Raw genomic sequence first — 70488 nt, 5'->3', positions numbered from 1 at the left:
AGAGGAAATGACTGTCTTTATTTGCTTATATATGGCATGAATAAATATAGATTTACAGATCCTAGCATGCAACTATATCGTCTTATGTGACAGGGATAAATCATGCATGCAAATCATACAGCAACCTTATGAAATGGGCTACAAATGGTATTCAAAAGTTTAAAAATTGGAGGAGGGAGCACCGAAGGTGCTCCTCACCTGCAGCACCATTTGGTCTAGGGCCGGTCTTGTGTGCATGTCACACCACGTAGAGCTAGGAACAAATTAGGGCTGTCAAACGATAAAAAAAATTAATGGCGATTAATCACACTGTTAAACAATAATAGAGTACCATTTATTTAAATATTTGTGTATGTTTACTACATTTTCATATATATTTATTTCAATTACAACACGGAATACAAAGTGTACAGTGCCCACTTTATATTATTATTTTTATTACAAATATTTGCACTGTAAAAAAGAAACAAAAGAAATAGTAATTCTCAGTTCACCTAATACAAGTGCCGTAGTGCAATCTCTTTCTCATGAACGTTGAATTTACAAATGTAGAATAATGTGCAAAAAACAACTGCATTCAGAACTAAAACCATGTAAAACTTTAGAGCCTACAAATCCACTCAGTCCTACTTCTAGTTCAGGCAATCGCTCAGAAAAAAAAGTTTGTTTACATTTGCAGGAGATAATGCTTCCGGCTTCTTGTTTAAACTATCACCTGAAAGTGAGAACAGGCGTTGACATGGCATTGTTGTAGCCAGCGTCGCAAGATAAAGAGATTCCACTATAGCACTTTCATGAGGTGAATTTAAAAATACTATTTCTTTTGTTTTCCATTCTTACATGCAAATATTTGTAATAAAAATAATATTGTATTCTGTGATGTCATAGAAATCAATATATTTGAAATGTAGAAAAACATCCAAAATATTTAACAAATTTCAATTCTTATTCCATTGTTTAACAGTATGATTAAAACAGTGATTATTTTTTTAGTCACTATTATTTTTTTCAGATAATCACATGAGTTAATAGCAATTAATCAATAACCCTAGAAAAAATTAATCATCAAAAACACAGAGAAAAACAATTATATCAGTTGGAGGAGTTATCAAAGATTGGTTTGTAGCTAATTAGGCCTTCAGGAAAAAAATGGACTCTCAAGTCCTCCAGCCAGTCTAAAAAAGTTTATTAAAACACTCATGACTACGGGGTCTTCTAACCACGTTAACTTATTCTCCTATGTGACCTAGAGATGTCCTATAACTTGCTTGCTCCAGCCACATTCATATGATGTGTTAGTGATCCTTTTAACTTAGCACTGAATCTTGCACATACACTTAATAACTCTTAACAATGGGAATGGATTGGGGTGTTTTCATTTTTTCCCCATTATTGACTTGCAGGCATTGGTTTCTTTATGGTTTAGAAGTTAAGCTCTGGATTTTTGGAGCAAGAGACGGAGTTGGGACACTACAGCCTACTGATTTTAGTTGGAACATGGGCATTCAAATCCCTTAAGGAGCTCTGAAAAATCTCACCCACAATTTTTAATTTAGAATTTAGGAAGAAATTCCATGTTTCCTCCATAAAGAACTAATTCATCGTTCTTCTGCTTTCTCCTGAAGCGGTTGGTGAATGACACTCATTGAGACAGGATACTGAATTAGTTGGGCCATTCTTCTCTTCCAGCCTGGCTATTGCTACCTTCTCATACGCAGGAGTAATTCTTGGTGCAGATCTTTGTCAATGAGAATGATACTAGGTGATCTCCTATCCATGAATACGGACCGTTCCTGCCTTTTAAATTTCTAACAGAAGCTGCATAACGGAGAAGTTTTTCAACTTTTTCTTTTATTGTGTTTTGCTTTAACTGAGACTGACCAGAGTGAAACAAGTAATTAAAAATGGAGGGAGACGGACTTGATTGTCAAATTCTGCAACTGCAATAAAGAAGTAAGAGAACAGTTTGGAGCTGGTGATAGGACACGGCCTTTCATGAAATCTTGGAAATCTAGTCTCGCTACTCTGCTTTCTTTCTTTATTCTTTATTTTGACAAGTTTCAACTCCCCTTTATTCCAAATTCAAATATATACTACCTCATACTACTGGTCTTCTAATTTAATTGCTCGTCCATTCGTTATCTTTTCCTATCACCAAAGGCTTTGACATCGTTTGGCCAAAAAGGTCCTCTAGGTTTGGATACCTCCAGTGTTGGCACATAACTCAGGAAACCTTGTAGCCTCTTATAAATAAATGTTGAGCATGAACCACTCTGGTTTGCTTCAGTGGGACTTTTGAGTACTCAGCACTTCGGAAAAATGGATTTTTATATAAAATCAAAGGCTCCTTTGGAAAGAAGTTGGCTTAGCTGCGTCCAGAAGAGACATCATTGGAATATTGTCTTATTTAGACCAGATGCAATTCTCAGGTCTGAATTCTTGTGTGAAATGCTCTCCCTGGAATTCAAAGGATGAGATTTCCTAGGCCTTCCAATTCAAAGAAAAGAAAAGGTGTGTTTGCAACATACTTGTGAAATCAACTTTTGGTCGTGTCATTTGAGCAAGGAGTGGAGATTGCTGCTGACCAGTTGACGAACACATCAAGGCAAAGAATGAGAAGAAGATTAATTTAATTGAGCTGACTCAGTTGAATTTAACCCCCTCCCACAGTAGGTTGCCTTAAAAGACGGCTTTCCGGATGGATGCTACGTGCTACATGTCACTGGACATTCCATCAGAGGAGAAGAGAAGAATGTCCTGGAAAAAGGAGAATTGTTCAGAGATGGCTACTGACTCCATAATTATGTTTCCGCAGAGTCTCTGTTGGAGAGTTTATTATTCAAAATGCTCTCAAATGACATGCCAGAGATACATTGGTTTTTACATTTATCCTTAGCGCTGGTAGGAGCAGTAATGATGGAAATGGGGTTTTGTTTGGTCAGAGGGCTCCCGATAGGGTTGCCACTTGTCCAGTCACACAAACCCAAACACTGTTGCCCCACCCCGACCCTTCCCCAAGAGACCATACTCCACTTCACTCCTTCCCTGAAGTCCCACCCCGATCACTCCATCACTCGCTTTCTCTTACTGTCACTCACTGTCACGGGGCTGAGCTTGGGAGTTGGGGTGCGAGAGCGGGTTCAGGCTCTGGGCTGTGTCCGAGGGGATCGGAGTGTGGGAAGGGACTCTGGGCTAAGCCTGGGGCAGGGGTTGAGTGGCAGTAGGGATGTGGGGTACAAGCGCTGGAAAGGTGTGTGTGCAGGAGGGTGCACCAGACTGTGTGTGTGGGGGGGGGTTCTATGCAGGAGGGGGTTCTGGGCTGGAGCAGGAGTGCAGGGGGGATAAGGAGTGTGGGCTCTGACTGGCCTTACCTCAGGCAGTTCCCGGAAGGTGGCGCAGCGGGTCTAAGGAAGGCTCCCTGCCTACCCTGGCCTTGTGCCATTCCAGGAAGTAGCCAGCATATCCCGGCAGCCCCTGGGGGAGGAATAGGGGGCTCTGCATGCTGCCCCCACCCTCAGCGCCGACTCTGCAGCTCCCATTCCTGGGGAACTGCTTTAGATCTGAGTTATATATTGGCCTGGCTATGTGGCTGATCTCTTAGGAGAAGTAGAACCTTCTATACGATTAAATTGGTTTTTAATAACTTGCAACTAGAGAACTGCCCGTTGCTGCCAATTCCACAGGGAGGAATTTTGCAATTTTGAAGCAAGGAGGGAGGAACAAGGTGAACCAGAAGACCCATATTATGGTGCAGCAGAGTTTTTAATGCAAATGAAATTGGCAATACACAGTTACAGGAAGTAATATTACAGAGCAGAAAGAATGTATTTCCAGTGTTTCAAGAAGGGCCATGACCGATCGTAGGTCTCAATGGGTGTATTTCATACAAGATGTTCTGTTTCCATTGTTGCAGCTGCACAAGTTGACAAACAAGTCCCCTTTACAACCATTTTAAGGTCCTTGTTTTACCCCAGTGGTTGGGAAATGAGACAAAACAAAATAAAAGCAGAGAATTAGGCAACTTCTCCCTATATGTCGGCCACAGAAAAGGTCAAAGTGAGGTGCTAAAGATACGTATTGATGGAAAGGATAGCACATGTGGGGCCTAATTATCCTTGACACCAAGGTCTCTTTTTCCCCTATAACGGGACTTAAACTAATGATAAATGTAACTAATATCTATCTGTTTCCTTTTCACAGTGGGGTTAGTGTAAACAGCCTGCGTGTAATTCAGAATGAGTCTGCAGGTGAATAAGAGAATCAGCACATGGGTGGGAAAGCCTTGACAGAAAGAGTCATAAAGCGTAACATGAGAAATGCAGCATGGCTATCAGCCCAAGGTGCTGAGCACACACAGCTCCCACTGAGTTCAGCTGGAGCCCTGTTTGCCCAGCACTTCTGAAAGCCATGCCCAAAAGATCAGGGGTGAATCTGAATCTGGCTGTTCATTTCCTGGTTCTTCCTTCTTCCACGGATGTTCCTGCTAGGTTTAGCATGGCCCACAGTATCCACCAAGATACCTACGGCCATATCCCCCATATCCCCATAATCCCCCGTAACCACAGAAGCCTGGGTAACCACAGTATCCCCCATGGCCCAATAATCCCCCGTAACCGTAATGGCCACCGTAACCATATAACCCTCCTAAACCTCCATAGCCGTAGCATCCCCCATGACCGAATGAGCCTCCATAACCGGGCCCGACTACAGGTGCTCCTACAGCTCCCACTGCACTGTGCTGAGGGAAATTGCTGAGAATTGGTCCTGGAATGGTCACAACAACCGGTGAGGGTCTGATCACCACTCTGGAGTCTTGGCACTGCCTAACGCATGGCTCGTTGCAGGTACCAGTGACCGGACAGGGCCGGGCCACTCCGCATTCTGGATAGCACAGGCTGGAGCAAGTCATCTTTCTGGGATGGAGGTAAACCTGAAACACACAACAGGGACTAGAGTCAAAGAAGGTACAAGTGCCCGTGAAAGGCTTCAGCTTGATTACATTTGCAGCGAGGTCTGCACGGGGCCTGAGAAAGAGAGGCGAAGTGGCCTAAGTCTCTATGTGTGCGGCCATGTGTTGGTTCCTATTTTCTCTTTCTAGCCTTCTTCTCCACTCGCACTAAACTTCCCTCCCAGCTGGCCCTTTTGAGCTCCTATCAAGAACAGTGTCTGAAAAAAACCAATTAGAATAAGCATCACTGGTTCCATGATGGACACCTATGATTCTGGGTCCATTTTAGACATTTCTCAAAGAGAACATGCTTGGGAGCATGGTAATCACTTCCTTTCATTTCAGGATTTAACCTCTGCATGGAAATGTGTTGAGTCCAGTGTCAGAGTGTGGCTCATTGGGTTTCCAAAACTTGGAAGTCATCAATATGTGCCGATTAATAAACAAAAAATTTTACTTTTCTCCAAAGAAATCACTAAGGACATACTCCTTAGCTGGGGTAAAATGGGTTCAGGTCCACTGACTTCCATGGAGTGGCACTAAATTACACCATCTGAGGAGAAGCAGTGGATTTTTTGCTTAGAAGAACACACCACTGAGGCTAAACCTTCAAACAAAGAGAATTAAAGTGCATGGCGAGACTTTAGGTGGTTGATTGTTGTTCACTCTTACATGAGAAGATGTTTCACCACAAAGATCCTCCAAAAAACCATCACAAGAAAAGAGAGAAAAAATCCAGAATGAGCCTCTCTAAGAGTTACTCTCAGGTGAGTGATTTATTTGGAAGCCATGAAATGTAATGTATTAGGGGGGTAGACGTGTTAGATGATGCAGCTGAAGAAGTGGGGGTTCATTTTTGACTCTGCCAATTGCTCCCTGTCTGACCTTCACTGAAATGTGCCATGGTAAACAGGTATAATTATAATACGCAGGGTGGATCATTGGAAGCGTCCTCTGATCTAAGCATTTCAAAGCACTTTACAAACACACATTATGATTTATATGGTCAAAGAGGTGTATTATTATAATAGTAGTAACTTTTTGATGGGATTAAATGTTCCAATAATGCAGATGAGATTCTCTTTAAAAATGCATGTTAAGGTCTCAGATTTCACTCCAGTGCTCAGTTCATGAGTCCTAACCTCTGAAATTGGGGCTCTTTAATTTTCATTCAATGAAACTTTGCATTTCCCATTTATATATATTTTAAAGTTGAAGGGTAGATGCTGAACCAGTGTAAAGGAGGACAGTTCCATCAATTTGAGACTGAAGGAAGGCACTTTACCCAACCTGGGTGAGAGAAAATCTTTCTGCACCTCCACCCTGAGCTGCTCTTATCTAATAGACAGTGAAATCAATGGGAACCGTCAGCTATTTCACCTCCACGCATGAGCAGCCAAGAGAATTGGGTCTTGTGAGAGACTTCAGCTAATAAAATCTATTGGAGAAAGGGGGGATGGAGTGAGCAGGACAGGGCTTTGCAGAAAGAACGGGCCTCAGGGAAGGGACGGGATAGATCCTGCATTGCCCTTTAATTCAAAAAGTGATCTTGGGTGTAAAAAGGTTGGAGACCACTGGGTTAGCTATCAGGAAAAAAAATAATTCTAAGTGTAGGCAAGCTCTGGAATAGGCTTAACACTGGTTTCACCTTTAGTCACCATTTTTAGCAGATTAGTTTTTCCCAGACAAATCTTGACAGACTGTGGTGCAAATTCCATGTCTGTCGTCTTTCAAAAGCCACAGGAAGGATTCGGACCAAAGCATATAAAGGCTGCTTCCTATAACCCACAAACGGATGGATTCATGGAAAGATTTAACGGAACTTTAAAAGCTGTGCTAAGAACGTACGTCGCCAGGCATGAGAATGATGGGGACGTTTTAGTTCATTGTTTGCTCAATGCGCAGAGAAGTGTCCGCTGTGAATCTACCAGTTTTGCCCCCTTTCATCTCCTGTATGGGAAGCAGGTTAGGGGACCGTTAGATTTGATTGGAGGCTCTGGGGAGGGCAGTTCTGAGGAAAGAGGACAGCCTGGAGGGGAGTATGTCACTCGTTTTAAGAAAAATTTACAGGTAATGAGGAACTGAGTGTGACAGACCCTTGAAAATGGTCAGGGAACTCAGCACGTTTGGTATGATCAGCATACCGGAGGAAGATCATTTCACACTGCTGAGTTGGTGTTAGTGCTGACCCCAGTGAGGGGAAACAAAAGGCAGGATTATAGGAAGGACATTGTAAGGAGACTGAAGGGGTGAAAACCGTCACTTATGATGTAAGGAAGCCCAGCAGCAGAGGAACGGTGCAAACTGTGCATATCAATAGAGTAAAACTTACCCTACAAGGGAGATGGCAGTAAATTTGATTTGTTGTGTTGATGAAGAAACTGTCCCCATCCCTTTAATAGATTTGGTCAGGGAGAACAGGGCAGAGAATCCCCTGGAAAGCCCTGAGTTCAGGGCGGGTTTAGATCCACCCCCAAAGCAGGAAACGCCGGCCCTTTCGAAGCACCACAAACAGGGATTTTCCTCGCCAGGTTTAACTGCCAAGATTGCAGACTCCAGGCAAACCTCAGGGCCCCGCCCTGCTCCTAGCAGAGCATCCCGGCTGAAGGGGAAATGCAGCAACAAGTTCCGGAGGAGGTGGAAAGCCTGCGTGAAACGGGGGTAATCGCTGTGTCAGAAAGCCCCTGGGCGTCTCCTATTGTAATGGTACCTGAACAGGACAAAGCCATGAGAGTGTGACAGACCCAGGGCACAGTCTGGACTAGTGAGTAGCTGTGTCACCCAGGCTCTAACCTGGGGTGCCCTGCACCCTGCTCTGCTTCTGTAGCCTCCAGTCCTGGGATGCTGCCCAACAGGCTCCAGCACGTCAGCCTCTTCCAGCTTGGTGTGCGTGTGATCTGCAGCCAGGCACAGCTCAGCTCTTACCAGCCTTGTTCATACTGCAGGGTGACGCCAGCACAGATCCAGTCTTATATTTCCCCCAGAAATTGATGTCCTGTACTGCTCAGCCTCTCCCGGACAATACAAGTTTAATTTGCAGCAAGGGAGATTTAGGTGAGATATTAGGACAAAGCTGCTAGCTATAAGGACAGTTGAGTATTAGAACAAGCTTCCAAGGGAGACCCCTCTGCTTTGGTAGAGGTACACAGGGCTGAAGGTCCAACTCCAGGCTGATGCCCTGGAGCACAGCGCTGCAGGAATATGATATGGAAATTGTCCATATTAAAGGCAAAGGAAATGTGGAGGCAGATGCACTGTCTGGGCAAGAGGGTTCCAAGCTGACATATAGATTAGCCAGTGGCAGAATCAGGAGTCAGCGTAGGGGGTGAGGTGTGATCCAGGACCCTGAGCAGGCACGGAGTTGCATGGTGTTTTACAGGGATACCTTGGGTTGGACGTGTACATGTTACGTTTACCAAAGGGTGGCATGTGAGGGCTCTGCCCAGAGCTGGTCATCATACTCATTGCAAAGTGTACAGATAGACACTGTTTCTGGAATTATGTATCTGTACTAGAAATCATATTCTTAAGGTCTGGGAGTTCAGGCAGGAATTGGGTATTGCCCACTTCACAAAGGAGGCCTGTCCACAGACTGAGCCGAATGCTGATCAAGAGTTTGTAAAATCGACAAGAAAGAGACACAGAGGAAAAAAACCCTCCAGCAACCAGCAGGGCAGCACCCTGTTAATGAGTAAAGACAAGGGAGCGTTGGAGCATTCCTGGGGGGCAGAGGTTACCCCTCCCCTCTGGCACCCTTCACCGAGGAGACAAGCTGGTAGCGTGGCTTCCCTCCTGAAAAACAGAGCACAGCACGGCCTGGCTGCAGAACACTGTAAGGACTCTGGGGGAGCGTTAGTTAAATACGTCCAGGTTTCACAATGCGGGTTCTGCTTCTATTTTATATGTAAACCATTTGTTTCCAGAATTTCTATTTGCTACCATTTGAATCTCTTAGAATCTCTGTATGAGGCAGAAACAATTGCATGAGGCTGGGTCCCTTCTGGTCTTAATGCCTATGAAGCTATGGGCCTGGTGAATTGTCTCCCAGGGAAGGAGTGGGAGTCTGCTCTCACAGAATAGTCTGCCTCTCCAGAACCCTCTAGGGTGGTTTGTGCCTCGCCTGGAGCTTGTTTCTGCATTCAGTTTCCCTACAGAGATGGGGATGTGGTTATTATAACCACATCTGGGTATAAACATATAGTGTCTGTAATGAACTAACTAGAGTGTGTAAGACACAGAGAATGAAGGAGAGAGCACTGCCCTCTACTGGACAGAATCAGAATTGCACAATATGTGTGGTGAGCCCATTACAGGGACAGCTAAGGGGTGATTCTCCTGTAGCTCAAGTGGGTGCGGTCTGTGTTTCTGGAGCAGGAGGATCCAATTTCTATCCTGAGTGACCTCAGCATGAGCACAGACCGTGCAGCACATTGTAGTGGGATCCGTCCCGACACAAGGCAGACAGAAAAGGTTCAGCACATGGAAACCAGAACGGGACAGGGAGTTGCAAAGGCGGCTCAGGAGGAGCAACCTGGGGAATGCTCAGCTCTGGGCCTCTCATCCAAATGCAGGCAGGGGCCCTCTCTGCGCAGCTCCAGGGAGAGCCCAGCTTGTGCTCAGCTCCAGGGATCTGAGCGCCAGAAAGATGTGAACACAGTGGCAGGAACTCAAATCAGAGCAGCTACACTGCTGAGGGCCGGGGGCCACTGAGTTGTGGGGTGGGGAAGGGGGGAAGCTGAAAGCAGTAACCCTGCCGAGGTGGCTAAGGGACAGCCAAGGGGCAGCAGGAGAATACGGAGAGGAATCAGCATGATAAAGGGGGGGTGATATGGAGGAGTGGGCTCAAACTGCGCAAAGGGAAATGTAGGTCGAGGGTTTGGGAAGATGCCCCGGAAGAGAGATGGGTGGGGAGAGGGAACTGGCCAGCCAGGGGATGGGTGGGAAGCCCATTGCTAGGCTGGACAAAGCCCTGGACAATAGCTTGTAGCTGACGGCGGCAGCGGCCTGTGCTCAGAGAGGGACAATCCCAGGGGCTGACGGGGAAACCTCAGGGCACAGAGCAGTCAAAACGAGACCCTTCCACCTCCTCACTGGCAGGCAGAAAGTGCTGGGCAAGGATCCAGCAGTTGTTCGCCGGCGGCCCAGGAGAGAAGCCAAGGGCGAGGGGCATTGGTGGGCGTGGGGTGAGTCTGCCATATCCCTCAGCAGTTTGTCCTGAATCTGGTATTCTCAGCTGTGATCCACTGAGGCCAGGTGACACTTACAAAAATCTGGGTCACTGTCCTTCAATGACTCACCCAGATGCTCACCATGAACCATATGGTTAGTCTTCTTGATACCAAAGGAAAAACTTACGTTCTTGAAGTGAAAATTGGTCTATGTATTTCCAGGAAAAGACTTTGCTAAAATGGGTAATGCAAGGAGGAACTGCACCCTGGTACTCAGGGCCTGCAGAATGCTATCAGCCACTCCAACGGATGGATTCTCCTATCACTCCAGATCTTTGAAACTTGCAACTAGAGAACTGCCCGTTGCTGCCAATTCCACAGGGGGGAATTTTGCAATATTTAAGCAAGGAGGGAGGATCAAGGAGAATGAGAAGACCCATATTATGATGCAGCAAAGTTTTTAATGCAAATGAAATTGGCAGTGCACAGTTACAGGAAGTAATACTACAGAGCAGAAAGAATGTATTTCCAGTGTTTCAAGAAGGGCCATGACCGATCGCAGGCCTCAATGGGTGTATTTCAGACAAGATGTTCTGCTTGCATTGGTGCAGCTGCAGAGGTTGACAAACAAGTCCCCTTTACAACCATTTTAAGGTCCTTGTTTTACCCCAGTGGTTGGGAAATGAGACAAAACAAAATAAAAGCAGAGAATTAGGCAACTTCTCCCTATATGTTGGCCTCAGAAAAGGTCAAAGTGAGCTGCTAAAGATACGTCTTGATGGAAAGGATAGAACATGTGGGGCTTAATTCTCCTTGACACCAAGGTCTCTTTTTCCCCTCTAATGGGACTGAAACTAATAATAAATGTAACCAGTATCTGTCTTAAGGACCCTGTTTCCTTTACACAGCGGGGTTAGTGTAAACAGCCTGCGTGTAATTCAGAATGAGTCCACAGGTCAACAAGAGAATCAGCACACGGGTGGGAAAGCCTTGGCAGAAAGCGTCATAAAGCGTAACATTAGAAAGGCAGCATGGCTGTCAGCCCAAGGTGCTGAGCACACACAGCTTCCACTGAGTTCAGCTGGAGCCCTGTTTGCCAAGCACTTCTGAAAACCATGCCCAAAAGGTAAGGGGTGAATCTGAATCTGGCTGTTCATTTCCTGGTTCTTCCTTCTTCCGTGGATGTTCCTGCTGGGTTTAGCATGGCCCACAGTTTCCACTGAGGTACCTATGGCAAGATACCCCAGAACCACATAATCCCCCATAACCATAACCGCCTAGGTAACCGCAGTGTCCCCCATAACCACATAATCCCCCATAACCGTAATGGCCGCCATAACCGCCGTATCCCCCTAAACCATACAATCCTCCATAATGGCCTCCATAGCCCCCCCAACCGAATGAGCCTCCATAACCGGGTCCGACCACAGGTGCTCCTACAGCTCCCACTGCACTGTGCTGAGGGAAATTGCTGAGAATGGGTCCTGGAATGGTCACGACAACTGGTGAGGGTCTGATCACCACTTCGGAGTCTTGGCACTGCCTAACGCACGGCTCGTTGCAGGTACCAGTGACCGGACATGGCCGGGCCACCCCACATTCTGGATAGCACAGGCTGGAGCAAGTCATCTTTCTGGGATGGAGGTAAACCTGAAACACACAACAGGGACTAGAGTCAAAAGAAGGTACAAGTGCCTGTGAAAGGCTTCAGCTTGATTACATTTGCAGCGAGGTCTGCACGGGGCCCGAGAAGGAGAGGAGAAGTGGCCTAAGTCTCTATGTGTGCGGCCATGTGTTTGTTCCTATTTTCCCTTTCTAGCCTTCTTCTCCACTCGCACTAAACTTCCCTCCCAGCTGGCCCCTTTGAGCTCCTATCAAGAACAGTGTCTGAAAATCACCAATTAGAATAAGCATCACTGGTTCCATGATGGACACCTGGGATTCTGGGTCCATTTCAGACATTTCTCAAAGAAAAAATGGCTGAGAGAATGGTAATCACTTCCTTTCATTTCAGGATTTAACCTCTGCATGCAAATGAGTTGAGTCCAGGGTCAGAGTGTGGCTCATTGGGTTTCCAAAACTCGGAAGTCATCAATACGTGCTGATGAATAAACAGAAAACTTTACTTTTCTCCAAAGTAATCACTAAGGACATACTCCTTAGCTGGGGTAAAATGGGTTCAGGTCCACTGACTTCCATGGAGTGGCACTAAATTACACCATCTGAGGAGAAGCAGTGGATTTTTCCCTCAGAAGAACATAGGAATTGCTAGATTAGAGCACACCGCTTGTCAGCTTCATGCATTTTCGTGTCTCCAATAGTGAGGAGTAGCAGCTGCTTCAGAATAAAGTAGGAGAGCACTGAACTGGCCCTTTCTCTACTAACCTAGGGAAATGTATTCCTAATTCAGATCAGTGAAATAGGGTTGAGTGAGTTTCTCAAGTTACTGAAAAGATTTAAATGCCCCAATTCTTTTTCCAGTTAACAGGAAATATGTTTCCCATGAATCCACCAGTGCCTGCAACTAAATAACTACACAAGATAATTATGGAAGAACACCCCCATCCCTCATACAAAATCACATGAGAAAAAGCAAGATTCAGTCTTCAATGAAAATAGCCCCTACTGTCACATCTCTATAGAGTTTGAAAGCAATTGAGTGTATTTGGACTTACCGAGTTCACCGAGGAGATGAAGTCCGGAGAAGTGATTAGAAGAGCCTTGAATCGTGAACGCTTTTATACAGTCCCTAGGACTGCCTGGAGGATCTGCGATGCTGTTTGTGGTGGAGGTCCTAATTAGTTGCCAAACCAACTTGAGTGCCTTGCTATGTCCTCCTTTGCATGGAGCTGTTTTCCACAGGGGCTTTGATCATTGTGACAATCTCAGCCTCAGAGGGCGTGACGTGCACGTTGCACTCTTCATCTGTCTTTCATCTTAAAATTATATGGGACAACTGCATTCCTCGTGTCATTTACTGACTTTTTTGTGGCTGCAGTGAGAATGAATGTGAAGGTGATCCTGAGCGGCATCAATAGCAGAACTGGCTCTGATGGAAGGAATCCAGTTTGGCCCTTTCAATTCAAACTGGTCGTGGCCAGAGGCATTGCATCATTCATTGTAAACCTGCTAGGAAGGAGGGAGCCATTTTTCTGGATTCCCACCATCTCCATCCTCACTGGGTCAGATTCAATTCCTTTTTAAGTCAATCGGAATCATTCCATATTCTCCAGCATGTTTCCTGTCAGGACCTTATATTTGATATTCACCTGTTAGCAGGGGAATAGTAAAATACTCTATGAACAATTTTAGTCCCACTAAACTTTCAAACTGGAACTTAGCAGGGACCTAAGTGGAGCATGGGCCTTTGTGATGGCCATCTGTCCGGGGGTGAATCTTACCCTACAGTGAGCAAAACTTTATCTAATATTGGACTTCCACTTGTGCCACTAATGTTGTCACAAAGGGCTGCCTATGACAGATTTACTCATGGGTCAAAGCAGGGATGATGGCGAGTGAAAGGATTCAATCTTCTTTTGTAGATAAGGCTTAATTTAAGTCTTGGAACCTGTACTCCATCAGAAAATCTCTCTCCATCCATGAGCAGGCAAGAATATGAAATCTTATAAGACAATGCAGGGAACTGAGCCCCACAAGAAGCCAAGGAGAAATGAAAATTACTCATTCTTGGTGAAGGAGGAGATTGCTGTGTGATGAGATATGACATAAAGTCTGACTAACCATAGGGCATATTGCAGAAACCATTCCTGCCTGAACCAGAATGTTGTTTAGAACATAAAAGATATCCCCAAGAGTGGGTTCCATAGCCAGGGAAGAGGGCAGAAGCATCCTCCTTTAATTTTAAGGCCTTGAACATCTTTGAAGTTGAAGCAACTGTGCTGATTTACACCAAGAAAGAGTCTGCATTTTCCAATACAAATGTTTCACAAAATACCACAGGCAAAACTACATTTGAATGAAAATTAAATAGCACCAGATTGTGTGGATTTAGATCCAGAATGTTGTTTAGAAGGTGCTCTGTGTGCACTACTTTTTCTTTCCTTGGAAACATGTCTCTCTAATGGGTCACAGGAACTCAACTGTGATGAATTCTTCCAGGTTTGTGAAGCAAGGCACAGTTTAGCTTATCTCTGTAATAGTTCCTTCTTTCTCCATGGGGACAATAATGGTCTGATGGAATTCAAGCTTGTTCATGTGCATTGTAGGAATACAAATGGCAATATAGAATTCAAATGGAAAAATTATGGGGACAATACAATGTGTCTGCTCAAGTGTAAATACCCACCACTGAAGCTAAACCTTCAAACAAAGAGAATTTAAGTGCATGGCAAGACTTTAGGTGGTTGATTGTTGTTCACTCTTACATGAGAAGATGTTTCACCACAAAGATCCTCCAAAAAACCATCACAAGAAAATAGAGAAAAAATCCAGAATGAGCCTCTCTAAGAGTTACTCTCAGGTGAGTGATTTATTTGGAAGCCATGAAATGTCATGTATTAGAGGGGAAGACATGTTAGACGATGCCACTGAAAAAGTGGGGGTTCAGTTTTGACTCTGCCAGTCGCTCCCTGTCTGACCTTCACTGAAATGTGCCATGGTAAACAGGTATAATTGTAATATGCAGGGTGGATCATCGGAATCGTCCTCTGATCTAAGCATTTCAAAGCACTTTACAAACAACACATTATATTTTATATGGTCAAAGAGGTGTATTATTATAATAGTAGTAACTTTTTAATGGGATTAAATGTTCCAATAATGCAGATGAGATTCTCTTTAAAAATGCATGTTAAGGTCTCAGATTTCACTCCAGTGCTCAGTTCATGAGTCCTAGCCGCTGAAATTGGGGCTCTTTAATTTTCATTCAATGAAACTTTGCATTTCCCATTTATATATATTTTAAAGTTGAAGGGTAGATGCTGAACCAGTGTAATGGAGGACAGTTCCATCAACTTGAGATTGAAGGAAGGCACTTTACCCAACCTGGGTGAGAGAAAACCTTTCTGCACCTCCACCCTGAGCTGCTCTTATCTAATAGACAGTGAAATCAATGGGAACCATCAGCTATTTCACCTCCACGCATGAACAGCCAAGAGAATTGAGTCTTGTGAGAGACTTCAGCTAATAAAATCTATTGTAGAAAGGGGGGGATGGAGTGAGTAGGACAGGGCTTTGCGGAAAGAACGGGCCTCAGGGAAGGGGCGGGATAGATCCTGCATTGCCCTTTAATACAAAAAGGGATCTTGGGTGTAAAAAGGTTGGAGACCACTGGGTTAGCTATCAGGAAAAAAAATAATTCTAAGTGTAGGTAAGCTCTGGAATAGGCTTAACACTGGCTTCAGCTTTAGTCACCACTTTTAGCAGATTAGTTTTTCCCAGACAAATCTTGACAGACTGTGGTGCAAATTCCATGTGTGTAGTCTTTCAAAAGCCACAGGAAGGATTCGGACCAAAGCATATAAAGGCTACTTCCTATAACCCACAGACAGATGGATTCATGGATAGATTTAACGGAACTTAAAAAGCTGTGCTAAGAACGTACGTTGCCAGGCATGAGAATGATGGGGACGTTTTACTTCATTGTTTGCTCAATGCGCACAGAAGTGTCCCCTGAGACGCTACCAGTTTTGCCCCCTTTGATCTCCTGTATGGGAAGCAGGTTAGGGGACCGTTAGATTTGATTGGAGGCTCTGGGGAGGGCAGTACTGAGGAAAGATGGGGAATATGTCACTCGTTTTAAGAAGAATTTACAGGTAATGAGGAATTGAGTGTGACAGACCCTTGAAAAAGGTCAGGGAACTCGGCACGTTTGGTATGATCAGCATACTGGAGGAAGATCATGTGAAACTGCTGAGTTGGTGTTAGCGGTGAATCCAGTGAGAGGAAACAAAAGGCAGGATTATAGGAAGGAGATTGAAGGGGTGAAAACCGTCACTTATGATGTAAGGATGCCCAGCAGCAGAGGAACGGTGCAAACTGTGAATATCAATGGAGTAAAACTTACCCTCCAAGGGAGATGGCAGTAAATTTGATTTGTTGTGTTCATGAAGAAACTTTCCCCTTCCCTTTAATGGATTTGGTCAGGGAGAGCAGGGCAGAGAATCCCTTGGAAAGCTCTGAGTTCAGGGCGGGTTTAAATCCACCCCCAAAGCAGGAAACACCGGCCCTTTCAAAGCACCACAAACAGGGATTTTCCTCGCCAGGTTTAACTGCCAAGATTGCAGACTCCACGCAAACCTCAGTGTTGTGTATTTGGTTGTCATGGGTTTTGTTACTATGGCAACTGAGTTAGACTATTAAGGGATAGCTCAGCCGGTTTCAACCGGCTGAGTGAGCTCTCTGTTTCTGTAAATAAAATGGAGGTTTTGGTTAGCTGTCTGCTCTCTGGCCTCAAGTGATTGCTTCCTACACCGGCTGCCCCTAGGACATAACACTGGCGACGAGGATGGGATCCTGGTGCTGCTCCAGTAACAGAAGGAAGTAGAAGTCAAGGTAAAGACCAAACAAAGAAAAAAAGCTGCTTGTTTGCACTGACTGTGAAAGTGAAACTAAAAATCATGGCTACTCTGACCAGGCCCCTGGAGCCTTTTGATGAGAATACAGAGCAGTGGCATGTGTATACTGAGCATTTTGAGCTTTTTGGTATTGCAAATGACATTACAGAAGCGAAGAAGGTGCCAATATTCTTAACTATTGTAGGGGCTAAAACCTACTCTCTGCTACGCAGCTTACTACACCCTGTTAAGCCTGAGACTAAATTTTACAGTGACACTGTGGAAATCCTGGGGTCTCATTTCTCCCCAAAACCACTGGTAATTGTTGAAAGATATAGGTTCCACAAAAGAGACCAAAAGGAAGATGAAACAGTTGTACAATTTGTAGCCATTTTAAAAAAGCTAGCAGAACACTGTGAATTTAAAGAGATGTTAAATGATGCCCTGCGTGACAGGTTAGTGTGTGGCCTCTGCAGTGAAGCTATACGGAAGCGCCTACTGACAGAGGCTCAGCTTACATTACAGAAGGCTGTTGATATTGCTGTCTCCATGGAACTGGCTACAAGGGAGGCACAATACATCGGTGCATCCCCTAGGGTGCAAAAAGTGTCACAAGAACTGACCCACAAAACGGTGCAGAGTCAAGAATGTTACCGCTGTGGTAAGCTGGGTCACCAGGCATCAGAATGCTGGTGTAAGGACCTGGTGTGTCGACACTGTGGCAAAAAGGGACACATTGAGTATGCCTGTAAACGAAAGAAAAAGAGGCCTGTGGTCTGGCCGACAAAAAGAGGAAACTTGCATACCCTAGAGCAGACCCAGGATGATCAAGGTGACACCTCCTCACAAGAGGAAGTGCCACTGCATGTTTTGTCTTTGGCAGCGGGCTCACATGAATACTGGGTAACCCCCTTATTGGAGGGCAAACCTATACGCATGGAACTAGACACCGGTGCAGCTGTCTCGCTGGTTCCTGAGACTGTGTATAAGGAAAAGCTACAGCATCTTCCGCTTAAGGCAACAAAAACTGTTCTGAAGACGTATACAGGTGAAGCTGTGCCCATGTTGGGCACTATTGATGTTAAGGTGGAGCTCAATGGACAGGCAGCTAAATTGCCACTGTTTGTGGTGAGAGGTGACTACCCAGCCTTAATGGGTAGGTCTTGGCTTGGGAAGATTCAGCTGAACTGGGCAGAAGTGCACCGGATGACTAAAGAAGAAACCAGTCTAACCCCTATACTAAGGAAACATGCTGCTGTTTTTGGAGATGATTTGGGAAGTATGAAGGGAATCACTGTGACATTGAACATTAAACCTGGCAGTCCACCAAAATATCTGAAAGCCCGAACTGTGCCATATGCCATCAGGCCAAAAGTTGAAGCAGACCTGGAGCGCCTGGTCACCAATGGAGTCCTAATACCAGTTACCCATAGCTCATGGGCCACTCCTATCGTTCCAACAGTGAAGAAAGATGGCTCTCTGGATTTGCGGTGATTTTAAAGTCACTGTCAACCCAGTGTTGTGTGCAGAGCAATACCCGCTTCCCCGCATTGATGACCTCTTCGCAGGCCTGGCTGGGGGACAAAAGTTCAGTAAGATTGATCTGAGTCAAGCATATTTACAGATGCACGTCGATGAAAAGTCCCAAGAGCTGTTGACTATTGTGACTCATAAGGGGCTTTATCGATACTGTCGCCTACCCTTCGGAATCACATTGGCTCCCGCCCTGTTCCAGAGGGCTATGGACCAGATCTTGTGTGGCTTGTCAGGAGTTCAGTGCTATCTGGATGATATCCTGGTCACTGGAAGAAATGAAGAGGATCACTTAAAGAATTTAGAGGCTACCCTACAAAGACTGGAAGAGTATGGCCTACGAGTTCGCAAAGACAAGTGTGAATTCTTCAAGCCCTCTGTTGAATATTTGGGACACATCATCGATTCTGCAGGTCTTCATAAGGCCCCTGCAAAAGTTAAAGCTATTGTGGAGGCTCCCCCACCTCAAAATGTAAGCCAGCTATGCTCATTTCTAGGACTACTGAACTATTATGGAAAGTTCATCTCACAGTTAGCCACACTGCTAAAACCACTTCATGAGCTCCTTGGGCGGAACAAGGCCTGGAAGTGGACTGAAGCCTGTGATGTTGCATTTAACAAAGCTAAGGATGCATTGTTAAATTCTGAAGTTCTAACGCACTTTGATCCATTCTTACCCCTGCAATTGGCCTGCGATGCTTCCCCTTATGGAGTGGGAGCGGTCGTGTCACACATTATGCCTTCGGGAGAAGAAAGACCTATTGCTTTTGCTTCACGCACTCTAAGCAAAGCAGAAACTAACTACGCCACGTGAGGCATTAGGAATTGTTTTTGGAATTAGGAAGTTTCATCAGTACCTGTTTGGGCGAAAGTTTACTCTTCTTACAGACCATCGACCTCTGACATCAATTTTTGGACCCTACACAGGCATTCCCCCATTAGCTGCTAGTCGTATGCAACGTTGGGCATTGATACTTTCTGCACACACATATGAAATCAAATATCGGAAATCCACTCTGCACAGCAATGCAGATGGCCTCTCAAGGTTGCCTTTACCGGTCAAACATCAAGATAGTGCCCAAAAGGAAATCTTCTACTTTGAACAGGTAGAGAATACACCCATCACTGCTACTCAGATAAAGAAGGCAACCCGCGTTGACCCAGTATTATCCCAAGTTATGGACCTGGTGATGCATGGAAAATCTCGATAAACCTCTCCGGTCTCACCCGACCTTGTTCCCTACATGTCCAGGCGGACGGAGTTATCGGTCCAATCTGGTTGTTTGTTGTGGGGGAGGCGTGTCATTATTCCACCACCCCTGAGATCACAGATGTTAGAACAGCTACATTCCGCTCACTGTGGAATAGTGCGCATGAAGGAAATTGCACGAAGCTATTTTTGGTGGCCTAGATTGGACAGTGCTATTGAAGAGAAGGCAAAAGCTTGTATGTCATGTCAGAGTGTAAGAAATGCACCCCAGTGGGCACCCCTATACCCATGGGACTGGCCTGAAAACCCGTGGCAACGTATTCACATTGACTTTGCTGGCCCACTTGAAGGAAGCATGTTCTTGGTGGCAGTAGATGCCCATTCTAAATGGCCAGAAGTCTCTATAATGCAGTCCACTACTGCAGAGAGTACTATCCAAAAACTACGAGGACTCTTTAGTCATTTTGGTCTGCCAGAACAACTTGTGAGCGACAACGGACCGCAGTTCGTCTCTCAGGAGTTTCAAAATTTTATGAAGGCAAATGGGATACACCACATCACGTCAGCACCATATCATCCGTCCACCAACGGATTAGCTGAAAGATTTGTGCAGACAATGAAAAACGCTTTGAAATCAGCAAAGGGACAACACTCCATTCAAAAGCGTCTGGATACCTTCTTACTTTCCTATAGAAACACACCTCATGCTACGACCCAGGCTTCCCCAGCCTTTCTAATGATGGGACGACAGCTGTGCACTTGCTTTGATCTGCTGAAACCTTCTGAACCCAGACAAACTGTGCAACATCAGCAGCAATATCAAGTAATCAGACGGGCACCCAGAGCAAAAGACCGAACCTTTAGCCCAGGGCAGCCAGTTTGGGCTCGGAATTATACTTCCAGAGCTAAATGGGTCCCGGCCACAGTCATCACTCAAACAGGACCTGTTTCCTATACAGTCCGGACTGCAGAGAATCTTACCTGGTGGCGACATGTAGATCAGCTGTTGCCAGGTCATGCCAGTCTTCAGGACCCATCTGCAGTTGAGGGGTCTCACTTCACCCCTCCTGGTGAGACACCGAATCATGAGTCACCTGTTCCTGACTGTTCTCCTCCATTACTGCCGGCAGCTGAGATACCCCTTTGCCCAGCATGAGCTGATACCACCTCCTCACCTATTCGTGCTGCGGACTCTGAGCCCCTAGTACTTTGGGGTGCAACAACACCAGAAGTTCGCCGTAATCCACCTAGATACAGAAGGCCTCCTCATCGGCTGGATCTTTAGTTAGGGCGAACCCACGGTTATGGGGCAAAATAATCCCCAGGGTTTAGCCGGGAATGGAGGCAGTCTACCCTCCTTCTCTAGTTTAGTGTGTGTTTTATTTAGGGGATGTTCTTATTAGGGGGGGAGGAATATGTTGTGTATTTGGTTGTCATGGGTTTTGTTACTATGGCAACTGAGTTAGACTATTAAGGAATAGCTCAGCCGGTTTCAACCGGCTGAGTGAGCTCTCTATTTCTGTAAATAAAATGGAGGTTTTGGTTAGCTGTCTGCTCTCTGGCCTCAAGTGATTGCTTCCTACACCGGCTGCCCCTAGGACATAACACTCAGGGCCCAGCCCTGCTCCTAGCAGAGAATCCCCGGCTGAAGGGGAAATGCAGCAACAAGTTCCGGAGGAGGTGGAAAGCCTGCGTGAAACGGGGGTAATCGCTGTGTCAGAAAGCCCCTGGGCGTCTCCTATTGTAATGGTACCTGAACAGGACAAAGAGTGTGACAGACCCAGGGCACAGTCTGGACTAGTGAGTAGCTGTGTCACCCGGGCTCTAACCTGGGGTGCCCTGCACCCTGCTCTGCTTCTGTAGCCTACAGTCCTGGGATGCTGCCCAACAGGCTCCAGCACATCAGCCTCTTCCAGCTTGGTGTGCGTGTGATCTGCAGCCAGGCACAGCTCAGCTCTTACCAGCCTTGCTCATACTGCAGGGTGACGCCAGCACAGACCCAGTCTTATATTTCCCCCAGAAATGGATGTCCTGTACTGCTCAGCCTCTCCCGGACAATACAAGTTTAATTTGCAGCAAGGGAGATTTAGGTGAGATATTAGGACAAACCTGCTAGCTATAAGGACAGTTGAGTATTAGAACAAGCTTCCAAGGGAGACCCCTCTGCTTTGGTAGAGGTACACAGGGCTGAAGGTCCAACCCCAGGCTGATGCCCTGGAGCACAGCGCTGCAGGAATATGATATGGAAATTGTCCATATTAAAGGCAAAGGAAATGTGGAGGCAGATGCACTGTCTGGGCAAGAGGGTTCCAAGCTGACATATACATTAGCCAGTGGCAGAATCAGGAGTCAGCGTAGGGGGTGAGGTGTGATCCAGGACCCTGAGCAGGCACGGAGTTGCATGGTGTTTTACAGGGATACCTTGGGTTGGACGTGTACATGTTAAGTTTACCAAAGGGTGGCATGTGAGGGCTCTGCCCAGAGCTGGTCATCATACTCATTGCAAAGCGTACAGACAGACACTGTTTCTGGAATTATGTATCTGTACTAGAAATCATATTCTTAAGGTCTGGGAGTTCAGGCAGGAATTGGGTATTGCCCACTTCACAAAGGAGGCCTGTCCACAGACTGAGCCGATGCTGATCAAGAGTTTGTAAAATCAACAAGAAAGAGACACAGAGGAAAAAAAACCCTCCAGCAACCAGCAGGGCAGCACCCTGTTAATGAGTAAAGACAAGGGAGCGTTGGAGCATCCCTGGGGGGCAGAGGTTACCCCTCCCCTCCGGCACCCTTCACCGAGGAGACAAGCTGGTAGCGTGGCTTCCCTCCTGAAAAACAGAGCACAGCACGGCCTGGCTGCAGAACACTGCAAGGACTTTGGGGGAGCGTTAGTTAAATACGTCCAGGTTTCACAATGCGGGTTCTGCTTCTATTTTATATGTAAACCATTTGTTTCCAGAATTTCTATTTGCTACCATTTGAATCTCTTAGTTCAATAAACTCCGCTTCTTTTCACTCTAAACGTGCCTAAGGGCTGCGTTTGAAGCAGTGGTGCCGAGATCTCAGGTGGAGCTGGTAAGGTGGGCTGGGCTGTTCCTTTGGGAGCAGTGAATCTTGCGAGTGTCCAGTGGAGCAGAGCGAGATGCTCCAAGAAGCCCCTCGGATGGCTCAGGGGTTGAGGCGTTCCTGTTGCTAACCGGCAGAGGGACAGCGGAGCCTGCGTAGGCTGAGAGGGGGGGATTTGTGTTGCCCATGGCTGAGGAGGCAGGATGCTGACCCATGGCAGATACAGTCATGGCTTCCCCACCTTAGTGCATGTTGTGCTCAGTTCTGGTGTTCGCACTTCAAAAAAGATGTTGAAAAATTGGAGAAGGTTCAGGAAAGAGCCAGGAAAAGGATCACAGCTCTGGGCAACCTGGCTTATAGTGAGAGACTAAGGAAACTCGTCCGCTTTAGTTTATCCAAGGGTAGGTTACGAGGGGACTTGACCATGATCTATAATTACCCCCAAGGGGAAGAGATTTCTGCCTGTCCACAGTTATTTAAGCTGGCAGACAAAGGAGGAACCTGAAGGCAGACAGATTCAGACTAGAAATAAGCTGCCATGTTTTCACAGTCAGGGTAATTAATCACTGGAAAATCTGACCTAGGGACATGGTCGGTCAAACCCGGATGCCTTTCTAAAGGATATGCACCAGCTCAATCAGGAGATCTGGGCGTGAGGCAGAAACAATTGCATGAGGCTGGGTCCCTTCTGGTCTTAATGTCTATGAAGCTATGGGGCTGGTGAATTGTCTCCCAGGGAAGGAGTGGGAGTCTGCTCTCATGGAATATTTGTAACTTTCCTAGACTGAACAATGCTCCAAACCGAGCTGTCTGCTCGCTAACATCTGGGCCTAGGTAACCCCACTGCTCTGTGAGCTAGAGCAGGCTCTGCCTCTCCAGAACCCTCTAGGGTGGTTTGTGCCTCGCCTGGAGCTTGTTTTTTCCATTCAGTTTCCCTACAGAGATGGGGATGTGGTTATTATAACCACATCTGGGTATAAATACATAGTGTCTGTAATGAACTAACTAGAGTGTGTGTGACACAGAGAATGCTGGAGAGAGCACTGCCCTCTACTGGACAGAATCAGAATTGCACAATATGTGTGGTGAGCCCATTACAGGGACAGCTAAGGGGTGATTCTCCTGTCGCTCAAGTGGGTGGGGTCTGTGTTTCTGGAGTGGGAAGATCCAATTTCTATCCTGAGTGACCTCAGCATGAGCACAGACGGTGCAGCACATTGCAGTGGGATCCGTCCCGACACAAGGAAGACAGAAAAGGTTCAGCACATGGAAACCAGAACGGGACAGGGAGTTGCAAAGGCAGCTCAGCAGGAGCAACCTGGGGGACGCTCAGCTCTGGGCCTCTCATCCAAATGCAGGCAGGGGCCCTCTCTGCGCAGCTCCAGGGAGAGCCCAGCTTGTGCTCAGCTCCAGGGATCTGAGCGCCAGAAAGATGTGAACACAGTGGCAGGAACTCAAATCAGAGCAGCTACACTGCTGAGGGCCGGGGGCCACTGAGCTGTGGGGTGGGGAAGGGGGGAAGCTGAAAGCAGTAACCCTGCAAGGTGGCTAAGGGACAGCCAAGGGGCAGCAGGAGAACAGGGAGAGGAATCAGCATGATGGGGCGGGGGGGTGGTGATATGGAGGAGTGGGCTCAAACTGCGCAAAGGGAAATGTAGGTCGAGGGTTTGGGAAGATGCCCCGGAAGAGAGATGGGTGGGGAGAGGGAACTGGCCAGCCAGGGGATGGGTGGGAAGCCCATTGCTAGGCTGGACAAAGCCCTGGACAATAGCTTGTAGCTGACGGCGGCAGCGGCCTGTGCTCAGAGAGGGACAATCCCAGGGGCTGACGGGGAAACCTCAGGGCACAGAGCAGTCAAAACGAGACCCTTCCACCTCCTCGCTGGCGGGCAGAAAGCGCTGGGCAAGGATCCAGCAGTTGTTCGCCGGCGTCCCAGGAGAGAAGCCAAGGGCGAGGGGCATTGGTGGGCGGGGCTGCATTGCGTGGGAGCCAGTGGCTGCATTAGGTCTCCTAGCCACGCTCCGAGGACTAGCTCCGTCCTCGGCACCGAAGAGGCCCACAGAGAGGAGAGCGTGGGCGCGTTGGCCTCCCCGGTGTCCGACGCTGTGAACGGATTCCCCCCCAGGAGTGAAAGACAGAACGTGAGGGGGGCCCTGAGCTACCGGGGCTAGTGCAAGAGAGCCCGGTCTGTCGGGTGCGCTGCAGCCAGCCTGACCTCTCCTCACTCCCTTTCCAGCTCACACACACACGACGGCCTGCTCCGGTTCCACTGTCTGGCTGCTGCCGAACGGCGCAAAGGCACCAGGCCCAAGCTCCCTGGGTCTCCCTGGGCCTGAGGAGCTGGAGGCTGACTTGCCAAAGGTGACCGGACAGAGCGTTAAGTCAGCAAAGATTTTCAAATGCAAAATTCTTGTCCAGCCCGTCCCTTTCTCTAACGCCCGTGACCAGCCGCTCCCTCTGCTCCTCCGACCGCGCTCACTTAATCCACCACGTCCACGATGAGGGGCGCCAGGTAGTCAGAATGGCGGATCCCAAAGGTCTGGCCACGCTGCTGGATGTACTGCAGGGAGAGGGAGCAGAACACCGCAGGATCAGTGCGTGAGATCTCAGCTCCTCCCCCCAGCACCTGCTGGCACCCTGCGGAGATCCTGGCTTCCATGTTATAAACACACACGCCCCCCCCCCATATCAGAGCTCAACGCTCCCCCACGACTACAATCCTTCATGAGATCCCCCACTACACACACGCGCACACACACACACACTGCATCCCCCCTCACACACACACACTGCATCCCCCACACACATGCTCCCATGTTATAAACACACACGTGCCCCCCATCAGATCTCAATGCCCCCCCACAGCTACAACCCTGTGTGAGACCTTAGCTCTCCCGCTACACACACATACACACTGCATCACCCCCTCACACACACATTGCATCACCCCACCACCACACACACACTACATCACCCCCCCACACACACATTGCATCGCCCCCCACACACATTGCATCGCCCCCTCACACACACACTGCATCATCCCCTCACACACACATTGCATCACTCCCTTGCACACACACTGCATCACCCCCTCGCACACACGCTGCATCACCCCCCCAAACACACACACTGCATCACCCCCCCCACTGCATCACCCCCCACCACACACACACACACACACACACTGCATCACCCCCTTGCACACACATTGCATCACCCCCCCACCACACACACACTGCATCACCCCCCCACACACACATTGCATCGCCCCCCCACACACATTGCATCGCCCCCTCACACACACACTGCATCATCCCCTCACACACACATTGCATCACTCCCTTGCACACACACTGCATCACCCCCTCGCACACACGCTGCATCACCCCCTCAAACACACACACTGCATCACCCCCCGCCCCGACACACACACAGGCTGTTCACTGCCAGGGAAATCTCTCCATGAGGTCTCCAGTCTCTCCGCCAGCCAACACGTACTCAGCGAATCCCTGCCACAACAGCTCTCATGAGCCCGTGTGTGTGTGGGTCCCGGCCCTCGCCTCACCTTCTCCGGGCTGTGCGCCCCGGGCCCTGGTTTCTGCGTGTTGTCCCCAGGGAGCATGTTGCGGGCAAGCATGCTGTACTGGGGGGCCCGGGTCTTGTACACGCTGGGTTCCACCACACGATAGTTACAGGGCCCTGGCGTCTGCACACAAGGAGAGCGGAGCTCAGTCACCAACAGTCCACTCCCAGAGGCGCCCCTCCCTAAGCAGGCCGAGCCACAACCCAGCTGGCATCCTGCACCCCCATTTCCCATTGCCAGGCGTTTCCCCCATCCCCCTTCCCTCACCCCCTTCCACCTGAGTACCCCCCTCGCAGCTCCGCTGCTGCCTCTCACCTTGCTCAGGTGCTCATAGAAGCTGCCGACCAAGCTGTGCCCCAGGAGGGAATAGTTTGGGGCAGAGCTCTTGCCGACCACCTTGGGCCCGATCACTGGGGGGAGCCCGTAGGCGGCAGGCCCTGGGACGGGGGAAGAGGGTCAGCGAGGGAAGGAACTGCCATTCAACCACCACTTTGGACAAATCAGAAATCTGACAGGGCCGCTCTGGGGAGCGGGGGAGGGCAGGAGAGGGCAGGGCAGGAGTGAAGTGAGACTGGGGAGGGGCAGGGCTCAGTGGGGGTGAGGGCAGAAGGAGACAGGAGAGTTGGGACACTAGAGCCTAATGATTTTAGTTGGAACGTGGCCATTCAAATCCCTTAGGGAGCTCTGAAAAATCTCACCCACAATTTTTAATTTAGAATTTAGGAAGAAATTCCATGTTTCCTCCATAAAGAACTAATTCATTGTTTTTCTGCTTTCTCCTGAAGCGGCTGGTGAATGACACTCGTTGAGAAAGGATACTGCATTAGTTGGGCCATTCTTCCCTTCCAACCTGGCTATTGCTACCTTCTCATACGCAGGAGTAATTCTTGGTGCAGATCTTCGTCAATGAGAATGATGCTAGGTGATCTCCTATCCATGAATACGGACCGTTCCTGCCTTTTAAATTTCTAACAGAAGCTCCACAATGGAGAAGTTTTTCAACTTTTTCTTTTATTGTTTTTTGCTTTAATTGAGACTGACCAGAGTGAAACAAGTAATTAAAAATGGAGGGAGACGGACTTGATTGTCAAACTCTGCAACTGCAATAAAGAAGTAAGAGAACAGTGTGAGAAATACATCAGTTTGGAGCTGATGATAGGACACGGCCTTTCATGAAATCATGGAAATCTAGTCTCGCTACTCTGCTTTCTTTCTTTATTCTTTATTTTGACAATTTTCAACTCCCCTTCATTCCAAATTCAAATATATACTACCTCGTACTACTGGTCTTCTAATTTAATTGCTCGTCCATTCGTTATCTTTTCATATCACCAAAGGCCTTGACATCGTTTGGCCAAAAAGGTCCTCTAGATTTGGATACCTCCAGTGTTGGCACACAACTCAGGAAACCTTGTAGCCTCTTATAAATAAATGTTGAGCATGAACCACTCCGGTTTGCTTCAGTGGGACTTTTGAGTACTCAGCACTTCAGAAAAATGGACTTTTATATAAAATCAAAGGCTCCTTTGGAAAGAGGTTGGCTTAGCTGCGTCCAGAAGAGAGATCATTGGAATATTGTCTTATTTAGACCAGATGCAATTCTCTTAGGTCTGAATTCTTGTGTGAAATGCTCTCCCTGGAATTCAAAGGCTGAGATTTCCTAGGCCTTCCAATTTAAAGAAAAGAAACGGTGTGTTTACAACATACCTGTGAAATCAACTTTTGGTCGTGTCATTTGAGCAAGGAGTGGAGATTGCTGCTGACCAGTTGACGAACACATCAAGGCAAAGAATGAGAAGAAGATTAATTTCATTGAGCTGACTCAGTTGAATTTAACCCCCTCCCACAGTAGGTTGCCTTAAAAGACGGCTTTCCAGATGGATGCTACGTGCTACATGTCACTGGACATTCCATCAGAGGAGAAGAGAAGAATGTCCTGGAAAAAGGAGAATTGTTCAGAGATGGCTACTGACTCCATAATTATGTTTCCGCAGAGTCTCTGTTGGAGAGTTTATTATTCAAAATGCTCTCAAATGACATGCCAGAGATACATTGGTTTTTACATTTATCCTTAGCGCCGGGAGGAGCGGTGATGATGGAAATGGGGTTTCGTTTGGTCAGAGGGCTCCCGATAGGGTTGCCAACTGTCCAGTCACACAAACCCAAACACTGTTGCCCCACCCCGACCCTTCCCCAAGGCCCCATACCCCACTTCACTCCTTCCCTGAAGCCCCACCCCGATCACTCCATCACTCGCTTTCTCTTACTGTCACTCACTTTCACGGGGCTGAGCTTGGGACTTAGGGTGCGGGAGCGGGTTCAGGCTCTGAGCTGTGTCCGAGGGGATCGGAGTGTGGGAAGGGACTCTGGGCTAGGCCTGGTGCAGGGGGCTGGGGTGCAGTAGGGATGTGGGGTACAAGCGCTGGAAGGGAGTGTGTGTGCAGGAGGGTGCACCGGAATGAGAGTGTGCGGGGAGTTCCGTGCAGGAGGGGGTTCTGGGCTGGATCAGGGGTGCAGGGGGGATAACGGGTGTGGGCTCTGACTGGCCTTACCTCAGGCAGTTCCTGGGAGGTGGCGCAGCGGGTCTAAGGAAGGCTCCCTGCCTACCCTGGCTCTGCGCCACTCCAGGAAGTAGCCAGCATATCCCGGCAGCCCCTGGGGGAGGAATAGGGGTCTCTGCGTGCTGCCCCCACCCTCAGTGCCAACTCTGCAGCTCCCATTGCTGGGGAACTGCCTTAGATCTGAGTTCTGTATTGGCCTGGCTATGTGGCTGATCTCTTAGGATAAGCAGAACCTTCTATACGATGAAATTGGTTTTTAATAACCGGTCATCATACAGTGTTGGGGTGGTGACTGCATTTTTGAGTTCTTGTAAACCACTGTGAGGAGACAGAAATTTACTTTTTTACTAGCTTGGGATCTAACGTCAGAATAACCACCAGCGTGGGCTGAGTCTGCCATATCCCTCAGCAGTTTGTCCTGAATCTGTTATTCTCAGCTGTGATCCACTGAGGCCAGGTGACACTTACAAAAACCTGGGTCGCTGTCCTTCAATGACTCACCCAGATGCTCACCATGAACCATATGGTTAGTCTACTTGATACCAAAGGAAAAACTTACATTCTTGAAGTGAAAATTGGTCTATGTATTTCCAGGAAAAGACTTTGCTAAAATGGGTAATGCAAGGAGGAACTGCACCCTGGTACTCAGGGCCTGCAGAATGCTATCAGCCACTCCAACGGATGGACTCTCCTATCACTCCAGAACTTTGAAACTTGCAACTAGAGAACTGCCCGTTGCTGCCAATTCCACAGGGGGGAATTTTGCAATATTTAAGCAAGGAGGGAGGATCAAGGAGAACGAGAAGACCCATATTATGATGCAGCAAAGTTTTTAATGCAAATGAAATTGGCAGTACGCAGTTACAGGAAGTAATACTACAGAGCAGAAAGAATGTATTTCCAGTGTTTCAAGAAGGGCCATGACCGATCGCAGGCCTCAATGGGTGTTTTTCAGACAAGATGTTCTGCTTGCATTCGTGCAGCTGCAGAGGTTGACAAACAAATCCCCTTTACAACCATTTTAAGGTCCTTGTTTTACCCCAGTGGTTGGGAAATGAGACAAAACAAAATAAAAGCAGAGAATTAGGCAACTTCTCCCTATATGTCGGCCTCAGAAAAGGTCAAAGTGAGCTGCTAAAGATACGTCTTGATGGAAAGGATAGAACATGTGGGGCTTAATTCTCCTTGACACCAAAGTCTCTTTTTCCCCTCTAATGGGACTTAAACTAATAATAAATGTAACCAGTATCTGTCTTAAGGCCCCTGTTTCCTTTACACAGCGGGGTTAGTGTAAACAGCCTGCGTGTAATTCAGAATGAGTCCACAGGTCAACAAGAGAATCAGCACACGGGTGGGAAAGCCTTGGCAGAAAGAGTCATAAAGCGTAACATTAGAAAGACAGCATGGCTGTCAGCCCAAGGTGCTGAGCACACACAGCTCCCACTGAGTTCAGCTGGAGCCCTGTTTGCCAAGCACTTCTGAAAGCCATGCCCAAAAGGTAAGGGGTGAATCTGAATCTGGCTGTTCATTTCCTGGTTCTTCCTTCTTCCGTGGATGTTCCTGCTGGGTTTAGCATGGCCCACAGTTTCCACTGAGGTACCTATGGCAAGATACCCCAGAACCACATAATCCCCCATAACCATAACCGCCTAGGTAACCGCAGTGTCCCCCATAACCACATAATCCCCCATAACCGTAATGGCCGCCATAACCGCCGTATCCCCCTAAACCATACAATCCTCCATAATGGCCTCCATAGCCCCCCCAACCGAATGAGCCTCCGTAACCGGGTCCGACCACAGGTGCTCCTACAGCTCCCACTGCACTGTATTGAGGGAAATTGCTGAGAATGGGTCCTGGGAGGGTCACGACAACCGGTGAGGGTCTGATCACCACTTCGGAGTCTTGGCACTGCCTAACGCACGGCTCGTTGCAGGTACCAGTGACCGGACAGGGCCGGGCCACTCCGCATTCTGGATAGCACAGGCTGGAGCAAGTCATCTTTCTGGGATGGAGGTAAACCTGAAACGCACAACAGGGACTAGAGTCAAAAGAAGGTACAAGTGCCCGTGATTACAATTGCAGCGAGGTCTGCACGGGGCCCGAGAAGGAGAGGAGAAGTGGCCTAAGTCTCTATGTGTGCGGCCATGTGTTGGTTCCTATTTTCTCTTTCTAGCCTTCTTCTCCACTCGCACTAAACTTCCCTCCCAGCTGGCCCCTTTGAGCTCCTATCAAGAACAGTGTCTGAAAATCACCAATTAGAATAAGCATCACTGGTTCCATGATGGACACCTGGGATTCTGGGTCCATTTCAGACATTTCTCAAAGAAAAAATGGCTGAGAGCATGGTAATCACTTCCTTTCATTTCAGGATTTAACCTCTGCATGCAAATGAGTTGAGTCCAGGGTCAGAGTGTGGCTCATTGGGTTTCCAAAACTTGGAAGTCATCAATGCGTGCTGATGAATAAACAGAAAACTTTACTTTTCTCCAAAGTAATCGCTAAGGACATACTCCTTAGCTGGGGTAAAATGGGTTCAGGTCCACTGACTTCCATGGAGTGGCACTAAATTACACCATCTGAGGAGAAGCAGTGGATTTTTCCCTCAGAAGAACATAGGAATTGCTAGATTAGAGCACACCGCTTGTCAGCTTCATCCATTTTCGTGTCTCCAATAGTGAGGAGTAGCAGCTGCTTCAGAATAAAGTAGGAGAGCACTGAACTGGCCCTTTCTCTACTAACCTAGGGAAATGTATTCCTAATTCAGATCAGTGAAATAGGGTTGAGTGAGTTTCTCAAGTTACTGAAAAGATTTAAATGCCCCAATTCTTTTTCCAGTTAACAGGAAATATGTTTCCCATGAATCCACCAGTGCCTGCAACTAAATAACTACACAAGATAATTATGGAAGAACACCCCCATCCCTCATACAAAATCACATGAGAAAAAGCAAGATTCAGTCTTCAATGAAAATAGCCCCTACTGTCACATCTCTATAGAGTTTGAAAGCAATTGAGTGTATTTGGACTTACCGAGTTCACCGAGGAGATGAAGTCCGGAGAAATGATTAGAAGAGCCTTGAATCGTGAACGCTTTTATACAGTCCCTAGGACTGCCTGGAGGATCTGCGATGCTGTTTGTGGTGGAGGTCCTAATTAGTTGCCAAACCAACTTGAGTGCCTTGCTATGTCCTCCTTTGCATGGAGCTGTTTTCCACAGGGGCTTTGATCATTGTGACAATCTCAGCCTCAGAGGGCGTGACCTGCACGTTGCACTCTTCATCTTTCTTTCATCTTAAAATTATATGGGCCAACTGCATTCCTCGTGTCATTTTACTGACTTTTTTGTGGCTGCAGTGAGAATGAATGTGAAGGTGATCCTGAGCGGCATCAATAGCAGAACTGGCTCTGATGGAAGGAATCCAGTTTGGCCCTTTCAATTCAAACTGGTCGTGGCCAGGGGCATTGCGTCATTCATTGTAAACCTGCTAGGAAGGAGGGAGCCATTTTTCTGCATTCCCACCATCTCCATCCTCACTGGGTCAGATTCAATTCCTTTTTAAGTCAATCGGAATCATTCCATATTCTCCAGCATGTTTCCTGTCAGGACCTTATATTTGATATTCACCTGTTAGCAGGGGAATAGTAAAATACCCTATGAACAATTTTAGTCCCACTAAACTTTCAAACTGGAGCTTAGCAGGGACCTAAGTGGAGCATGGGCCTTTGTGATGGCCGTCTGCCCGGGGGTGAATCTTACTCTACGGGTGAGTAAAACTTTATCTAATATTGGACCTCCGCTTGTGTCACTAATGTTGTCACAAAGGGCTGCCTAGAACAGATTTGCTCATGGGTCAAAGCAGGGATGATGGCGAGAGAAAGGATTCAATCTTCTTTTGTAGATAAGGCTTAAATTAAGTCTTGGGACCCGTACTGCATCAGAAAATATCTCTCCATCCATGAGCAGGCAAGAATCTGAAATCTTATAAGACAGTGCAGGGAACAGAACCCCACAAGAAGCCAAGGAGAAATGAAAATAACTCATTCTTGGTGAAGGAGGAGATTGCTGTGTGATGAGATTTGACATAAAGTCTGACTAACTGCAGGGCATATTGTAGAAACCATTCCTGCCGGAACCAGAATGTTGTTTAGAACGTAAAAGATATCCCTAAGAGTGGGTTCCATAGCCAGGGAAGAGGGCAGAAGCATCCTCCTTTAATTTTAAGGCCTGGAACATCTTTGAAGTTGAAGCAACTGTGCTGATTTACACCAAGAGAGAGTCTGCATTTTCCAATACAAATGTTTCACAAAATACCACATGCAAAACTACATTTGAATGAAAATTAAATAGCACCAGATTGTGTGGATTTAGATCCAGAATGTTGTTTGGGAGGTACTCTATGTGTGCTACTTTTTCTTTCCTTGGCAACACGTCTCTCTAATGGGTCACAGGAACTCAACGGTGATGAATTCTTCCAGGTTTGTGAAACAAGGCACAGGTTAGCCTATCTCTGTAATATTTCCTTCTTTAAATCTGAGGATAATAATGATCCAGTGGAATTCAAGCTTGTTCATGTGCATTGTAGGAATACAAATGTCAATATAGAATTCAAATGGAAAAATTATGGGGACAATACAATGTGTCTGCTCAAGTGTAAATACCCACCACTGAGGCTAAAACTTCAAACAAAGAGAATTAAAGTGCATGGCAAGACTTTAGGTGGTTGATTGTTGTTCACTCTTACATGAGAAGATGTTTCACCACAAAGATCCTCCAAAAAACCATCACAAGAAAATAGAGAAAAAATCCAGAATGAGCCTCTCTAAGAGTTACTCTCAGGTGAGTGATTTATTTGGAAGCCATGAAATGTCATGTATTAGAGGGGAAGACATGTTAGACGATGCCACTGAAAAAGTGGGGGTTCAGTTTTGACTCTGCCAGTCGCTCCCTGTCTGACCTTCACTGAAATGTGCCATGGTAAACAGGTATAATTGTAATATGCAGGGTGGATCATCGGAATCGTCCTCTGATCTAAGCATTTCAAAGCACTTTACAAACAACACATTATATTTTATATGGTCAAAGAGGTGTATTATTATAATAGTAGTAACTTTTTAATGGGATTAAATGTTCCAATAATGCAGATGAGATTCTCTTTAAAAATGCATGTTAAGGTCTCAGATTTCACTCCAGTGCTCAGTTCATGAGTCCTAGCCGCTGAAATTGGGGCTCTTTAATTTTCATTCAATGAAACTTTGCATTTCCCATTTATATATATTTTAAAGTTGAAGGGTAGATGCTGAACCAGTGTAATGGAGGACAGTTCCATCAACTTGAGATTGAAGGAAGGCACTTTACCCAACCTGGGTGAGAGAAAACCTTTCTGCACCTCCACCCTGAGCTGCTCTTATCTAATAGACAGTGAAATCAATGGGAACCATCAGCTATTTCACCTCCACGCATGAACAGCCAAGAGAATTGAGTCTTGTGAGAGACTTCAGCTAATAAAATCTATTGTAGAAAGGGGGGATGGAGTGAGTAGGACAGGGCTTTGTGGAAAGAACGGGCCTCAGGGAAGGGGCGGGATAGATCCAGCATTGCCCTTTAATTCAAAAAGTGATCTTGGGTGTAAAAAGGTTGGAGACCACTGGGTTAGCTATCAGGAAAAAAAATAATTCTAAGTGTAGGTAAGCTCTGGAATAGGCTTAACACTGGCTTCAGCTTTAGTCACCACTTTTAGCAGATTAGTTTTTCCCAGACAAATCTTGACAGACTGTGGTGCAAATTCCATGTGTGTAGTCTTTCAAAAGCCACAGGAAGGATTCGGACCAAAGCATATAAAGGCTACTTCCTATAACCCACAGACAGATGGATTCATGGATAGATTTAACGGAACTTAAAAAGCTGTGCTAAGAACGTACGTTGCCAGGCATGAGAATGATGGGGACGTTTTACTTCATTGTTTGCTCAATGCGCAGAGAAGTGTCCGCTGTGAATCTACCAGTTTTGCCCCCTTTCATCTCCTGTATGGGAAGCAGGTTAGGGGACCGTTAGATTTGATTGGAGGCTCTGGGGAGGGCAGTACTGAGGAAAGATGGGGAATATGTCACTCGTTTTAAGAAGAATTTACAGGTAATGAGGAATTGAGTGTGACAGACCCTTGAAAAAGGTCAGGGAACTCGGCACGTTTGGTATGATCAGCATACTGGAGGAAGATCATGTGAAACTGCTGAGTTGGTGTTAGCGGTGAATCCAGTGAGAGGAAACAAAAGGCAGGATTATAGGAAGGACATTGTAAGGAGGTTGAAGGGGTGAAAACCGTCACTTATGATGTAAGGATGCCCAGCAGCAGAGGAACGGTGCAAACTGTGCATATCAATGGAGTAAAACTTACCCTCCAAGGGAGATGGCAGTAAATTTGATTTGTTGTGTTCATGAAGAAACTTTCCCCTTCCCTTTAATGGATTTGGTCAGGGAGAGCAGGGCAGAGAATCCCTTGGAAAGCTCTGAGTTCAGGGCGGGTTTAAATCCACCCCCAAAGCAGGAAACACCGGCCCTTTCAAAGCACCACAAACAGGGATTTTCCTCGCCAGGTTTAACTGCCAAGATTGCAGACTCCACGCAAACCTCAGTGTTGTGTATTTGGTTGTCATGGGTCTTGTTACTATGGCAACTGAGTTAGACTATTAAGGGATAGCTCAGTCGGTTTCAACCGGCTGAGTGAGCTCTCTGTTTCTGTAAATAAAATGGAGGTTTTGGTTAGCTGTCTGCTCTCTGGCCTCAAGTGATTGCTTCCTACACCGGCTGCCCCTAGGACATAACACTGGCGACGAGGATGGGATCCTGGTGCTGCTCCAGTAACAGAAGGAAGTAGAAGTCAAGGTAAAGACCAAACAAAGAAAAAAAGCTGCTTGTTTGCACTGACTGTGAAAGTGAAACTAAAAATCATGGCTACTCTGACCAGGCCCCTGGAGCCTTTTGATGAGAATACAGAGCAGTGGCATGTGTATACTGAGCGTTTTGAGCTTTTTGGTATTGCAAATGACATTACAGAAGCGAAGAAGGTGTCAATATTCTTAACTATTGTAGGGGCTAAAACCTACTCTCTGCTACGCAGCTTACTACACCCTGTTAAGCCTGAGACTAAATTTTACAGTGACATTGTGGAAATCCTGGGGTCTCATTTCTCCCCAAAACCACTGGTAATTGTTGAAAGATATAGGTTCCACAAAAGAGACCAAAAGGAAGATGAAACAGTTGTACAATTTGTAGCCATTTTAAAAAAGCTAGCAGAACACTGTGAATTTAAAGAGATGTTAAATGATGCCCTGCGTGACAGGTTAGTGTGTGGCCTCTGCAGTGAAGCTATACGGAAGCGCCTACTGACAGAGGCTCAGCTTACATTACAGAAGGCTGTTGATATTGCTGTCTCCATGGAACTGGCTACAAGGGAGGCACAATACATCGGTGCATCCCCTAGGGTGCAAAAAGTGTCACAAGAACTGACCCACAAAACGGTGCAGAGTCAAGAATGTTACCGCTGTGGTAAGCTGGGTCACCAGGCATCAGAATGCTGGTGTAAGGACCTGGTGTGTCGACACTGTGGCAAAAAGGGACACATTGAGTATGCCTGTAAACGAAAGAAAAAGAGGCCTGTGGTCTGGCCGACAAAAAGAGGAAACTTGCATACCCTAGAGCAGACCCAGGATGATCAAGGTGACACCTCCTCACAAGAGGAAGTGCCACTGCATGTTTTGTCTTTGGCAGCGGGCTCACATGAATACTGGGTAACCCCCTTATTGGAGGGCAAACCTATACACATGGAACTAGACACCGGTGCAGCTGTCTCGCTGGTTCCTGAGACTGTGTATAAGGAAAAGCTACAGCATCTTCCGCTTAAGGCAACAAAAACTGTTCTGAAGACGTATACAGGTGAAGCTGTGCCCATGTTGGGCACTATTGATGTTAAGGTGGAGCTCAATGGACAGGCAGCTAAATTGCCACTGTTTGTGGTGAGAGGTGACTACCCAGCCTTAATGGGTAGGTCTTGGCTTGGGAAGATTCAGCTGAACTGGGCAGAAGTGCACCGGATGACTAAAGAAGAAACCAGTCTAACCCCTATACTAAGGAAACATGCTGCTGTTTTTGGAGATGATTTGGGAAGTATGAAGGGAATCACTGTGACATTGAACATTAAACCTGGCAGTCCACCAAAATATCTGAAAGCCCGAACTGTGCCATATGCCATCAGGCCAAAAGTTGAAGCAGACCTGGAGCGCCTGGTCACCAATGGAGTCCTAATACCAGTTACCCATAGCTCATGGGCCACTCCTATCGTTCCAACAGTGAAGAAAGATGGCTCTCTCTGGATTTGCGGTGATTTTAAAGTCACTGTCAACCCAGTGTTGTGTGCAGAGCAATACCCGCTTCCCCGCATTGATGACCTCTTCGCAGGCCTGGCTGGGGGACAAAAGTTCAGTAAGATTGATCTGAGTCAAGCATATTTACAGATGCACGTCGATGAAAAGTCCCAAGAGCTGTTGACTATTGTGACTCATAAGGGGCTTTATCGATACTGTCGCCTACCCTTCGGAATCACATTGGCTCCCGCCCTGTTCCAGAGGGCTATGGACCAGATCTTGTGTGGCTTGTCAGGAGTTCAGTGCTATCTGGATGATATCCTGGTCACTGGAAGAAATGAAGAGGATCACTTAAAGAATTTAGAGGCTACCCTACAAAGACTGGAAGAGTATGGCCTACGAGTTCGCAAAGACAAGTGTGAATTCTTCAAGCCCTCTGTTGAATATTTGGGACACATCATCGATTCTGCAGGTCTTCATAAGGCCCCTGCAAAAGTTAAAGCTATTGTGGAGGCTCCCCCACCTCAAAATGTAAGCCAGCTATGCTCATTTCTAGGACTACTGAACTATTATGGAAAGTTCATCTCACAGTTAGCCACACTGCTAAAACCACTTCATGAGCTCCTTGGGCGGAACAAGGCCTGGAAGTGGACTGAAGCCTGTGATGTTGCATTTAACAAAGCTAAGGATGCATTGTTAAATTCTGAAGTTCTAACGCACTTTGATCCATTCTTACCCCTGCAATTGGCCTGCGATGCTTCTCCTTATGGAGTGGGAGCGGTCGTGTCACACATTATGCCTTCGGGAGAAGAAAGACCTATTGCTTTTGCTTCACGCACTCTAAGCAAAGCAGAAACTAACTACGCCCAAATCGAACGTGAGGCATTAGGAATTGTTTTTGGAATTAGGAAGTTTCATCAGTACCTGTTTGGGCGAAAGTTTACTCTTCTTACAGACCATCGACCTCTGACATCAATTTTTGGACCCTACACAGGCATTCCCCCATTAGCTGCTAGTCGTATGCAACGTTGGGCATTGATACTTTCTGCACACACATATGAAATCAAATATCGGAAATCCACTCTGCACAGCAATGCAGATGGCCTCTCAAGGTTGCCTTTACCGGTCAAACATCAAGATAGTGCCCAAAAGGAAATCTTCTACTTTGAACAGGTAGAGAATACACCCATCACTGCTACTCAGATAAAGAAGGCAACCCGCGTTGACCCAGTATTATCCCAAGTTATGGACCTGGTGATGCATGGAAAATCTCGATAAACCTCTCCGGTCTCACCCGACCTTGTTCCCTACATGTCCAGGCGGACGGAGTTATCGGTCCAATCTGGTTGTTTGTTGTGGGGGAGGCGTGTCATTATTCCACCACCCCTGAGATCACAGATGTTAGAACAGCTACATTCCGCTCACTGTGGAATAGTGCGCATGAAGGAAATTGCACGAAGCTATTTTTGGTGGCCTAGATTGGACAGTGCTATTGAAGAGAAGGCAAAAGCTTGTATGTCATGTCAGAGTGTAAGAAATGCACCCCAGTGGGCACCCCTACACCCATGGGACTGGCCTGAAAACCCGTGGCAACGTATTCACATTGACTTTGCTGGCCCCCTTGAAGGAAGCATGTTCTTGGTGGCAGTAGATGCCCATTCTAAATGGCCAGAAGTCTCTATAATGCAGTCCACTACTGCAGAGAGTACTATCCAAAAACTACGAGGACTCTTTAGTCATTTTGGTCTGCCAGAACAACTTGTGAGCGACAACGGACCGCAGTTCGTCTCTCAGGAGTTTCAAAATTTTATGAAGGCAAATGGGATACACCACATCACGTCAGCACCATATCATCCGTCCACCAACGGATTAGCTGAAAGATTTGTGCAGACAATGAAAAACGCTTTGAAATCAGCAAAGGGACAACACTCCATTCAAAAGCGTCTGGATACCTTCTTACTTTCCTATAGAAACACACCTCATGCTACGACCCAGGCTTCCCCAGCCTTTCTAATGATGGGACGACAGCTGCGCACTTGCTTTGATCTGCTGAAACCTTCTGAACCCAGACAAACTGTGCAACATCAGCAGCAATATCAAGTAATCAGACGGGCACCCAGAGCAAAAGACCGAACCTTTAGCCCAGGGCAGCCAGTTTGGGCTCGGAATTATACTTCCAGAGCTAAATGGGTCCCGGCCACAGTCATCACTCAAACAGGACCTGTTTCCTATACAGTCCGGACTGCAGAGAATCTTACCTGGTGGCGACATGTAGATCAGCTGTTGCCAGGTCATGCCAGTCTTCAGGACCCATCTGCAGTTGAGGGGTCTGACTTCACCCCTCCTGGTGAGACACCGAATCATGAGTCACCTGTTCCTGACTGTTCTCCTCCATTACTGCCGGCAGCTGAGATACCCCTTTGCCCAGCATGAGCTGATACCACCTCCTCACCTATTCGTGCTGCGGACCCTGAGCCCCTAGTACTTTCGGGTGCAACAACACCAGAAGTTCGCCGTAATCCACCTAGATACAGAAGGCCTCCTCATCGGCTGGATCTTTAGTTAGGGCGAACCCACGGTTATGGGGCAAAATAATCCCCAGGGTTTAGCCGGGAATGGAGGCAGTCTACCCTCCTTCTCTAGTTTAGTGTGTGTTTTATTTAGGGGATGTTCTTATTAGGGGGGGAGGAATATGTTGTGTATTTGGTTGTCATGGGTTTTGTTACTATGGCAACTGAGTTAGACTATTAAGGGATAGCTCAGCCGGTTTCAACCGGCTGAGTGAGCTCTCTATTTCTGTAAATAAAATGGAGGTTTTGGTTAGCTGTCTGCTCTCTGGCCTCAAGTGATTGCTTCCTACACCGGCTGCCCCTAGGACATAACACTCAGGGCCCAGCCCTGCTCCTAGCAGAGAATCCCCGGCTGAAGGGGAAATGCAGCAACAAGTTCCGGAGGAGGTGGAAAGCCTGCGTGAAACGGGGGTAATCGCTGTGTCAGAAAGCCCCTGGGCGTCTCCTATTGTAATGGTACCTGAACAGGACAAAGAGTGTGACAGACCCAGGGCACAGTCTGGACTAGTGAGTAGCTATGTCACCCAGGCTCTAACCTGGGGTGCCCTGCACCCTGCTCTGCTTCTGTAGCCTCCAGTCCTGGGCTGCTCTCCAACAGGCTCCAGCACGTCAGCCGCTTCCAGCTTGGTGTGTGTGTGATCTGCAGCCAGGCACAGCTCAGCTCTTACCAGCCTTGCTCATACTGCAGGGTGACACCAGCACAGACCCAGTCTTATATTTCCCCCAGAAATGGATGTCCTGTACTGCTCAGCCTCTCCCGGACAATACACGTTTAATTTGCAGCAAGGGAGATTTAGGTGAGATATTAGGACAAAGCTGCTAGCTATAAGGACAGTTGAGTATTAGAACAAGCTTCCAAGGGAGACCCCTCTGCTTTGGTAGAGGTACACAGGGCTGAAGGTCCAACCCCAGGCTGATGCCCTGGAGCACAGCGCTGCAGGAATATGATATGGAAATTGTCCATATTAAAGGCAAAGGAAATGTGGAGGCAGATGCACTGTCTGGGCAAGAGGGTTCCAAGCTGACATATACATTAGCCAGTGGCAGAATCAGGAGTCAGCGTAGGGGGTGAGGTGTGATCCAGGACCCTGAGCAGGCACGGAGTTGCATGGTGTTTTACAGGGATACCTTGGGTTGGACGTGTACATGTTAAGTTTACCAAAGGGTGGCATGTGAGGGCTCTGCCCAGAGCTGGTCATCATACTCATTGCAAAGCGTACAGACAGACACTGTTTCTGGAATTATGTATCTGTACTAGAAATCATATTCTTAAGGTCTGGGAGTTCAGGCAGGAATTGGGTGTTGCCCGCTTCACAAAGGAGGCCTGTCCACAGACTGAGCCGATGCTGATCAAGAGTTTGCAAAATCGACAAGAAAGAGACACAGAGGAAAAAAACCCTCCAGCAACCAGCAGGGCAGCACCCTGTTAATGAGTAAAGACAAGGGAGCGTTGGAGCATCCCTGGGGGGCAGAGGTTACCCCTCCCCTCCGGCACCCTTCACCGAGGAGACAAGCTGGTAGCGTGGCTTCCCTCCTGAAAAACAGAGCACAGCACGGCCTGGCTGCAGAACACTGCAAGGACTTTGGGGGAGCGTTAGTTAAATACGTCCAGGTTTCACAATGCGGGTTCTGCTTCTATTTTATATGTAAACCATTTGTTTCCAGAATTTCTATTTGCTACCATTTGAATCTCTTAGTTCAATAAACTCCGCTTCTTTTCACTCTAAACGTGCCTAAGGGCTGCGTTTGAAGCAGTGGTGCCGAGATCTCAGGTGGAGCTGGTAAGGTGGGCTGGGCTGTTCCTTTGGGAGCAGTGAATCTTGCGAGTGTCCAGTGGAGCAGAGCGAGATGCTCCAAGAAGCCCCTCGGAGGGCTCAGGGGTTGAGGCGTTCCTGTTGCTAACCGGCAGAGGGACAGCGGAGCCTGCGTAGGCTGAGAGGGGGGGATTTGTGTTGCCCATGGCTGAGGAGGCAGGATGCTGACCCACGGCAGATACAGTCATGGCTTCCCCACCTTAGTGCATGTTGTGCTCAGTTCTGGTGTTCGCACTTCAAAAAAGATGTTGAAAAATTGGAGGAGGTTCAGGAAAGAGCCAGGAAAAGGATCACAGCTCTGGGCAACCTGGCTTATAGTGAGAGACTAAGGAAACTCGTCCGCTTTAGTTTATCCAAGGGTAGGTTAAGAGGGGACTTGACCATGATCTATAATTACCCCCAAGGGGAAGAGATTTCTGCCTGTCCACAGTTATTTAAGCTGGCAGACAAAGGAGGAACCTGAAGGCAGACAGATTCAGACTAGAAATAAGCTGCCATGTTTTCACAGTCAGGGTAATTAATCACTGGAAAATCTGACCTAGGGACATGGTCGGTCAAACCCGGATGCCTTTCTAAAGGATATGCACCAGCTCAATCAGGAGATCTGGGCGTGAGGCAGAAACAATTGCATGAGGCTGGGTCCCTTCTGGTCTTAATGTCTATGAAGCTATGGGGCTGGTGAATTGTCTCCCAGGGAAGGAGTGGGAGTCTGCTCTCATGGAATATTTGTAACTTTCCTAGACTGAACAATGCTCCAAACCGAGCTGTCTGCTCGCTAACATCTGGGCCTAGGTAACCCCACTGCTCTGTGAGCTAGAGCAGGCTCTGCCTCTCCAGAACCCTCTAGGGTGGTTTGTGCCTCGCCTGGAGCTTGTTTTTCCATTCAGTTTCCCTACAGAGATGGGGATGTGGTTATTATAACCACATCTGGGTATAAATACATAGTGTCTGTAATGAACTAACTAGAGTGTGTGTGACACAGAGAATGCTGGAGAGAGCACTGCCCTCTACTGGACAGAATCAGAATTGCACAATATGTGTGGTGAGCCCATTACAGGGACAGCTAAGGGGTGATTCTCCTGTCGCTCAAGTGGGTGGGGTCTGTGTTTCTGGAGTGGGAAGATCCAATTTCTATCTATCCTGAGTGACCTCAGCATGAGCACAGACGGTGCAGCACATTGCAGTGGGATCCGTCCCGACACAAGGAAGACAGAAAAGGTTCAGCACATGGAAACCAGAACGGGACAGGGAGTTGCAAAGGCAGCTCAGCAGGAGCAACCTGGGGGACGCTCAGCTCTGGGCCTCTCATCCAAATGCAGGCAGGGGCCCTCTCTGCGCAGCTCCAGGGAGAGCCCAGCTTGTGCTCAGCTCCAGGGATCTGAGCGCCAGAAAGATGTGAACACAGTGGCAGGAACTCAAATCAGAGCAGCTACACTGCTGAGGGCCGGGGGCCACTGAGCTGTGGGGTGGGGAAGGGGGGGGGGAGCTGAAAGCAGTAACCCTGCAAGGTGGCTAAGGGACAGCCAAGGGGCAGCAGGAGAACAGGGAGAGGAATCAGCATGATGGGGCGGGGGGGTGGTGATATGGAGGAGTGGGCTCAAACTGCGCAAAGGGAAATGTAGGTCGAGGGTTTGGGAAGATGCCCCGGAAGAGAGATGGGTGGGGAGAGGGAACTGGCCAGCCAGGGGATGGGTGGGAAGCCCATTGCTAGGCTGGACAAAGCCCTGGACAATAGCTTGTAGCTGACGGCAGCAGCGGCCTGTGCTCAGAGAGGGACAATCCCAGGGGCTGACGGGGAAACCTCAGGGCACAGAGCAGTCAAAACGAGACCCTTCCACCTCCTCGCTGGCGGGCAGAAAGCGCTGGGCAAGGATCCAGCAGTTGTTCGCCGGCGGCCCAGGAGAGAAGCCAAGGGCGAGGGGCATTGGTGGGCTGGGCTGCATTGCGTGGGAGCCAGTGGCTGCATTAGGTCTCCTAGCCACGCTCCGAGGACTAGCTCCGTCCTCGGCACCGAAGAGGCCCACAGAGAGGAGAGCGTGGGCGCGTTGGCCTCCCCGGTGTCCGACGCTGTGAACGGATCCCCCCCAGGAGTGAAAGACAGAACGTGAGGGGGGCCCTGAGCTACCGGGGCTAGTGCAAGAGAGCCCGGTCTGTCGGGTGCGCTGCAGCCAGCCTGACCTCTCCTCACTCCCTTTCCAGCTCACACACACACGACGGCCTGCTCCGGTTCCACTGTCTGGCTGCTGCCGAACGGCGCAAAGGCACCAGGCCCAAGCTCCCCGGGTCTCCCTGGGCCTGAGGAGCTGGAGGCTGACTTGCCAAAGGTGACCGGACAGAGCGTTAAGTCAGCAAAGATTTTCAAATGCAAAATTCTTGTCCAGCCCGTCCCTTTCTCTAACGCCCGTGACCAGCCGCTCCCTCTGCTGCTCCGACCGCGCTCACTTAATCCACCACGTCCACGATGAGGGGCGTGAGATCTCAGCTCCTCCCCCCAGCACCTGCTGGCACCCTGCGGAGATCCTGGCTTCCATGTTATAAACACACACGCCCCCCCCCCATATCAGAGCTCAACGCTCCCCCACGACTACAATCCTTCATGAGATCCCCCACTACACACACGCGCACACACACACACACTGCATCCCCCCTCACACACACACACTGCATCCCCCACACACATGCTCCCATGTTATAAACACACACGTGCCCCCCCATCAGATCTCAATGCCCCCCCACAGCTACAACCCTGTGTGAGACCTTAGCTCTCCCGCTACACACACATACACACTGCATCACCCCCTCGCACACACATTGCATCACCCCACCACCACACACACACTGCATCACCCCCCCACACACACATTGCATCGCCCCCCCACACACATTGCATCGCCCCCTCACACACATTGCATCGCCCCCTCACACACACACTGCATCATCCCCTCACACACACATTGCATCACTCCCTTGCACACACACTGCATCACCCCCTCGCACACACGCTGCATCACCCCCCCAAACACACACACTGCATCACCCCCCGCCCCGACACACACACAGGCTGTTCACTGCCAGGGAAATCTCTCCATGAGGTCTCCAGTCTCTCCGCCAGCCAACACGTACTCAGCGAATCCCTGCCACAACAGCTCTCATGAGCCCGTGTGTGTGTGGGTCCCGGCCCTCGCCTCACCTTCTCCGGGCTGTGCGCCCCGGGCCCTGGTTTCTGCGTGTTGTCCCCAGGGAGCATGTTGCGGGCAAGCATGCTGTACTGGGGGGCCCGGGTCTTGTACACGCTGGGTTCCACCACACGATAGTTACAGGGCCCTGGCGTCTGCACACAAGGAGCGCGGAGCTCAGTCACCAACAGTCCACTCCCAGAGGCGCCCCTCCCTAAGCAGGCCGAGCCACAACCCAGCTGGCATCCTGCACCCCCATTTCCCATCGCCAGGCGTTTCCCCCATCCCCCTTCCCTCACCCCCTTCCACCTGAGTACCCCCCTCGCAGCTCCGCTGCTGCCTCTCACCTTGCTCAGGTGCTCATAGAAGCTCACGACCAAGCTGCGCCCCAGGAGGGAATAGTTTGGGGCAGAGCTCTTGCCGACCACCTTGGGCCCGATCACTGGGGGGAGCCCGTAGGCGGCAGGCCCTGGGACGGGGGAAGAGGGGTCAGCGAGGGAAGGAACTGCCATTCAACCACCACTTTGGACAAATCAGAAATCTGACAGGGCCGCTCTGGGGAGCGGGGGAGGGCAGGAGAGGGCAGGGCAGGAGTGAGGTGAGACTGGGGAGGGGCAGGGCTCAGTGGGGGTGAGGGCAGAAGGAGACAGGAGAGTTGGGACACTAGAGCCTAATGATTTTAGTTGGAACGTGGCCATTCAAATCCCTTAGGGAGCTCTGAAAAATCTCACCCACAATTTTTAAATTTAGAATTTAGGAAGAAATTCCATGTTTCCTCCATAAAGAACTAATTCATTGTTTTTCTGCTTTCTCCTGAAGCGGCTGGTGAATGACACTCGTTGAGAAAGGATACTGCATTAGTTGGGCCATTCTTCCCTTCCAGCCTGGCTATTGCTACCTTCTCATACGCAGGAGTAATTCTTGGTGCAGATCTTCGTCAATGAGAATGATGCTAGGTGATCTCCTATCCATGAATACGGACCGTTCCTGCCTTTTAAATTTCTAACAGAAGCTGCACAATGGAGAAGTTTTTCAACTTTTTCTTTTATTGTTTTTTGCTTTAATTGAGACTGACCAGAGTGAAACAAGTAATTAAAAATGGAGGGAGACGGACTTGATTGTCAAACTCTGCAACTGCAATAAAGAAGTAAGAGAACAGTGTGAGAAATACATCAGTTTGGAGCTGATGATAGGACACGGCCTTTCATGAAATCATGGAAATCTAGTCTCGCTACTCTGCTTTCTTTCTTTATTCTTTATTTTGACAATTTTCAACTCCCCTTCATTCCAAATTCAAATATATACTACCTCGTACTACTGGTCTTCTAATTTAATTGCTCGTCCATTCGTTATCTTTTCATATCACCAAAGGCCTTGACATCGTTTGGCCAAAAAGGTCCTCTAGATTTGGATACCTCCAGTGTTGGCACACAACTCAGGAAACCTTGTAGCCTCTTATAAATAAATGTTGAGCATGAACCACTCCGGTTTGCTTCAGTGGGACTTTTGAGTACTCAGCACTTCAGAAAAATGGACTTTTATATAAAATCAAAGGCTCCTTTGGAAAGAGGTTGGCTTAGCTGCGTCCAGAAGAGAGATCATTGGAATATTGTCTTATTTAGACCAGATGCAATTCTCTTAGGTCTGAATTCTTGTGTGAAATGCTCTCCCTGGAATTCAAAGGCTGAGATTTCCTAGGCCTTCCAATTTAAAGAAAAGAAACGGTGTGTTTACAACATACCTGTGAAATCAACTTTTGGTCGTGTCATTTGAGCAAGGAGTGGAGATTGCTGCTGACCAGTTGACGAACACATCAAGGCAAAGAATGAGAAGAAGATTAATTTCATTGAGCTGACTCAGTTGAATTTAACCCCCTCCCACAGTAGGTTGCCTTAAAAGACGGCTTTCCAGATGGATGCTACGTGCTACATGTCACTGGACATTCCATTAGAGGAGAAGAGAAGAATGTCCTGGAAAAAGGAGAATTGTTCAGAGATGGCTACTGACTCCATAATTATGTTTCCGCAGAGTCTCTGTTGGAGAGTTTATTATTCAAAATGCTCTCAAATGACATGCCAGAGATACATTGGTTTTTACATTTATCCTTAGCGCCGGGAGGAGCGGTGATGATGGAAATGGGGTTTCGTTTGGTCAGAGGGCTCCCGATAGGGTTGCCAACTGTCCAGTCACACAAACCCAAACACTGTTGCCCCACCCCGACCCTTCCCCAAGGCCCCATACCCCACTTCACTCCTTCCCTGAAGCCCCACCCTGATCACTCCATCACTCGCTTTCTCTTACTGTCACTCACTTTCACGGGGCTGAGCTTGGGACTTAGGGTGCGGGAGCGGGTTCAGGCTCTGAGCTGTGTCCGAGGGGATCGGAGTGTGGGAAGGGACTCTGGGCTAGGCCTGGTGCAGGGGGCTGGGGTGCAGTAGGGATGTGAGGTACAAGCGCTGGAAGGGAGTGTGTGTGCAGGAGGGTGCACCGGAATGAGAGTGTGCGGGGAGTTCCGTGCAGGAGGGGGTTCTGGGCTGGATCAGGGGTGCAGGGGGGATAACGGGTGTGGGCTCTGACTGGCCTTACCTCAGGCAGTTCCTGGGAGGTGGCGCAGCGGGTCTAAGGAAGGCTCCCTGCCTACCCTGGCTCTGCGCCACTCCAGGAAGTAGCCAGCATATCCCGGCAGCCCCTGGGGGAGGAATAGGGGTCTCTGCGTGCTGCCCCCACCCTCAGTGCCGACTCTGCAGCTCCCATTGCTGGGGAACTGCCTTAGATCTGAGTTCTGTATTGGCCTGGCTATGTGGCTGATCTCTTAGGATAAGCAGAACCTTCTATACGATGAAATTGGTTTTTAATAACCGGTCATCATACAGTGTTGGGGTGGTGACTGCATTTTTGAGTTCTTGTAAACCACTGTGAGGAGACAGAAATTTACTTTTTTACTAGCTTGGGATCTAACGTCAGAATAACCACCAGCGTGGGCTGAGTCTGCCATATCCCTCAGCAGTTTGTCCTGAATCTGTTATTCTCAGCTGTGATCCACTGAGGCCAGGTGACACTTACAAAAACCTGGGTCGCTGTCCTTCAATGACTCACCCAGATGCTCACCATGAACCATATGGTTAGTCTACTTGATACCAAAGGAAAAACTTACATTCTTGAAGTGAAAATTGGTCTATGTATTTCCAGGAAAAGACTTTGCTAAAATGGGTAATGCAAGGAGGAACTGCACCCTGGTACTCAGGGCCTGCAGAATGCTATCAGCCACTCCAACGGATGGATTCTCCTATCACTCCAGAACTTTGAAACTTGCAACTAGAGAACTGCCCGTTGCTGCCAATTCCACAGGGGGGAATTTTGCAATATTTAAGCAAGGAGGGAGGATCAAGGAGAACGAGAAGACCCATATTATGATGCAGCAAAGTTTTTAATGCAAATGAAATTGGCAGTACACAGTTACAGGAAGTAATACTACAGAGCAGAAAGAATGTATTTCCAGTGTTTCAAGAAGGGCCATGACCGATCGCAGGCCTCAGTGGGTGTATTTCAGACAAGATGTTCTGCTTGCATTGGTGCAGCTGCAGAGGTTGACAAACAAATCCCCTTTACAACCATTTTAAGGTCCTTGTTTTACCCCAGTGGTTGGGAAATGAGACAAAACAAAATAAAAGCAGAGAATTAGGCAACTTCTCCCTATATGTCGGCCTCAGAAAAGGTCAAAGTGAGCTGCTAAAGATACGTCTTGATGGAAAGGATAGAACATGTGGGGCTTAATTCTCCTTGACACCAAAGTCTCTTTTTCCCCTCTAATGGGACTTAAACTAATAATAAATGTAACCAGTATCTGTCTTAAGGCCCCTGTTTCCTTTACACAGCGGGGTTAGTGTAAACAGCCTGCGTGTAATTCAGAATGAGTCCACAGGTCAACAAGAGAATCAGCACACGGGTGGGAAAGCCTTGGCAGAAAGAGTCATAAAGCGTAACATTAGAAAGACAGCATGGCTGTCAGCCCAAGGTGCTGAGCACACACAGCTCCCACTGAGTTCAGCTGGAGCCCTGTTTGCCAAGCACTTCTGAAAGCCATGCCCAAAAGGTAAGGGATGAATCTGAATCTGGCTGTTCATTTCCTGGTTCTTCCTTCTTCCGTGGATGTTCCTGCTGGGTTTAGCATGGCCCACAGTTTCCACTGAGGTACCTATGGCAAGATACCCCAGAACCACATAATCCCCCATAACCATAACCGCCTAGGTAACCGCAGTGTCCCCCATAACCACATAATCCCCCATAACCGTAATGGCCGCCATAACCGCCGTATCCCCCTAAACCATACAATCCTCCATAATGGCCTCCATAGCCCCCCCAACCGAATGAGCCTCCGTAACCGGGTCCGACCACAGGTGCTCCTACAGCTCCCACTGCACTGTGTTGAGGGAAATTGCTGAGAATGGGTCCTGGGAGGGTCACGACAACCGGTGAGGGTCTGATCACCACTTCAGAGTCTTGGCACTGCCTAACGCACGGCTCGTTGCAGGTACCAGTGACCGGACAGGGCCGGGCCACCCCGCATTCTGGATAGCACAGGCTGGAGCAAGTCATCTTTCTGGGATGGAGGTAAACCTGAAATACACAACAGGGACTAGAGTCAAAAGAAGGTACAAGTGCCCGTGAAAGGCTTCAGCTTGATTACATTTGCAGCGAGGTCTGCACGGGGCCCGAGAAGGAGAGGAGAAGTGGCCTAAGTCTCTATGTGTGCGGCCATGTGTTGGTTCCTATTTTCTCTTTCTAGCCTTCTTCTCCACTCGCACTAAACTTCCCTCCCAGCTGGCCCCTTTGAGCTCCTATCAAGAACAGTGTCTGAAAATCACCAATTAGAATAAGCATCACTGGTTCCATGATGGACACCTGGGATTCTGGGTCCATTTCAGACATTTCTCAAAGAAAAAATGGCTGAGAGCATGGTAATCACTTCCTTTCATTTCAGGATTTAACCTCTGCATGCAAATGAGTTGAGTCCAGGGTCAGAGTGTGGCTCATTGGGTTTCCAAAACTTGGAAGTCATCAATGCGTGCTGATGAATAAACAGAAAACTTTACTTTTCTCCAAAGTAATCGCTAAGGACATACTCCTTAGCTGGGGTAAAATGGGTTCAGGTCCACTGACTTCCATGGAGTGGCACTAAATTACACCATCTGAGGAGAAGCAGTGGATTTTTCCCTCAGAAGAACATAGGAATTGCTAGATTAGAGCACACCGCTTGTCAGCTTCATCCATTTTCGTGTCTCCAATAGTGAGGAGTAGCAGCTGCTTCAGAATAAAGTAGGAGAGCACTGAACTGGCCCTTTCTCTACTAACCTAGGGAAATGTATTCCTAATTCAGATCAGTGAAATAGGGTTGAGTGAGTTTCTCAAGTTACTGAAAAGATTTAAATGCCCCAATTCTTTTTCCAGTTAACAGGAAATATGTTTCCCATGAATCCACCAGTGCCTGCAACTAAATAACTACACAAGATAATTATGGAAGAACACCCCCATCCCTCATACAAAATCACATGAGAAAAAGCAAGATTCAGTCTTCAATGAAAATAGCCCCTACTGTCACATCTCTATAGAGTTTGAAAGCAATTGAGTGTATTTGGACTTACCGAGTTCACCGAGGAGATGAAGTCCGGAGAAGTGATTAGAAGAGCCTTGAATCGTGAACGCTTTTATACAGTCCCTAGGACTGCCTGGAGGATCTGCGATGCTGTTTGTGGTGGAGGTCCTAATTAGTTGCCAAACCAACTTGAGTGCCTTGCTATGTCCTCCTTTGCATGGAGCTGTTTTCCACAGGGGCTTTGATCATTGTGACAATCTCAGCCTCAGAGGGCGTGACCTGCACGTTGCACTCTTCATCTTTCTTTCATCTTAAAATTATATGGGCCAACTGCATTCCTCGTGTCATTTTACTGACTTTTTTGTGGCTGCAGTGAGAATGAATGTGAAGGTGATCCTGAGCGGCATCAATAGCAGAACTGGCTCTGATGGAAGGAATCCAGTTTGGCCCTTTCAATTCAAACTGGTCGTGGCCAGGGGCATTGCGTCATTCATTGTAAACCTGCTAGGAAGGAGGGAGCCATTTTTCTGCATTCCCACCATCTCCATCCTCACTGGGTCAGATTCAATTCCTTTTTAAGTCAATCGGAATCATTCCATATTCTCCAGCATGTTTCCTGTCAGGACCTTATATTTGATATTCACCTGTTAGCAGGGGAATAGTAAAATACCCTATGAACAATTTTAGTCCCACTAAACTTTCAAACTGGAGCTTAGCAGGGACCTAAGTGGAGCATGGACCTTTGTGATGGCCATCTGCCCGGGGGTGAATCTTACTCTACGGGTGAGTAAAACTTTATCTAATATTGGACCTCCGCTTGTGTCACTAATGTTGTCACAAAGGGCTGCCTAGAACAGATTTGCTCATGGGTCAAAGCAGGGATGATGGCGAGAGAAAGGATTCAATCTTCTTTTGTAGATAAGGCTTAAATTAAGTCTTGGGACCCGTACTGCATCAGAAAATATCTCTCCATCCATGAGCAGGCAAGAATCTGAAATCTTATAAGACAGTGCAGGGAACAGAACCCCACAAGAAGCCAAGGAGAAATGAAAATAACTCATTCTTGGTGAAGGAGGAGCTTGCTGTGTGATGAGATTTGACATAAAGTCTGACTAACTGCAGGGCATATTGTAGAAACCATTCCTGCCGGAACCAGAATGTTGTTTAGAACGTAAAAGATATCCCCAAGAGTGGGTTCCATAGCCAGGGAAGAGGGCAGAAGCATCCTCCTTTAATTTTAAGGCCTTGAACATCTTTGAAGTTGAAGCAACTGTGCTGATTTACAGCAAGAGAGAGCCTGCATTTTCCAATACAAATGTTTCACAAAATACCACATGCAAAACTACATTTGAATGAAAATTAAATAGCACCAGATTGTGTGGATTTAGATCCAGAATGTTGTTTGGGAGGTACTCTATGTGTGCTACTTTTTCTTTCCTTGGCAACACGTCTCTCTAATGGGTCACAGGAACTCAACGGTGATGAATTCTTCCAGGTTTGTGAAACAAGGCACAGGTTAGCCTATCTCTGTAATATTTCCTTCTTTAAATCTGAGGATAATAATGGTCTAGTGGAATTCAAGCTTGTTCATGTGCATTGTAGGAATACAAATGTCAATATAGAATTCAAATGGAAAAATTATGGGGACAATACAATGTGTCTGCTCAAGTGTAAATACCCACCACTGAGGCTAAACCTTCAAACAAAGAGAATTAAAGTGCATGGCAAGACTTTAGGTGGTTGATTGTTGTTCACTCTTACATGAGAAGATGTTTCACCACAAAGATCCTCCAAAAAACCATCACAAGAAAATAGAGAAAAAATCCAGAATGAGCCTCTCTAAGAGTTACTCTCAGGTGAGTGATTTATTTGGAAGCCATGAAATGTAATGTATTAGAGGGGAAGACATGTTAGACGATGCCACTGAAAAAGTGGGGGTTCAGTTTTGACTCTGCCAGTCGCTCCCTGTCTGACCTTCACTGAAATGTGCCATGGTAAACAGGTATAATTGCAATATGCAGGGTGGATCATCGGAATCGTCCTCTGATCTAAGCATTTCAAAGCACTTTACAAACAACACATTATATTTTATATGGTCAAAGAGGTGTATTATTATAATAGTAGTAACTTTTTAATGGGATTAAATGTTCCAATAATGCAGATGAGATTCTCTTTAAAAATGCATGTTAAGGTCTCAGATTTCACTCCAGTGCTCAGTTCATGAGTCCTAGCCGCTGAAATTGGGGCTCTTTAATTTTCATTCAATGAAACTTTGCATTTCCCATTTATATATATTTTAAAGTTGAAGGGTAGATGCTGAACCAGTGTAAAGGAGGACAGTTCCATCAACTTGAGATTGAAGGAAGGCACTTTACCCAACCTGGGTGAGAGAAAACCTTTCTGCACCTCCACCCTGAGCTGCTCTTATCTAATAGACAGTGAAATCAATGGGAACCGTCAGCTATTTCACCTCCACGCATGAGCAGCCAAGAGAATTGGGTCTTGTGAGAGACTTCAGCTAATAAAATCTATTGTAGAAAGGGGGGGATGGAGTGAGCAGGACAGGGCTTTGCGGAAAGAACGGGCCTCAGGGAAGGGGCGGGATAGATCCTGCATTGCCCTTTAATTCAAAAAGGGATCTTGGGTGTAAAAAGGTTGGAGACCACTGGGTTAGCTATCAGGAAAAAAAATAATTCTAAGTGTAGGTAAACTCTGGAATAGGCTTAACACTGGCTTCAGCTTTAGTCACCATTTTTAGCAGATTAGTTTTTCCCAGACAAATCTTGACAGACTGTGGTGCAAATTCCATGTGTGTAGTCTTTCAAAAGCCACAGGAAGGATTCGGACCAAAGCATATAAAGGCTACTTCCTATAACCCACAGACAGATGGATTCATGGAAAGATTTAACGGAACTTAAAAAGCTGTGCTAAGAACGTACGTTGCCAGGCATGAGAATGATGGGGACGTTTTACTTCATTGTTTGCTCAATGCGCACAGAAGGGTCTCCTGAGACTCTACCAGTTTTGCCCCCTTTGATCTCCTGTATGGGAAGCAGGTTAGGGGACCGTTAGATTTGATTGGAGGCTCTGGGGAGGGCAGTACTGAGGAAAGATGGGGAATATGTCACTCGTTTTAAGAAGAATTTACAGGTAATGAGGAATTGAGTGTGACAGACCCTTGAAAAAGGTCAGGGAACTCGGCACGTTTGGTATGATCAGCATACTGGAGGAAGATCATGTGAAACTGCTGAGTTGGTGTTAGCGGTGAATCCAGTGAGAGGAAACAAAAGGCAGGATTATAGGAAGGACATTGTAAGGAGGTTGAAGGGGTGAAAACCGTCACTTATGATGTAAGGATGCCCAGCAGCAGAGGAACGGTGCAAACTGTGCATATCAATAGAGTAAAACTTACCCTCCAAGGGAGATGGCAGTAAATTTGATTTGTTGTTTTGATGAAGAAACTTTCCCCTTCCCTTTAATGGATTTGGTCAGGGAGAGCAGGGCAGAGAATCCCTTGGAAAGCCCTGAGTTCAGGGCGGGTTTAAATCCACCCCCAAAGCAGGAAACACCGGCCCTTTCAAAGCACCACAAACAGGGATTTTCCTCACCAGGTTTAACTGCCAAGATTGCAGACTCCACGCAAACCTCAGGGCCCAGCCCTGCTCCTAGCAGAGCATCCAAGGCTGAAGGGGAAATGCAGCAACAAGTTCTGGAGGAGGTGGAAAGCCTGCGTGAAACGGGGGTAATCACTGAGTCAGAAAGCCCCTGGGAGTCTCCTATTGTAATGGTACCTGAACAGGACAAAGCCATGAGAGTGTGACAGACCCAGGGCACAGTCTGGACTAGTGAGTAGCTGTGTCACCCGGGCTCTAACCTGGGGTGCCCTGCACCCTGCTCTGCTTCTGTAGCCTACAGTCCTGGGATGCTGCCCAACAGGCTCCAGCACGTCAGCCTCTTCCAGCTTGGTGTGCGTGTGATCTGCAGCCAGGCACAGCTCAGCTCTTACCAGCCTTGTTCATACTGCAGGGTGACGCCAGCACAGACCCAGTCTTATATTTCCCCCAGTAATGGATGTCCTGTACTGCTCAGCCTCTCCCGGACAATACAAGTTTAATTTGCAGCAAGGGAGATTTAGGTGAGATATTAGGACAAACCTGCTAGCTATAAGGATAGTTGAGTATTGGAACAAGCTTCCAAGGGAGACCCCTCTGCTTTGGTAGAGGTACACAGGGCTGAAGGTCCAACTCCAGCCTGATGCCCTGGAGCACAGGGCTGCAGGAATATGATATGGAAATTGTCCATATTAAAGGCAAAGGAAATGTGGAGGCAGATGCACTGTCTGGGCAAGAGGGTTCCAAGCTGACATATACATTAGCCAGTGACAGAATCAGGAGTCAGCGTAGGGGGTGAGGTGTGATCCAGGACCCTGAGCAGGCACGGAGTTGCATGGTGTTTTACAGGGATACCTTGGGTTGGACGTGTACATGTTAAGTTTACCAAAGGGTGGCATGTGAGGGCTCTGCCCAGAGCTGGTCATCATACTCATTGCAAAGCGTACAGACAGACACTGTTTCTGGAATTATGTATCTGTACTAGAAATCATATTCTTAAGGTCTGGGAGTTCAGGCAGGAATTGGGTATTGCCCGCTTCACAACGGAGGCCTGTCCACAGACTGAGCCGATGCTGATCAAGAGTTTGCAAAATCGACAAGAAAGAGACACATAGGAAAAAAACCCTCCAGCAACCAGCAGGGCAGCACCCTGTTAATGAGTAAAGACAAGGGAGCGTTGGAGCATCCCTGGGGGGCAGGGGTTACCCCTCCCCTCTGGCACCCTTCACCAAGGAGACAAGCTGGTAGCGTGGCTTCCCTCCTGAAAAACAGAGCACAGCACGGCCTGGCTGCAGAACACTGCAAGGACTTTGGGGGAGCGTTAGTTAAATACGTCCAGGTTTCACAATGCGTGTTCTGCTTCTATTTTATATGTAAACCATTTGTTTCCAGAATTTCTATTTGCTACCATTTGAATCTCTTAGAATCTCTGTATGAGGCAGAAACAATTGCATGAGGCTGGGTCCCTTCTGGTCTTAATGCCTATGAAGCTATGGGCCTGGTGAATTGTCTCCCAGGGAAGGAGTGGGAGTCTGCTCTCACGGAATAGTCTGCCTCTCCAGAACCCTCTAGGGTGGTTTGTGCCTCGCCTGGAGCTTGTTTCTGCATTCAGTTTCCCTACAGAGATGGGGATGTGGTTATTATAACCACATCTGGGTATAAACATATAGTGTCTGTAATGAACTAACTAGAGTGTGTAAGACACAGAGAATGATGGAGAGAGCACTGCCCTCTCCTGGACAGAATCAGAATTGCACAATATGTGTGGTGAGCCCATTACAGGGACAGCTAAGGGGTGATTCTCCTGTAGCTCAAGTGGGTGCGGTCTGTGTTTCTGGAGCAGGAGGATCCAATTTCTATCCTGAGTGACCTCAGCATGAGCACAGACCGTGCAGCACATTGTAGTGGGATCCGTCCCGACACAAGGCAGACAGAAAAGGTTCAGCACATGGAAACCAGAACGGGACAGGGAGTTGCAAAGGCGGCTCAGGAGGAGCAACCTGGGGAATGCTCAGCTCTGGGCCTCTCATCCAAATGCAGGCAGGGGCCCTCTCTGCGCAGCTCCAGGGAGAGCCCAGCTTGTGCTCAGCTCCAGGGATCTGAGCGCCAGAAAGATGTGAACACAGTGGCAGGAACTCAAATCAGAGCAGCTACACTGCTGAGGGCCGGGGGCCACTGAGTTGTGGGGTGAGGAAGGGGGGAAGCTGAAAGCACTAACCCTGCAAGGTGGCTAAGGGACAGCCAAGGGGCAGCAGGAGAATACGGAGAGGAATCAGCATGATAAAGGGGGGGTGATATGGAGGAGTGGGCTCAAACTGCGCAAAGGGAAATGTAGGTCGAGGGTTTGGGAAGATGCCCCGGAAGAGAGATGGGTGGGGAGAGGGAACTGGCCAGCCAGGGGATGGGTGGGAAGCCCATTGCTAGGCTGGACAAAGCCCTGGACAATAGCTTGTAGCTGACGGCGGCAGCGGCCTGTGCTCAGAGAGGGACAATCCCAGGGTCTGACGGGGAAACCTCAGGGCACAGAGCAGTCAAAACGAGACCCTTCCACCTCCTCACTGGCAGGCAGAAAGCGCTGGGCAAGGATCCAGCAGTTGTTCGCCGGCGGCCCAGGAGAGAAGCCAAGGGCGAGGGGCATTGGTGGGCTGGGCTGCATTGCGTGGGAGCCAGTTGCTGCATTAGGTCTCCTAGCCACGCTCCGAGGACTAGCTCCGTCCTCGGCACCGAAGAGGCCCACAGAGAGGAGAGCGTGGGCGCGTTGGCCTCCCCGGTGTCCGCCGCTGTGAACGGATCCCCCCCAGGAGTGAAAGACAGAACGTGAGGGGGGACCTGAGCTACTGTGGCTAGTGCAAGAGAGCCTTGTCTTTCGGGTGCGCTTCAACCAGCCTGACCTCGCCTCACTCCCTTTCCAGCTCACACTCACACGACGGCCTGCTCCGGTTCCACTGTCTGGCTGCTGCCGAACGGCGCAAAGGCACCAGGCCCAAGCTCCCCGGGTCTCCCTGGGGCTGAGGAGCTGGAGGCTGACTTGCCAAAGGCGACCGGACAGAGTGTTAAGTCAGCAAAGATTTTCAAATGCAAAATTCTTGTCCAGCCCGTCCCTCTCTCTAATGCCCGTGACCAGCCACTCCCTCTGCTCCTCCGACCGCACTCGCTTAATCCACCACGTCCACGATGAGGGGCGCCAGGTAGTCGGAGTGGCGGATCCCAAAGGTCTGGCCACGCTGCTGGATGTACTGCAGGGAGAGGGAGCAGAACACCGCAGGATCAGTGCGTGAGATCTCAGCTCCTCCCCCCAGCACCTGCTGGCACCCTGCGGAGATCCTGGCTTCCACGTTATAAACACACACGCCCCCCCCCCCCCACATCAGAGTTCAACGCTCCCCCACGACTACAATCCTTCATGAGATCCCCCACTACACACACGCGCACACACACACACACTGCATCCCCCCTCACACACACACACTGCATCCCCCACACACATGCCCCCATGTTATAAACACACACGTGCTCCCCCATCAGATCTCAACGCCCCCCCACAGCTACAACCCTGTGTGAGACCTTAGCTCTCCCACTACACACACATACACACTGCATCACCCCCTCGCACACACATTGCATCACCCCACCACCACACACACACTGCATCACCCCCCCACACACTGCATCACCCCCCATCACACACACACTGCATCACCCCCCACCACACACACACACACTGCATCCCCCCTCACACACACACACTGCATCCCCCACACACATGCCCCCATGTTAAAAACACACACGTGCTCCCCCATCAGATCTCAACGCCCCCCCACAACTACAATCCTGAGTGAGACCTTAGCTCTCCCGCTACACACACATACACACTGCATCACCCCCTCGCACACACATTGCATCACCCCCTCGCACACACACACTGCATCACCCCCACACACACTGCATCACCCCCCATCACACACACACACACACACTGCATCCCCCCTCACACACACACTGCATCCCCCACACACATGCCCCCATGTTAAAAACACACACATGCCCCCCATCAGATCTCAATGCCCCCCCACAACTACAATCCTGAGTGAGACCTTAGCTCTCCCGCTACACACACATGCACACACACACACTGCATCACCCCCTCGCACACACACACTGCATCACCCCCTATAAACACACACACTCCATCACCCCACCCACACACACACTGCATCACCCCCTCACACACACACACTGCATCACCCCCCCCAAACACACACACTGCATCACACACACACACACACACACACACACACACACACACACACAGGCTGTTCACTGCCAGGGAAATCTCTCCATGAGGTCTCCAGTCTCTCCGCCAGCTAACACGTACTCAGTGAATCCCTGCCACAACAGCTCTCATGAGCCCGTGTGTGTGTGGGTCCCGGCCCCCGCCTCACCTTCTCCGGGCTGTGCGCCCCGGGCCCTGGTTTCTGTGTGTTGTCCCCAGGGAGCATGTTGCGGGCAAGCATGCTGTACTGGGGGGCCCGGGTCTTGTACACGCTGGGTTCCACCACACGATAGTTACAGGGCCCTGGCGTCTGCACACAAGGAGAGCGGAGCTCAGTCGCCAACAGTCCACTCCCAGGGGCAACCCCCGCCCCCAGCAGGCCGAGCCACAACCCAGCTGGCATCCTGCACCCCCATTTCCCATCGCCAGGCGTGTCCCCCATCCCCCTTCCCTCACCCCCTTCCACCTGAGTACCCCCCTCGCAGCTCCGCTGCTGCCTCTCACCTTGCTCAGGTCCTCATAGAAGCTGCCGACCAAGCTGCGCCCCAGGAGAGAATAGTTTGGGGCAGTGCTCTTGCCGACAACCTTGGGCCCGATCATTGGGGGGAGCCCGTAGGCGGCAGGCCCTGGGACGGGGGAACAGGGGTCAGCGAGGGAAGGAACTGCCATTCAACCACCACTTTGGACAAATCAGAAATCTGACAGGGCCGCTCTGGGGAGCGGGGGAGGGCAGGAGAGGGCAGGGCAGGAGTGAGGTGAGACTGGAGAGGGGCAGGGCTTGGGGGGTGAGGGCAGAAGGGAATGGGGAGGGGTGGGGAAGGCAGGAGTGAGGTGAGATGGGGAGGTGTAGCCTATAGGACTAACCTGCTTGGTTGCATATATATATATTTTTTTCTTATAGTTTAAGTGTTTGATGTATTGTAATAGGTTTATAAATTTATATTAAAGTAAGTTTGGCGGTAATGCAAAAAACCTACAGGCCATATCCTCTATGTTAAGCTAAGGCAAAGTTAGCATATCGATATTAAAGCCTTTTACTCAAAAATTAAAGTGAACCTACAGCTTGTTACCTAAGTAGATAAGTACCCCCGCCTATGTCTGTGACCTTTTATCTAGACCAATAAACAATGAAAAATGGCACAGGGGGGTTCCAATGTTGTACCCACAAACTCAACAGGTGCACCACAAGGACACTTCTGTGGGTATGTACATGTCATCAATACGCACAAACATACTAGCCTATGGGGTAAACGTACCCCAACATTTTGTGGGTAAAAAGTAAACTTTGGGCATAATTTTTCCCCCGGCAGTTGTGCCCTGTAAAAGAGGTAACCCACCTCACTAACACACTCCGGTCTGTTATTCTCACTTCCAGTCTATTTCTACTCGATCTCTAGCGAGTCTATCTAGCTACAAGAACTACTACTATTAGGAGGCTGCACTTGTTCTTCTGAAACTTCAAGTTTAAAAAAAACTAGGCAAAGCTTGGTTTCCCTAAGTTTGGTTCTTAGTTTGTTTATTAGGTTTGAATTTTAAGTTTAAGTGAGTCAAGTAAAACCCCTTCCAGTGCTTCACCACCCTCCTAGTGAAATAGTTTTTCCTAATATCCAACCTAAACCTCCCCCACTGCAACTTGAGACCATTACTCCTTGTTCTGTCATCTGGTACCACTGAGAACAGTCTAGATCCATCCTCTTTGGAACCCCCTTTCAGGTAGCCAGCGGCTCTGGCCTCTGTTCAGCATTCAGTAGCAGTTGCCAGGATCCGGGGTCCACTCGCACCCCAAACCAGTGGGTTGATCCCCCCCTCTGACATTCTCTTGCCACCCTGCCCAGTAGCACCCACTTTGGATAAGAGGCTGGAAAAGCAGTGAACTGGCTCTAGGGTCCCTGGGCGTGGAGATAGGCATGTGCGGGAGCCAGGGCTTCCAGGAATGGGAAGGGGAGAATGGGGACAAATCCAGACAAATGTCTGAGCCATCGGGCACTGATTTGTGCCTGGGAACCTTGAGGTGTTTGGCCAGTGGTGGAGTGGGGCGGCGGGGGCAGGAGCTAGGTCATGGGCTCTCCTACCTGGAGTCTGGTCATTCGCAAACTCCTTCGTGCGTGAGGCGAGCGAATAGATGGGCGCGGAGTGATAGGCCCATTTCCCTGCCTTCTCTGGAGAATATCGACCTGAAACAAAGAGGGAGGATAATATTGGAGCATAGACAGGAGGGACATGCCCCATACCGCACTGATTGGCAAACCGTGGACTGAAGCAGCTGGGAGCTCACCGAAAGCCAGCGCTCCTGTCCTATGCCCTACAGCGCCCCCTGCTGGCAGAGGCTGAGGCCGGTGTAACTGGCAGCTCCCACCACAGCCAGTGCTCCTGCCCTGCTCCCCACAGTGCCCCCTGCTGGGAAAGGCCAGGCTGGAGCAGCTGGGAGTTGCCATACAGCTAGTTCTCCTGTGCTGCTCCCTACAGCGCCCCTTTCTGGGCAGGGCCGGCTCCAGGCACCAGCGCAGCAAGCAGATGCTTGGGGTGGCCAATGGAAAGGGGCGGCACATCCGGCTCTTCGGTGGCAATTCAGCGGCGGGTCCCTCAGTTCCTCTCAGAGGGAAGGACCCACCGCCGAATTGCCGTCAATCGCGGCTTTTTTTTTTCCCGCCGCTTGGGGTGGCTAAAACCCTGGAGCCGGCCCTGCTTCTAGGAGAGGGCAGAACTAGAGTAACTAAGAGCTCCCCCCATCTAGTGCTCCTGCCGGGCTCCCTGCAAATATCAGAAGGGTGTGAAGCCCAGGACAGAAAGGGATTAGCCAGGAGGATACACAAAGGGGGAGGGGAATTAGGAGGAATGGGATAGAATGAACAAGAAGGGAATTTAGGCTGACTCTCAGGATCAGTCCTTGGCAGTGATATCTATGGGGCTGGGGAATCATCTCTCGAGGGTAACATAAGAACATAATGGCCATAGGATCAGTCCAATGGTCCATCTAGCCCAGTGTCCTGTCTTCTGACAGTGGCTGGTGCCAGACTCTGCAGAGGGAATGAACTAAACTGGGCAATTTATCAAGTGATCCATCCCGCATCGTCCAGTCCCAGCTTCTGGCAGTCAGAGGCTTAGGGACACCCAGAACGTGGAGTTACATCCCTGTCCATCTTGGCTAAAAGCCACTGATGGCCCTATCCTCCAGGAACTTATCTAGGTCTTTTCTGAACCCAGTTATAGTTTTGGCCTTCACCACATCCCCTGGCAATGAGTTCCACAGGTTGACTGTGCGTTGTCTGAAGAAATACTTCCCTTTGTTTGTTTTAAACCTGCTGCCTATTAACTTCATTGGGTGACCCCTGGCTTGTGTGTTGTGTGATGGGGTAATAACACTTCTTTGTTCACTTTCTCCACACCAGTCATGATTTTATAGACCTCTACCTATAGACCCCCCCTTAGCCGTCTCTTTTCCAAGCTGAGAAGTCCCAGTCTTTTTTATCTCTTCTTATATGGAAGCTGTTCCAGACCCCTAATCATTTTTATTGCCCTTTTCTGTACTGTTGCCAATTTGAATATATCTTTTTAGGGCTGTTGATTAATCGCAGTTAACTCACACGATGAACTAAAAAAAATTAACTGCAATTAAAAAAATGTATCGTGACTAATCACATCGTCAAACAATAGAATACCAATTGAAATTTATTAAATATTTTTGGATGTTTTTCTACATTTTCAAATATATTGATTTTTATTACAATACAGAATACAAAGTGTACAGTGCTCACTTTATATTAGCTTTTATTACAAATATTTGCACTGTAAAAATGATAAAAGAAAATATTTTTCAATTCACCTCATATAAGTACTTTAATACAATCTCTATTGTGAAAGTGTAACTTACAAATGTAGATGTTGTTTGTTTGTTACATAGATGCACTCAAAAACAAAACAGTGTAAAACTTTAGCACCTACAAGTCCACTCAGTCCTACTTTTGTTCAGCCAATCGCTAAGACAAACACGTTTGTTTACATTTACGGGAGGTACTGCTGCTTGCTTCTTATTTACAATGTCACCTGAAAGTGAGAACTGGCATTCACATGGCACTTTTGTAACCAGCGTTGCAAGGTATTTATGTGCCAGTTATGCTAAACATTCATATGCCCCTTCATGTGTCAGCCAGCATTACAGAGGATATACTTCCATGCTGATGATGTTTGTTAAAAAAAAAGTGCATTAATTAAATTTGTGACAGAAGTCCTTGGAGAACATTGTATGTCTCCTCTTCTGTTTACCCTCATTCTGCCATATATTTCATGTTATAGCAGTCTCGGATGATGACCCAGTGCATGTCACTGCAGATTTGACAAAACACAAAGAAGGTACCAGTGGGAGAGTTCTAAAAATAGTTACAGCACTCGACCTAAGGTTTAAGTATCTGAAGTGCCTTCTAAAATCAGAGAGAGACGGGGTGTGGAGCATGCTTTCAGAAGTCTTAAAAGAGCAACATTTTGATGCGGAAACTACAGAACTCTAACCACCAAAAAAGAAAATAAACCTTCTGCTGGTGGAATCTAACTCAGATGATGAAAATGAACATGCATCAGTCTGCTCTGCTTTGGATCATTATCAAGCAGAACCCATCATCAGCATGGACATGTCCTCTGGAATGGTGATTGAAGCATGAAGGGACACATGAATCTTTAGCGTATCTGGCACATAAATAGCTTGCAATGCCGTTTACGATAGTGCCACGAGAACACCTGTTCTCACTTTCAGGTGATATTGTAAACAAAAAGAGGGCAGCATTATCTCCTGCAAATGTAAACAATCTTGTTTGTCTGAGCGATTGGCTGAAGTAGGACCGAGTGGACTTGTAGGCTCTAAATTTTTGCATGGTTTTATTTTTGAATGCAGTTATTTTTTGTACATAATGCTACATTTGTAAGTTCAACTTTCACGATCAAGAGATTGCACTACAGTACTTGTATGAGGTAAATTGAAAAATACAATTTCTTTCAGGGCCGCCCAGAGGATTCAGGGGGCCTGGGGTCTTCGGCAGACTTCGGTGGCGTGTCCCAGGGCAGAAGGAATCCCTGCCGGGGTCTTCGGGGCACTTCATTGGCAGGTCCCAGAGCGGAAGGATCCTCCACCGCTGAATTGCCACCGAAGACCCAGCACTTTGGCGGTGGGTCCTGGAGCGGAAGGGCCCCCCACCGCAGGTCTTCAGGGCACTTCGGCAGTGGATCCCGGAACAGAAGGACCCCCCGCTGCCGAATTGCTGCCGAAGACCCAGAGTGGAGGAAGCTCCAGGGGCCCGGGGCCCATGAGAGTTTTCCGGGGCCCCCAGAGCGAGTGAAGGACCCTGCTCCAACGGCCCTGAAAAACTCTTGTGGCGGCCCCTGTAGGGCCCAGGGCCTGGGGCAAATTGCCCCGCTTGCCCCGCCCACCCCAGGCAGCCCTGATTTCTTTTGTTTTTTATAGTACAAATATTTGTAATCAAATAAAGTGAACACTGTACACTTTGTATTCTGTGTGTAATTGAAATCAGTATATTTGAAAATGTAAAAAACATCTAAAATTATTTAAATAAATGGTATTATATTATTGTTTAACTGTGTGATTAATCATGTGATTAATCCCAATTAATTTTTTAATTGCATGATTAATCATGGTTAATTTTTTTAATCACGCGATTAACTGTGATTAATTGACAGCCCTAATCTTTGTCTTTTAGACCAATGTGACCAGGACTGCAGACAGTATTCAAGGTGTGAGTGTACTATGGATTTATATAGTGGCACTAGGATATTTTCTGTCTTTTCTGTCCCTTTTCTAATGGGTCCTTCCATTGTTAGCTTTTCGCCCCGCCGCTGCATATCGAACAGATGTTTTCAGAGTACTATCCACAATGACTCCAAGATCTCTCTCTTCAGCGGTAACAGCTAATGTAGCCCTCATCGTTTTGCAAGTATAGTTGGAATCATGTTTTCCAATGTGCATTACTTTGCATTTATCAACAAGGAATTTCATTTGCCATTTTGTTGCACAGTTTTGTGAGATCCTTTTGTAACTCTGTGTCACCAGCTTTGGACTTAACTATCTTGAGTAATTTTGTATCATCTGCAAACTTTGCCACCACACTGTTTATCCCTTTTCCAAATCATCTATGAACATGCTGAACAGCACAGGTCCCAGTACAGATCCTTGGGGGACCTCGCTACTTACCTCTCTCCACCATGAAAACTGGCCATTTATCTCTACCCTTTGTTTCCTGTCTTTTAACCAGTTACTGATCCATGAGAGAACCTTCCCTTTTATCTGTCGCTGCTTACTTTGCTTAAGAGCCTTTGGTGTGGGACCTTTTCAAAGGCTTTCTGAAAGTCCAAGATTATTACAGCCACTGGATTACCCTTATCCATGTGTTTGTAGGCCCCCTCAGATAACTCTAATAGATTGGAGAGGCATGATTTCCCTTTACCAAAGCTGCGTTGACTCCTCCCCATCAAATCGTGTTCATCTACATGTCTGATCATTCTGTTCTTTACCACAGTTTCAACCAATCTGGCTGCACCGGGAGTCAGGCTTACCAGCCTGTAGTTGCCAGGATTGTCTATGGAGCCTTTTTTAACAAAATCGGCTTTACAGGGAGCTCAATCACTCGGGACAAACACACCTGGATTGTACAGAGCCCTGGAGCATGGACCGGAAGAAACAACCCTGTGCTAAGCAACAAAGAGTCCTGTGGCAACTTATAGATTAACAGACGTGCTGACATTTTCCATCACAGACATCAAATCACACACATGCAAATCAAGCCGCACCCATGTAGCCTGGCCATATACAGCAAGTGAGAAGGGGACAGACTGACCTGGCCCGGGGGTCAGGAAGGGCATCAGGTCCCTGGGACGGCCATAGATGGAGTAGGCAGGGTTACCATCTTTGCCCTTCACGGTCATCTTGGCTGGCACCATGTACTTGGGTCCCGGGGAGCACTCATCCTGCAGATAGAGGCGGCGGATGCCGAAGCTGTACGCGGGGGCTCGGTAGCGGGAGGGGTCGTGAAGGGGGTAACCTGCAACAGGAAGGAGAGATAGAGCCAGGGCGTGGAGGTCATAGGCCAGATAGTGAGAGCCCCCAAGCCCAGCCCTGGAGGGAGTGTGGGGCCTGGCAGAGCTGTCTCCACACAGGCCACTGGGGCAGGCATGGAGCCCAGCCCAGATCTGAGAGGGGCAAGGGGAGGGGAGAGCTCCCTCGGCACAGGTCCTATTGTGTAGGAAAAACCGTGAGTGGGGGAGAAGTAAGAGATCCCTTGGTGCAAGGGGGCGTGGTGAGGGGCACCCTTGGGGCGAGCAGCCCCATTCGGCTGCAGGTGGAGAGCCCCCCCCCCCCAAGCATTGGGCATGTGCGTGGAGCTGCCAGCTGGCCCGTGTGTCCCTCTCTCCATGATGCTGGCGGGGAGCCCCAGGCCACCCCTCCTCACGGAGCCTGGGGGGCTCCCCTTCCCACTGGCCTGGCCGGCTCCTCGCTGATGCTCTCTCTCACCTACGTTTGTGGGGAGCCCGTACTTGGGCCCGGGACTGCTGTAGAGAGCAGCGATGGGCCCTTTGGGCCGGTGGGGTCTCCATGCTCCCACCCAGACGTCGGCAGACATGCTGGATCCCCGGTGTTTTCCCACAGCTGGTGAGGAGACAGAGAGCCCCGGTTAGGGAGAGGGCTGGGGAGCAGCAAGAGCCCTTTGTCCCCCCACCCCGATGGGAACAGGGCCCCCAAGCCTACTTGGTGCTCATCCCCCTGCAATACACAGGCTGGCCTGTCACACTCCAGTAGGGGGCAGCAGCACAGCTACAGCTAATCCCATAGCAGCATGTCTACTGGTTAGAGCAGGGGACTGGGCTTCAGGCAACCTGGGATCTCTTCCCAGCCTTTCCAGCCTCTCTGCATGACCTTGGGCAGATTGCTTTACCTCCGGGTGCCTCCGTACAATGGAGACGTTGTCTTCAGATGGCTGTTTGAGATGCTTGGATGAATGGTTCCCTGCACCAGGATCGTTATTTTTCACCAATCAGCAGAGAGAACTGCTATGGGAATGGCCCATCACACTTCGGCCAGGGGAGGGCAGCACACACGCAGCTCCCTGAGGGAATCAGCTTTAGCCAGAGGACCCAACACACTGCAGCCGGGGCAGCAGGAGTCCTGTCCCCCAGGTCCTGACCCCAGGGGCTAGTGCAGAGCTGGTGGGCAGCCCTGGGCTCTCACTAAGGTGACACCGTCACCCTGGTCCCACACCTGCGCTCTGCTCTAGCTCCGGAATTCTCCTTTGGGGATGAAGCTTCCTCTGCCGGGTCTCAGGCCCTAAAGAGGAATCAGTTGGGAAGCTGCCGCTGTTCCCGAGTCACTGGGTCTGGAGAAGCAGTCGCTCCATTGCAGGAGAGATTGCCTGGTGGATTGGAGCACATCAAGGAAGGATCCTACTTTTTCTCTGCTTTTTTTTCTGTCCCCCTTCGAGGCTCTCTGGACTGCTCCTACCATTCCCAGGGGTGCATTAGGGACCACCCCCAGGCACACACAGGGAAAGGCCCTTGTGCAGTGAGATGCCACGTTGGGCTACAGAGCTAGAGCTCAGCAGCAGGGGGACTAGCGTGACTCATCTCTACTGGGCTACTGCACCTGCTCCGCACCTGACGCTCACACCCCAGGATCACCCCGACTCTCAGGAAGATCTAAGGGCACGAACTGCACAAGGAGACACGATCCGCAAGGCCAATGAGCTGTACCTGCCAGAGCTGCCGGGATTTCCCGAGGCAGAGCCCTAATAAGGTTTGCCCCATGGAGATCCTGCATGCTCTCGCTCTCTCTTTTATCCAGTTACTATGGCATCAGGGACAACAAACAGATGCTGCTCATAAGCGGTGGGTGGAGCCAGCTGAAATTTCCTCTGGGGAGGAAATGGGGCTGGGTCAGCCACAGCTCAAAGGGGAAAGTTCATTGCCAGGGTGACTAGAGACCAATGTCTGGGAGCTCCAGGGCTCGGATTCGATTCTGGCAGAGGCGTGAGGGAGTCCCATCCCCACACAGGCGGGGGGGGGGGGAGGAGGAAAGGGCCTGGAGCTAAAGAAGAGGCCTGGGCATCAGGACTCCCAGGTTCTCTCTCTGGTTGTGCCTCTGACTACCCGTCTCCGGGCCTCAGTTTCCCAATACGTAAAAAGGATCATGATATTGATCCCAGGGGCTAATTCATTCATATCTGTAAAGCACTCTGAGATCTTTGGCTGGGGGACACTAGAAAGGGGAAAGGATCACTATGATATATTGGTAAGGCTGGAAATACAGAGGCAGTGACCGCGAAGGGACGACCCCCAGCAGGAAAGTTACAGGGGCTATGATCAGCACCAGGGTCGGAGAGATTTGCTCAGTACGAACTGTGTGGAGAGGAGGCTCAGAAAAAGCAGCTGCTCCCGTTAGTCCCAGAAGTCCAAAGGTGGAACTGGGGGCCCTGGGAGATCTGGGGGGGCCAAGCAGGGGTGTCCCTGGGAGATCTGGGGGGTATGGGCAGGGAGCTGGGGGCCCTGAAAGATCTGGGTTGCAGGCAAGGATCTGCGGAGCAGGACAGAGGTGTCCCCAGGAGATCTGAGGGTGCAAGCATGGAGCTGGGGGCCCCAGGGAATGTGGGGGTTTGAGCAGGGAGCTGGGGGCCCCAGGGAATGTGGGGGTTTGAGCAGGGAGCTGGGGGCCCAGGGGACATAGGGATGCAGGCAGGGAGCTGGGCCCCAGGGGGACCAGGGGGAGTTGGGAGGGAGCTGGGGCCCCAGGGGAATGGGGGGGGGGGTTGGGAGGGAGCCGGGGCCCCAGGGGGATTGGGGGGTGCAGGCAGGGAGCTGGGGCCCCAGAGGCATTTGGGGGTTTGGGAGGGAGCCAGGACCCCAGGGGGGTCAGGGTGCAGACAGGGAGCCAGGGCCCCAGAGGGATGGGGGGGGGTTGGGCAGGGAGTTGGGGCCCCAGGGTGATCAGGGATTCGGGAGGGAGCTGGGGCCCCAGGTGACACGGGGGGATGTCGGGCAGGGAGCTGAGGGTCCCGAGGGATCAGGGGTGCAGGCAGGGAGCTGGGGGTCCCGGGGAATTGGGGGGTTCGAGCAGGGAGCTGGGGGGGGGGATCTGGGGGTGCAGACAGGAAGCTGGGGGGTTCTGGGGGGTGCAGACAGGAAGCTGGGGCACCAGGGGGATCGGGGGGGGGTTGGGAGGGAGCCGGGCCCCCAGGGGAATGGGGGGGGGTGTAGACTGGGATCTGGGGCCCCAGGGGGATGGGGGGGGATCGGGCAGGGCTGTCCCCGGGAATCCGGCCCCGGGAGGGACGGAACCCAGCCGCGTCAGCTCACGCCGAACACTGACCTGGCTGCGGACCCGAGAGAAGCCTGCGGCGGGGCGTAGCGGACCCGAGAGAAGCCTGCGGGGGGCGGCGGCCGCAGCACTGAGCCGGGCGGCGGCGGGGCCGGGATTAACCCCGCTCCGCCCCCCCCATTGTTTACAGCGTCTCCCGGCAACCAGCCCGCTCCGCGCCGCCCCCGCCCGCTGCCTCCCGGCAACGGGGCCCGGCCCCCCGGCAGAGACCTCCCCCCCCCGCCCGGCCCCCGCAGTCCACGTGCGGGCCCCGCCCCCAAGCACCCCCCGGGGTCCCCAGCCCCCCCCCGGGCTCTCGCTCTCTGCTCCCCCCCGCTGAGCCCGCCCATCACCCTGGTATCGGCCACCTGCCCCCTCCCCAGTGCCCAAGCCCAGCTCAGCACGGATCGGGCCCCTGGGCAAGCAGGAGATCTGGGCAGGACTGGAGCCACAAGGCCAGCAGCTCAGCTAGGACCTGGGGGGCCCGGCCCCTTGCCCTGCCGCCTGGGGGGAAGGGGCCCTGCAGGAACCTTGCGGCCACATGGAGGACAACCCTGGACAGTCACAAGCGGGGGTGGGTGCCGTGGGCCTGTGTCGCTTGTGGCCACCCTTCCTGCTGCCGGGTAGCGCGGCACAGGGCGTTAGGGCGGTGCCAGACACAGAGCCCCCGCCACGAGGCGCAGAGTCACCCTGGGGGCCGGGCAGTCCAAGCCCTTGCCCTACAAAGGCAGCCGCTGGCATGAGGCCACCAGAGGTGACGGGCTCCCAGGAATCGGCTGGGCCCAGTCAGGCAGCCTAGCCCCCAGCCGAGGGAAAAGTGCCGCTCAGGTGTGGGCGCCAGTGACGGGGGGCCAGGACCGGGACTTCCCCTCCCCAGAGCAGCAGGGACATGGAGTTCATAGCCCGTGAAAAAAGGATGGACCTTAAGGCTGGCAAGTCAAGAAGTCCAAAGGTAGGAAATGCCAGACGGAAGGTTGCCCCAGGCAACCCAAATTCAGCCCCCTTGTGCAGGCCGAGACAGTGCACTCAGACACAGTCTTTAATCCCATGATCATCACACAGCGACTTTCCACTGGACCTCTGCCTCCATGAGTCCTGCTGTTTCTTCTCCTGGCTCCTCTCCTGTGCCCCCGCACACACACTGCAACCCTTCCCCACCCTTGGGCCTGCCCCTTTCCCCCTTCTTGCAGGGGGGGGAGAGGCAAGTGGGGCAATTTGCCCCAGGCCCTGCAGGAGCCCCCGTGAGAATATAGTATTCTATAGTATTGCAACTTTTTTTTATGGAAGGGGGCCCTGAAATTGCTTTGCCCCAGGCGCCCTGAATCCTCTGGGTGGCCCTGCCTTCTTGTACCAATTCCCCCATCACGCGGTCTGGAGTGGCTCATGACTGTGAGTCCTGCTGCAGGGCACATAGGCATCGACTCTCTGGGTGCTTCAGGGCTGGAGCACCCACCAGCAGCCCCCCATCAGCTCCACTCCCTCCCCCCCAGCACTTCCTGCCTGCCAGCAGGCCCCTGTGATCAGCACCTCCCCCCCCCCCGCCTCCTGCCCACTGCAATTAGCTGTTTCATGGTGTGCAGGAGGCTGGGGGGAGGAGCGATCATGTGGCGTGTTCAGGGGAGGGGGCAGAACAGGGCACGAAGAGGCAGAGCAGGGGTGGGAAGAAGCGGGGCGTGGGGGTGTGCGATTGAGCGGAGGGGTGGAGTGGGGGCAGGGACTGGGGGGGTCGAGCACCCCCCCCGGCACAATGAAAGACGGCCCCTGTGTCAGGGCAGACTGTCAAAAACAGGGCAGACCCCCCAAACTGGTGGTATGTTCTGTAATTAGATTTCACCAAGCCAGTAACAAAGGCAAACGCCTGGATCAACGTAAGTTTTACCAGGGAGTCACAGGCAGTCCCCTTCACCAGGGGTTAGCACAACACACATTTTTAGAGGTGTCAGAGTGTGGCCACCAATTCTTGCTGGTGGCTGCTCTGACAATCCAGTGTCTGTCCTGTCTCCTGCAGCCCTTCAGTGAGACACTATCCCTTGTGAGGAGGGTCGGATATTCATCAGCTGTCTGTGGAGTTCCAGGCGCCCCATGCACCGCCCAGGTGGGAGCGAGGGAGCTGCCAAGGGGAGCGACCAAATGTGACAGCTGCCTCCACTCACAAGAAT

At 49.3% G+C, this 70488-nt stretch overlaps 3 protein-coding genes across 7 annotated transcripts; all 3 read right to left on the bottom strand.

Moving 5' to 3' along the window:
• Nucleotides 1-10599: 10599 nt before the first annotated feature.
• LOC123376064 (claw keratin-like) lies at nt 10600-13640 on the bottom strand. The gene is made up of 2 exons (XM_045027725.1): nt 12792-13640; nt 10600-11766 (listed from the first exon to the last, which is right to left on the bottom strand). The coding sequence occupies exon 2, from the start codon at nt 11743-11745 to the stop codon at nt 11314-11316; it is 432 nt and encodes a 143-aa protein (XP_044883660.1). The 5' UTR covers nt 11746-11766; nt 12792-13640; the 3' UTR covers nt 10600-11313.
• A 10929-nt stretch (nt 13641-24569) lies between these two features.
• On the bottom strand, nt 24570-35195 carry LOC123376045 (claw keratin-like). Of its 3 annotated transcripts, none has more exons than XM_045027687.1 (3): nt 34982-35195; nt 26009-26149; nt 24570-25000 (listed from the first exon to the last, which is right to left on the bottom strand). In XM_045027687.1, the coding sequence occupies exons 1-3, from the start codon at nt 35021-35023 to the stop codon at nt 24920-24922; spliced, it is 264 nt and encodes an 87-aa protein (XP_044883622.1). In that variant the 5' UTR covers nt 35024-35195; the 3' UTR covers nt 24570-24919. The 3 variants fall into 3 exon arrangements, 2 of the variants coding, with proteins under 2 accessions (XP_044883622.1, XP_044883632.1); XR_006581665.1 differs by lacking the exon at nt 34982-35195 and adding an exon at nt 26342-26385; XM_045027697.1 differs by lacking the exons at nt 24570-25000; nt 26009-26149 and adding an exon at nt 29452-30609.
• Nucleotides 35196-43084: 7889 nt separating this feature from the next.
• On the bottom strand, nt 43085-68466 carry ODF3B (outer dense fiber of sperm tails 3B). Of its 3 annotated transcripts, XM_045027569.1 has the most exons (8): nt 66730-66751; nt 65498-65632; nt 64824-65027; nt 60057-60158; nt 58489-58610; nt 58154-58294; nt 56876-56947; nt 43085-43782 (listed from the first exon to the last, which is right to left on the bottom strand). In XM_045027569.1, exons 2-8 carry the CDS (start codon nt 65604-65606, stop codon nt 43774-43776), a joined length of 759 nt encoding a protein of 252 aa, XP_044883504.1. In that variant the 5' UTR covers nt 65607-65632; nt 66730-66751; the 3' UTR covers nt 43085-43773. The 3 variants fall into 3 exon arrangements, with proteins under 3 accessions (XP_044883504.1, XP_044883524.1, XP_044883514.1); XM_045027589.1 differs by lacking the exons at nt 43085-43782; nt 66730-66751 and adding an exon at nt 65919-66129 and having other exon boundaries at nt 52143-56947; XM_045027579.1 differs by lacking the exons at nt 43085-43782; nt 66730-66751 and adding an exon at nt 68342-68466 and having other exon boundaries at nt 52144-56947.
• Between the last annotated feature and the right edge of the window lie 2022 nt (nt 68467-70488).

This window comes from Mauremys mutica, chromosome 1 (genome assembly GCF_020497125.1).
Source record: "Mauremys mutica isolate MM-2020 ecotype Southern chromosome 1, ASM2049712v1, whole genome shotgun sequence".
Taxonomy (NCBI): domain Eukaryota; kingdom Metazoa; phylum Chordata; order Testudines; family Geoemydidae; genus Mauremys; species Mauremys mutica.
This window is presented reverse-complemented; position numbering and strand designations above follow the sequence as displayed.

Coding starts and splice junctions, on each gene's coding strand:
- LOC123376064 (XM_045027725.1), bottom strand. CDS start 11,745: ATGACTTGCTCCAGCCTGTGCTATCCAGAATGTGGGGTGGCCCGGCCA.
- LOC123376045 (XM_045027697.1), bottom strand. CDS start 35,023: ATGAACACAACAAATCAAATTTACTGCCATCTCCCTTGGAGG. Junction 30,610..34,981: donor ACTGCCATCTCCCTTGGAGG/GTAAGTTTTACT, acceptor TGTGCGTTTCAG/GTTTACCTCCATCCCAGAAA.
- ODF3B (XM_045027579.1), bottom strand. CDS start 65,606: ATGTCTGCCGACGTCTGGGTGGGAGCATGGAGACCCCACCGGCCCAAA. Junction 65,028..65,497: donor CGGGCTCCCCACAAACGTAG/GTGAGAGAGAGC, acceptor TTCCTGTTGCAG/GTTACCCCCTTCACGACCCC. Junction 58,611..60,056: donor TGCGAATGACCAGACTCCAG/GTAGGAGAGCCC, acceptor CCCCCGTCCCAG/GGCCTGCCGCCTACGGGCTC.